This window comes from Phyllobates terribilis, unplaced genomic scaffold (assembly GCF_046119375.1).
Source record: "Phyllobates terribilis strain yellow unplaced genomic scaffold, ASM4611937v1 Scaffold_9__5_contigs__length_417890890, whole genome shotgun sequence".
NCBI classification, from domain to species: domain Eukaryota; kingdom Metazoa; phylum Chordata; class Amphibia; order Anura; family Dendrobatidae; genus Phyllobates; species Phyllobates terribilis.
Genome location: NW_027362769.1, coordinates 362,365,517 through 362,436,031, shown reverse-complemented (window position 1 = coordinate 362,436,031; position 70,515 = coordinate 362,365,517). Strand labels below are relative to the sequence as shown.

Here is a 70,515-nt window from a genome sequence, read left to right as displayed (position 1 = left end):
CCAATTAGACGGGCCTGATGACCTTATGCCTGGGGGTTGGCCCTCTGCCCCAGGTCGGACCCATTTAAAGTACAGTACCTGGCTACGTGTCCCGGCTGGCTACAACGGCGGCAAATCGGCTGTCCATCCTCAGTGTAACGATCGGCGGGCCTCCCTCTGAATGACGGGATCCTCCTCCGTCGACGGCACGGGACATCCTCCGGACTGGAAGCCAGCTTGATTGGTCCTGACGGGTCCATCTGTAACGACTGTACGGTCCTGGTCAATGCAGCAACACTCTTTGTTAGTTCTTGGACCTGATGGTGCAGGTTTGCAGGCGGGGATGGGTTTAGGGCATGCACATCAGCCCCCACAAGGTCTGCAAGATAGGGCGCTGCCTCCTGGTGGTAAGTGATGGCAGGGCGCCGGGAAGCTACAGCACCACCTGGTGCGGGTTCTCGGAGCACCCGGATGGCCCTATCTTTAAATTGTGCAAAAGTCAAATCGGGGTTCTTGAGGGCCATGAGGCGCAGCTGAGTTCTGTTGGCGCTGGACAGCAGACCTTCTATGAACTGGTCAGTCAATAGTTTATCTGTATCCTGCACGCTGCCAGGGTCTGCTTGCTTGATTGCTCCCAGGGTTTCTGTAAATTTAGGGCATAATCTCTGATGCTATCTGGAGCTCGCTGCTTACATCCATAGAACCGCATTTTGATTTCTGCTGAGGTACGGGTATCAAAGGTGTCCCGTAGATGGGTCAGAACCCCCCTTACCGTCCTTTTCTCCTCAGCTGTCCAAGACTTTACCTCCCGCTGGGCCGCACCAGTTAACTGCCCTATCAGTATGCTTACTTTCTGTTCTTCTGTCAGGGGATAAACTTTGAACAGGCTGTACAGCCTTTCTTTAAAGTCGCTCCAAGGTATGCGACTCGCCGGCATACTGTGGCAGCCAGGCCGCTCCAGGGATATAGGGCATGGAAAACGGCATCACAGCTGCAGCGGCTACGCTGGTGGTGGAGGGTCCCTCCGCGTGCGACATCTTCCTCCCCCCTAGTTAACCGTGGCCTACCTTCTGGCGATCCTCTTCTGTAGGCCGCGGCTCCGCTCGCGATGCTCTGGGCGAGGACATTGCGTCGCTTGGTGATGACGTCGGCGTCTGCTGGATCTCCTTCCAGGACCTTGCGCAGCGTCTCAGCGTAGGGCGGGGCTTCAGGTCTCGCGCATTTTTGACGTCCACGCCGCTTTTCTTCCCGCGCGGCGTCCCGAAGATGGCGCCCGATGGCGGGAAACGGCTCCGATTGGCGGGAAACGGCCCCGAATGGCGGGAAACTTCACTCAGGTAAGTATAAAGTCTTTTTCAGGCACGCAATACCCGTTTGTGGCGGGTTGGTCACAATCCTGCCGACTACGCCAAAGCTGACACGCCCCCTGGGCCGTGGGGTACCCGGAACCGGGCCTTCTGGTGTACGGTGCTGATGGGGGTAGTAGTGGCAGCCCGACCTCGTGGCTCAGGGTGGTCAGACCAAATTGTGGCAGTCTATTTATCAGTGTTTTGAATGTCCGACTACGCCACCCGTGGATTGCGGTCAGGGATAACCACCGCTGCAAGGCAGACCGCTGAGGCTGGTGTTGGTGTGCAGCACAGGGGTAGGATAACTCCCCATGGGAAGAATGTAGCCTCAGGGCAGTGTAGGTGGATGGTGGGGGTGATAGTGCAGGCCGCAATAGTAAGAGTTCAGAGTCCGCTTCAAACAGTCCAGGGTCTTTATTGTAGGTATTATTAATGACCCAACAGTGGTACCGGTTAGGAATGGACCTGGGTGTCTGAGAGCATTTGGGCGAGCCCCACTGGTCAGGGTGAGTGTGTAGGCCTACCGTTCTCTCTATGCACTTTCTGACTATCCCCCTTTTCGTGGTGTAATAGCCCACGTCCCTGAGCTGGCCGTGTACTTCTCGCCCGTATGGCTTGCAACTTGGGTTCCTTTTACCTTTGGCCTCTCTTGGCCTTGCTGGTCCCTTCTGTAGTGGCGGAGCCTCCGGGCTTCTTAGGCCAAAGGACATGAAATCCCTCGCGGATTGGTTCTCTGCTGCTGGGCTTATAACCCTGACAGCCTCGGACCCCATTGTCCGGTAGATTGGTTCTCTGCCAGGACCAGCTCTCGTCGCCTGTGTCCCTGGCCTGCAGTTCCTCCTCTGCCTCACGGACTCCTCAGCTGCTGCTGACCTGTCCCTTCCTCTAAGTAACCCTTCTGGTCACTTCAGAAGTGGGTTCAGGTCTCTCTAACCCTGCCCCAGTTCCAGCTTTTATAGGGCAGCCAGCTCACCCTACTGGCCTGGGACAGGAGGTGCTGCATGCTAATGGTCCCTGACCCCGTGAACCTCCCTCCTGCTCTCAGACACAGCCTTTATTATTTGTGGCATCCAGGCCTGGGGTGACACACCTGCATGTTCATTGGCTCTGTAAAGAGCGCCAAACATGCAGGGCGGAGACCCGAGCTCCCGCCCGAGTAACCCGGAAATGCTCGGTGCTCACCGAACATCCCGAGTAGCGTGATGCTTGGGCGAGTACCGAGCAGTGTCGAGCATTTTGTTATGGTAATTTATCTGTAGGGTTGCTGACTGCAGCCATTGGTATTTAATTCCTGCTTGGAAAATTTCCTTTGTAGTGCTTTTAAAGGATTCCCCAGGGAAAAGTGTATTGTAGAGGTCTTTGAGGAGAATGGAAGTATAGGAGCCGGTATCTCTTTTTTGGAATTCTGTTAGTGCCAGTAGTTTACTCCTTATGGAAAATGATTAAAGGAAACAATTATTGTCTCTGAGCCTCCTTCAAAAATTTTTTTTTCTTGGGAATTTTGTACGCTTGTAAAACAACTTTATGGGTTGGTTATTCCGGAGTGATGAGTGATCATGTTTACAATATAGAGATATGGAGATATGTATCTGGAGTCACTGATTCTGGTATTCCTCTGATTTTCAGATTATACTTCTTCCCAGTTAGCCAGTAGAGATGAGCGTTGTTCTACTCGAACTGTTCGCCAATCTCAAATTCGAGCTGTTTTGGGCGGTGTTCGAGCCGGTCGGCGAACACGAACAATTTGAGAAAAATTCGGCTGTTCGAGGTTATGTTCGATAACTGTTCGTGCACCAAAATCATAACTGGATTTTTTCTCAGTAATGATGAAAATTAATGTTAATACGCAGTTTGAGTGTACAGCGGGGCGGGGGGAGGGGCAGGGGATGGATCTCTGCAGGAACAATGAAGATCTCCATTTTTTTTTCTCTTTCCCGCATTTGCAGTGGGGAGGTGCAATCTGTCAGCCTATCAGCAGCGCACACACGGAGCGAAGTGCTTTTTTTCACACAAGCAAGGGCATGTGTGATTGGCAGTGTATGTCACATGTCCTTGCCCTATAAGACCAAGCCATTTTCCCCGTCGCCACCATTTTCTCACTGCTGCAGCTGCGTGTTAGACGGCACCGCTGTTGCTGTGTGCGCTATACCTTGTTAATTTCAAGCCAATTTTCGCACAAATATACAGATAGCTTGGGAGTAGGGAATAGTTGTGATTGCAGTCCTTTTAAGGACTAGGTTACAGCATTTCCTACGACTTTTATCAAGCAGGTCTGTGCTCTTAAATAGATAGATTGTGGGAGTAAAGACTAATTGTAATTGGAGTCCTTTTCAGGACTAGGTTACATCAGTTCCTATCAGTTTTTGCCAGGCAGGTCTGTGCCAGTGCTGTGCAAGTTTTTTTCACAGCATTTGGCTGAATCTAGCAAAGCTAATCCTTTTTGGCCTATTGCAGAGTGTGTTAGTCAGTGGAGTAGCCTATCTGTGTTGCAAGATATACCACCTGTGTATAGAATACCAATTTTTTTACTGCACCTAGTGAAGTAAAATCTTTTGGGCATAGCATCATTCTATTAGTCCATCTATACTGACCTCCATCAGGTTGCAAACTGAATATAATTTTTTTCTGCATCTAGCTCTGAAAAAATATTTGGGCTTCTAGCAGTGTGTGGGACTTGGTCTATTAGTCCATCTATACTGACCTCCATCAGGTTGCAAACTAAAAATAATTTTTTTCTTCATTTAGCTCTGTAAAAATATTTGGGCTTCTAGCAGTGTGTGGGACTTGTTCTATTAGTCCTTCTATACTGACCTCCAGCAGGTTGCAAATTGAATATAATTTTTTTCTGCATCTAGCTCTGAAAAAATATTTGGGCTTCTAGCGGTGTGTGGGACTTGGTCTATTAGTCCATCTATACTGACCTCCATCAGGTTGCAAATTAAAAATAATTTTTTTCTGCATCTAGCTCTGAAAAAATATTTGGGCTTCTAGCAGTGTGTGGGACTTGGTCTATTAGTCCATCTATACTGACCTCCATCAGGTTGCAAATTAAAAATAATTTTTTTCTGCATCTAGCTCTGAAAAAATATTTGGGCTTCTAGCAGTGTGTGGGACTTGGTCTATTAGTCCATCTATACTGACCTCCATCAGGTTGCAAATTGAATAAAAAAAATTTCTGCATCTAGCTCTGAAAAAATATTTGGGCTTCTAGCGGTGTGTGGGACTTGGTCTATTAGTCCATCTATACTGACCTCCATCAGGTTGCAAATTAAAAATATTTTTTTTCTGCATCTAACCCAGCCAATAGTTTTGGCCTAATACCACAGTTTGGCCACTCAGCTCTGCTCGGTTACCATCCATTGTTTTTTTGTGCAAACAACTCCAGAGTTGTGAATTAGTTAACCACCAAAATGAGTGGAAAAAGGCCTGCTGCTGGTGGAAAGGGGAATAGGCGTGTTGGGAAGGGGAAAAAAGGTTGTGTCCGTGGGGTAGGTGCAGAAGAAAGACCATCTTCCAGCCAAACTAAAATGTCTACTTCTTTTAGCGGACAATGTGATAAGATCCCTTTCTTACGGCCACGCCAATCGCTACAAATTCCAGATGAGGCACAAAAACAGCAGGTGCTTCAACGGATATCAAGTGCTCCTTTAAGTGGGCTCTCCTCCACATCAACTTCAACATCACAAATACTCCAGTCCTCAAAGGTGTCACCCAAATCGCACTTGCTTCCTCACAGCTCCCAAATCTCCAGCTGCCCGTCTGAGTATGAGGTAGAACAGATGGTTGAGTCTGCAGAGCTGTTTACTCATACTATAGCCTGGGAATCAGAGGTCGACTCCAGCGCTTCTGTGAATCCAGACGAGGAAATGATCTGCACTGATGCCCAGAATCTTTATGAGTCGGATCCAGGACCAGACGCAGAAGGTTCTGACCATAATGTAGACCCTCATTCCCAAACTGTAACTCCTGTTGGTGGAGACAATGAGGAAGACGATGATAAGACTCAAATACCTGATTGGAGCGACAACTTTAGTTTTTTGTCAGGGCAGGAACAGGTTGGCTCTGAGGACGACGGGTGTGATAACGCACAGGGTGATGATGATGAGGTCGGAGATCCCACTTACTGTCAACCCACAGTCAGCCAAGAGATGAGGTCAGCAGAGGAGGTGGAGGAAGATGCTAGTGACGACGAGGTCAGGTTGCGCCTTCCTGGACAGAGACGTAGTACTGGAAGCACGTCAACAACTGCATCCTCAAACACAACTCTGCCTCTCACCACAAGTCGTGGTGGCTCTTCAGGTCGCATGGGTGCTAAGCCTTGCATAGCCTGGGCATTTTTTCAGATCGATAAAGATGACCCAACTCGTGTTATCTGTAACATTTGTCAGCAAAAGCTAAGTAGAGGCCAAAAAATACATAGTTTGAGTACTTCATGCATGAACCGGCACATGGACATGAAGCATAAGTTGCAGTGGGAAGCTCAGTGTGCTACAATGCGGCCTAGCCGGCCGGGCCAACCACCGTCTGCCATATCTTGTGCATCCGCGGCCTCTTCATCCTCTGTGACTTGGGGGACAGCAGTCACACCTGTTTTGGGGCGCAGACCTGCCACCTCTTTACCCGCAACAGCCAGCGTGATTGGCAGGTCATCATTTTCTTTGGAGGTGGTAACACCAGCTGGTCTTGAGCGCTGTCCGACATCGATAGCACCACCTTTGGATCAAGGCAACCTAACATGTCCGCCTGCATCTTCCTCACAGACCGGCAGTTTGCCGGGGACACCCTTATCAACCCCGTCTAAGCACAATAGCCAGCCCTCGGTCCCTCAGATGTGGACAAGTAAAAGACCATTTCCTCCTAGCCATGAGAAAGCTAAGAGGTTGAATTTCACCATCTGCAAGCTCTTGGCTACAGAAATGCTGCCTTTCCGCCTGGTGGACACAGAGGATTTTCGAGACCTTATGTCCGTCGCAGTGCCCCAGTACCAGATGCCCAGTCGGCACTACTTCTCAAAGAAAGGTGTGCCTGCGCTCCACCAGCATGTCGCACACAACATCACCGCTTCTTTGAGAAACTCTGTGTGTGACAGGGTGCATTTCACCACAGACACTTGGACGAGTAGGCATGGACAGGGGCGTTACATGTCGCTGACTGGGCACTGGGTAACTATGGTGACAGCAGGACAAGGGGCTGCTGTCCAAGTCTTGCCGTCCCCACGAGTTGTGCGTCAATCCTCTTTATGTCAAAGTTCCTCCACTGCCTCTGCCTCCTCAACCTCCTCTCGGTCTTCCACCTGCACCCAAAGCCTGTCTGGTCATGCCACAAGCTTTCTAACTGCGCAGAAGGGATCCTGCACACCTCCTTACTATGCTGGCAGTAGGGCTCAACGTCATCAGGCGGTTTTTACATTGAAATGTCTGGGAAATGTGAGTCACACAGCTGAGGAGTTGTGGTCAGCTCTGGAGAACCAATTTCATGAATGGTTGTCTCCACTGGACCTGAAACCAGGGAAGGCCGTGTGCGACAATGCTGCAAACCTGGGTGCGGCCCTTCGCCAGGGCAATGTCACACACGTGCCTTGTATGGCTCACGTGTTGAACCTGGTTGTCCAGCAATTTTTAGCCCACTATCCCAGACTAGATGGCCTTCTGCAGAGGGCACGGTCGCTGTGTGCTCACTTCCGCCGTTCGCATCCCGCAGCTCAGCGACTTACATCTCTACAGAAGTCGTTGGGCCTGCCACTTCACCGGCTAAAATGCGATGTGCCTACCCGGTGGAATTCAACTCTGCACATGTTGCAGCGACTGTGGCAGCACCGACAAGCCCTGGTGCAATACGTTCTGACGTATAGCCTGGGCCAACGAGATTCAGAGGTGGGGCAAATCACGCTGGAGGAGTGGTCTCAGATCAGGGACCTATGCACCCTTCTGCACAGTTTTGAAATGGCGACGAAGATGTTTAGTGCTGACGATGCCATTATCAGCATGACTATTCCGGTGATTTACATGCTGGAGCACATGTTAAACAGAATTCGGAGTCAGGTGGTGGCACAAGAGGAGGTGGAGGAAGTAGAGGAGGAGGAGTTGTATGCGGAAGGGCTAACATCTGCAAGGTCCAGACGGTCGGCAGCACCAAGGCGGCAGGCATGTGAGGGTGGGGGAGATGATTTTACCAGGGCGCATGGTAGCAGCCAAACTAGTGAGGAAGGTGCAGGAGCCCAGGAAGAAGTGGAGGACGAACTGATGGAAGACTCATCAGATGAGGGAGACCTTGATCACATTTCTGTTGTGCGAGGTTGGGGGGAGAGGACAGAGGAAGGAAGCATGATTGTTACCTCGCCACCAACACAACAGGGACTTGGTGCTCCTGGATGCGCAACACACATGAGTGCCTTCTTGCTGCACTACCTGCAACATGACCCTCGAATTGTGAGAATTAGAAATAATCCTGACTACTGGGTTGCCACACTGTTAGATCCCCGGTACAAAAGTAAATTTGCAGAAATTATTCCTGCCATAGAAAGGGATGCACGCATGCAGGAGTATCAGCAGAGACTGTTGCAGAATCTTACATGTGCTTTTCCACAAAATACCAGTGGTGCACGTAGTGAATCTCACAGTTCCAACTTGCCAACCGTGGGACCGTCAAGTGTTCAGCACTCAAACTGTAACAGAACCACAGTATCTGCTGGTAACATCAATTTTGCGGAATCATTTCACCACTTTTTTAGCCCATCCTTTGCAAGGCCACAGAAGACAAGAAGTCTGACACATAGTCAACGCCTAGAGACGATGGTACAGGAGTATCTCCAAGTAAACATTGAAGCCACGACTGTGTCACTGGACCCTTGCTCTTTTTGGGCTTCCAATCTGGATAAATGGCCGGAGCTAGCCACTTACGCCTTGGAGATCTTGTCATGCCCCGCAGCCAGCGTTCTGTCTGAACGTGTGTTCAGCGCTGCTGGTGGTGTGCTGACAGATAAGCGCACGCGGCTCTCCACTGATAATGTAGACAGACTCACGTTCATAAAGATGAACAAATCATGGATCCGAAACGACTTTTCTACCCCTGTGTCATCCTGGGGAGAGTAAAAGCTTGATGATTGGTTAAAATCACCCTACCAACCGTTTTAAGCTTTCAAATTACTAATCATGTTTATCTGTATCTTGACTGGAAAATAATTTGGGCTTTGTAGCAGTGTGCAGCACTGATCCTATTAGGCCATCTATAATAAGCTTCACCAGATTTAAAATTAAAAATAATTTTTAGCTGCATCTAGCCCGGAAAATAATTTTGGGGCTCCGAGATGCGCAAGACACATAAGTGCCTTCTTGCTGCACTACCTGCAGCATGACCCTCATATTGTCAGAATTCGAAGTAATCATGACTACTGGGCTGCCACACTCTTAGATCCCCCAAACTTTTCGATCAACCTTTTCATTTTAATAAAGACCAAAAAAATGGTCATTTTTGAAATTATAAGCATTAGCAGGTTGTTAGAAACTGAAATCAAACAGTTTTCAACTCAAAACTTTATTCTAGGTGATGTTACATTTTCACATAGGACCCCTTGTTCGAAAGGAGCTTCTGAACTCTCTCGTCCATTGAATTTGTCAGGTTTTGGATGGTTTCTGCTTCAATTGTTTTGCATGAGGACAGAATACCCTCCCAGAGCTGTTGCTTAGATGTGAACTGCCTCCCGCCATCATAGACACTCCTTTTAATGATGCTCCAAAGGTTCTGAATGGGGTAGAGGTCAGGGGAGCATGGGGGTCACACCATAAGTTTGTCCCCTTTTATGCCCATATCAGCCAGAGATGCAGATGTTTTATGTGCAGCATGAGATGGTGCATTATCATGCAGAAAAATGATCTTGCTGTGAAATACACGGTTCTTCTTCTTGAACCATGGCAGGAAGTGCTGTTTGAGAAAATCCACATACATTATGGAGTTCATCTTTAGCGCCTTCAGGGATCCTAAAGGGGCCGACAATCTCTCTCCCCATGATTCCAGCCCAAAACATTACTCCACCTCCTCTTTGTTGGCGCTGTAGCCGTGTTTGCGTGGGGTGTCCATCAACCAGCCATCCTCCACTCCATTCATCTGGACCATCGAGCGCTGCACGGCACTCATCCGTGAACAAAACAGTTTTGAAATCAGTCTTCATGTAATGTTTGGCCCACTGGAGCCGTTTCTGCTTGTGTGAAGTGGATAGAGGAGGTCGACAGGATGGCGTATGCACAGCTGCAAACCTCTGAAGGACCCTGCATCTTGTTGTTCGGGGGACGTTGGAGGCACAAGCAGCTTCAAAAACTTGTCTGCTGCTATGACAAGGCTTTTTTGCCGCTGCTCTTTCAACCTGACGTAATTGCCTGTAGGAAAGAGTCCTCAATTTGCCCTTATCAGCACGCACACGTGTGTACTGTGAATCAGCTACATACTTCTTGATTGCCAAGACACTTCATCCTGATCATCGCACAATGTTGATTGTAGTCATGCCTTGACCTAAACACTCCACAATTTGTTGCTTCTCAGCAGCCGACACATCCTTTTTCTTTCCCATTTTGGCAGAAAATGTAGGCTGCTTAATAATGTGAGAGAGCCTTCTTAAGTAGTCTTGCCTTTCATTGGACACACCTGCCAAACTAATTAGCACAGGTGTCTGCAATTGCTTACAGTGATATAAAGAGCCCTGACACACATCACCATCAATGAGTTTAACTGACAAACAAACAAATTCTTCCCTTATCACTCCTAAACACTTTTTGCATAATAATTTGGAACGCGGTGTACATGTGCTTTTCCACAAAACACCAGTGGTTCACGTAGTGAATCTTACAGTTCTAACTTGCCAACCGTGGTCTGTATGGAATTGTTCAATAAAGGGCCCAAAATTAAGATAACATAGATGGGAGAGGTCTCTATGAATAGGAATTCCTAAGTATTTGATACCCTGTGAGGGCCAGGCAAAGGGAAAGTTGGACTGGATGGAATCCTATATGGATTTAGGGAGGGAGACATCTAGGGCCTCAGACTTCGCTGCATTGATTTTAAAATTATACCATGTAACAAAGTGATCTATTTCAGCCATAACAGCAGGGATGGATATATGTGATTGAGTGATATATACTAGGACATCATCAGCAAATAGAGAGCACTTGTACTCGGTGCCTCCCACCTCAATCCACCTAATATTGGGGTTATGGCGAATTGATGAGAGCAGGTGCTCCGTCACTAGGATGTATAAGAGAGGGGACAGAGGACATCCCTGCCTTGTCCCATTGGTGATTGTGAAAGGTGATGAAAATGTTCTGACGCACCCCCTGGGCCTTGGGACACCCGGAGCCGGACCCTTTTTGGTGGATGCTGGTGGTTGTAGTCTTCGTGGCGGCGATCCGGTTCCGTGGCTCAGGGCGGTCAAACCAGTGGCGGAACTATTTATGTGGTTTTGATGTTTAAATGTCCGACTACGCCACCCGTGGATTGCGGTCAGAGTGAACCGCCGCTACAGGGCAGACCGCTAAGGCTGGTGTTGTGGGTGCAGCAGAGCGTAGCATAACTCCCCACGGGAGGAGTATAGCCTCAGGGCAGTGTATGCGGAGGATGGGGGTGATGGTGCAGGGCAGCAGCAGTAACGACACGGAGTCAGTGATGCAGTTCAGGGCCTTTACTCACAGTTCTTATTATCCAGACCACGTCTGCAGGTAACGGCTGCCCACGTCGTACTGTGCTCACCAGGTGAGGGGCTCAGACAACTCCCAGATAACTTTGGAGCGCTTCACAGGACCCCCTTTGTGTGTCCTTTGTCTGGCCTTTCTTACCAACACTTCTGTCCGGCTGCCTCGGGCCTCCTCTTGGTAAACTTGGCGCCAGTTTCCCTGACCCTATGTGGTGCCTTCCTAGCGGGTGGAGCAAGGGGCTGCGCCACATAAAATGTCAGAGCCTCCGGTTTCTAGCTGAGGGTCGTTTCCTGCCTCCACTAGTTCGGGGACCGGTCTCCCCCTTTGGCCTGACCCCTCCACGCAGGTGGATTCGGGCGTGCGGTGGCGACTCGCCCGTCCCCCCCCATGGGATCCCTTCATTCCTCGTTCCTGGAGCCTTCTCCGCTCCTCTTCCTTCCTTCTCCCTCTTGCAGGCCTGGGCCTCTGTTACTAGCCCCTGCTCCCTGCCACTTCTGCTCAGACTTCTCTGCACTGAACTAAGATGGTGCCCACCTTTTATACTCCCTTCTCAATGCACCCAGGAACTGCTTCCTCCCTGCTCCTGCACTGCAGGGTTCCCCTTCCTCAGTGTTCCCTCCCCCCACTCCAGCCAGGGACAGGGACTGTCGTGCCCATCTCAGGGGCATATTGGTCGCCCTGCCCCACGGCAATGTGGTGTAATGCATGCAGGTGTCGGGTCCTGATCCACACTCCATCCTTATCTGAGAGTGAGATATCACACCTCTGGGTGAGGTGCAATACGTCTGTAGCAACCGAGCCCTCGGTGCTACAGTTCCATTTATCTTCAGCCTAGGTGACGTATTGTGATACAGGGCCGTGATTTTGGCTATAAAAGGGTCCCCTAGACCCCTACCCCAAGCTTTTTAAGAGAATCATATATGGCGTGCCAGGAGACTCTATGGAATGCTTTCTCAGCATCCAACGAGAGTATCTACTTACAAATTTTTAACTGCATCTAGCCCAGGAAATACTTTGTGCCTAGTAGCAGTGTCTGCTAGTCAGCGGATTATCCCGGCTGTTAAGCAAGCTACACCACCTGTAGTTTGGACACTTAATTTTTTCAAAGGAAATGCTTCGGGACCACGGGATACTCAGTGAAGAGCATCAGGAGGCACCCCAAGGCATAGGGGCTGGGACTGGCACTAGGATGCCTTGCGGTGGACAGCCGAGCTCGATCCTTATAAAAGCTTTTTAACTGCAGCAGCTTTAGTGGACGCTACTGGAGCTGGAATTACGCGGCTGCTGGCATGAGACTTGCCCTCCAATAGATCCTTGTAAATGGATTTAAAGTGTATTAATTCAAATTAGAGGGACAATTTAAATTAAAAAGCTTAGAGCTGCCTCCACCACAGGGGGGCTCTCTCGACCCACCAGCGGACAGGCACCAGTATTGGGAGAGGGGGGCTGGCCGTCAGGGTTCACCGCGGCTCTGGCACAAACCCGGCGACACGGAGGTGGCACGGGCAGGAGCGGACTGGCCGTCTCGGCTTCTCACTTTTTGGATTTTAGAAGGGCATGACATGCCTATATCTGTGTCTCCCCCTCCTTTTACTCCTCCACCTCTTTTCTTTTCGCATGACTATATGTACTTGTCACTTTTCCATGTGTTAGTTGTGTCTTCTGAGCAGTTTGTCAGCTTTTGGACACCTTTGAAGGTGTTTTCTATGTGTTTCTATGTGTTTTTGTTTGCCTGCCATTGGTTTTAACGGTGTTCGAAGGTGTTCGACGAACAGTTCGACGAACAGTTCGGCGAACACACGGGTGTTCGACGAACCGAACCGAACTCGAACACTACGGGGGTGGCTCAACACTATTAGCCAGTTGTAGTTTAAATGATGTGCGCTGTTTATTGAAATAATTAATCGAGGTTGGCAGGTTGTTTTTTCGGATGATACATATTTTTTCCATGGAAAGCATCATCAGATCTAGAAAATGATTTTGTTGAGATTGGTGAAATATATTTCTCCAAATAGTGGTTTCTATGGGTTAAATTTAGTTTGACTTTTTTTTTCCTGTGCAGGTATAGAGTTCCTACTGTGTATATAGAATTAACAAAATTATTGTTACGACTTATGATTAGGAATAGATCCTCTTTGTGGGATAAGGGGATTCATATATTGCTTAGCTTTTTTTGCTAATGGTAAGAAAGAAAATGGCGTTTATGGATTTTTTCCTCTAATAGCAGAAGGGGTTCGGTCTTTTACAGTTATATTTCCCCAGCGGCTTAGCGATAGGAGATGGTTTTGAACAGCTATTATCAATAGTCAGCTAAGCTTATTTTTATTAAATATCTGCAGACTGTTGCTTCCCTGTAAGTTAGTGTACGCCTCAGTCTGCCTCATTGTTGCCCTTTCAATATTAATCATGACATCTGTCTCCTACTGTATATCAAATTTATCAGTGATTAAACTATGACAAGTGAGAGCTTACTCTCTCAGATCGGAGCGCCCCATCAGTCCATCATCCTGCAGCTCCATCAATTGAGGAATGACAGGTTATGGAATGCTTTCAATAGTTTTTCCCTTGTTTTTTTATGAATGCAGAGTCTTCCAGAAGGTAACATTTACAAGTCTGCATTAAATCGTTTATCAACTTCTCTGTGGCCCGTTTAATTATTTATCCCACTCCCATACCATTATTAGATTCTTCATTGGATATGGGACTATTGGATTGAGAATAAATCTGATGCTCAAAATGATTATACCGTTCCGTTTTATTTTATCCATCTGAGCAGCTGTCATTATTTTCTATGAGAAGATAACAATTCGTGTTATCTGAGTGTTAATCCTCATGTGAAGAAACAAGTGATATCTGAGTTTTATGATTTCTGCCAATTAAAATACAAGTATTAGGAGAAAGTAAATATTGTAATTTCTGATGAGCAGTGGGGGCAATAATCAATAGCTTTATAATTCTGCTCCCCATTAATAACAGTACTCAGGGGCCTAGTTGTGTGCGACTCATTAATATTCACTTCACTTGAATGTGTAGGGTAAGTGATACTGAGTTTCCCCTAGCCATTGGATGAATAGGCACATATCCTCTTACATACCTTAACACTCAGCGAAATGGGAAAGAAAAGGCCCAACATGCAGCAGCCGGGACTCTCCTCCCTGCAAACTCGGGTACAAGAGCCCATTTATACAGTAGCAGAGGAAGTCAGGAGAGTCCGTGCAAGGTGACACAAGAAATGCACATCGCCTGTTAAGTTATGTAAGGGGATGAGAACAACGACAACCTGTCAACCTCTATCAATCATTTCAATAAAGAGCTCTCATCATTTAAACTAGAACTGGCTAACTTCAAAGAAATGTTAAGGAAGACTAATCTGAAAATCAGAGGAATACCATAATCAGTGATGTCTTCACTTCAGATATAAATCGCTATACTGAAAACATGATCACTCATCTTCTTCCTGAATGACCAACGGATAAAATTGCTAGACGCTTACATAATTTCAAAGTTTTTATTTATTTTGGACTGAGGCTCAAAGACATATAATTGTGTCCTTTCAATCGTTTTTCATAAGTAACGAATTATTGTCAGTAACACTGAGCTCAAAAGAACTACCGGCTCCGTATAATTCAATTCTCCTCTTTTCTCTAAGGAATCCTTTGAAAGCACTAGAAAGGAACTTTTCCAATCAGGAAATAAATACCAATGGCTGCAGTCAGCACCCCTATATTTAAATCACCATAGCAAAATTCTCAACATCTTCTCGGGAAGAAGGCATGCGAGTGCTACGTCTCAAGTTTACTCCTATTCAAAATTATAACTCACTTTTATATTTCTATATTATCTTGATTCTCTCATTGTTTCTCCAAATATAAATGTATTCAATGACTCCACCGTGATCTGGAAGGCGATTACATGAGAGTGTGTAAGTGGGGTTTATGTATAGACCGGATACTTCTCTTCACAGCAGAAGAAGTTACATCTTTACATTTTGAAACTGTAGAAACTACAATGAGCGGGAAATTCAAACTCCTTAACCATCCTGGGAAAAAATAGAAGTGTACCCAAAACTGCTGTGTTCTCCATTCCATCAAGTACACTATTAGATCAGCATAAGATGCAAGGTAGCGATGGCATTATGCAGATGACAGCATTATCAAATCCGTTTGCTCCACCCTTGGATTTTGGCTGTAATGATGGTTTGGGGAATCCTATGAGGATGGAGAATGTGTCCGTGCTCCCCATAGGGTCAGTAATACCGGAGTCACAGGGCACTATTGCTGCATGTAATGTCAGTGATAAAAGAAAAATCACTGCCTCTAACATCAATAATTCCATGGTTATGCTTAACACACTTGAAGTTATACATAACACAATGGAACCCATCATTATGTCATGTACGAGTAGTTCCATTACCTCCCTCCCCAACATGATACCTTTGATAAATCAGGGTGCTGGGTTGGCATCAGGTCACGAACGTTCATTTAACAATACGAACACTGTAGATGCTTCCTCATGTCTCACAATTCACCCGACCTCGCAAGACTTTAATAGGATAATAGGACCAGACATGAGTCAGGAATTATTTGAATCAGGAGATAGTAATATTAGTTTGGTTGAATCCATTGTGGATACCACATGCACCATGGACTCGCCATCATTAGAGGTAAAAAATTCTGCCTTGTTTCTTACTGCGCCCATGTTAGATACGGCTAACATAGGAATGAGATCCTCACCATTGCTTGGCCCATTTAAGCCACCAATAACAATGAAAGATTCAAAAATCACTCATTTTTTTCAAGTGGCACCAGGGCGCCACCCAAAAAGAAAAAGAGGACACGTGGATGTAGAGGAGGTAGAGGGATCTCAGGTAATAGCCGTTACCTCGGAATCCGTAATCACCAAGAAAACAACGGTATAGGTGAGGTAGCATCCAGCTCACAAATTTCGGAGATTAGTGTTTTAAGATCCTGTGGTATATTTAATCTTTCAAGTCACATGCTTACAGAAGGTGAAACTTCCTTATTGGCTAAAGGTTTATCATTTTGTCCAGATGCTGAAATAAATAGTTTTGATCTTTTCTTAGATCTGAACGAATTCTTCCGTAAATTGACTATTAAGCGACATTTTTTGATAGAGGAACGTGGCAAGAAATTGCCAGCTCCCAATGCTTCCGCAGGTTTTTCCAATTCACCTGATGAGACAACCATCCCGACTGATCAATATAAGCATATGGCGGTCAGGGGAGGCTCTAATAAGTTTTACCCGATGCACCACAAGGGTGCGCATATAGAATCTTTTCAACAATTGGTCCTCAGAGATCTACGCTCGATTGAGCGGTACAAGAAACCAGACAATTTGATGAAAAGTGAAAGGGAAGCAATGCAGTCTTTGAAGAACAATAATAACATCATAATAAAAAGTGCTGATAAAGGAGGAGGAGTCGTGATTATGGATAGATCCTGGTATTTGTGTGAGGGTCTCAGGATACTTAGTGATGACCAATACTACCATAAATTGGATATTGATCCTTCTATCTCCATCTTTGTTAATTCTAATTATTTGATTAAGGAAGGTTATGAAAAGGGCATTCTGAATAAGAATGAAAAGAGGTTTTTAGATATCTCAAGTTACCGGACCCCCATTTTTTATTTTTTACCTAAACTACACAAGGATCCCTGTAACCCGCCTGGGCGCCCCATCATATCCGGGATAAATTCCATTACGTCCAATCTATCACACTTCATTGACTTGTTTCTTCAGAAATATGTATCTGAATTGGGGTCCTATCTTAAAGACTCCTAAACTTTGATTGCCACAGTTAGAAGTCTGGCGTCTGTGAGAAACTGTATTCTCATTACAGCAGACATTGCAGCTCTTTACAGTAATATCTCCCACGAACTAGGTATAGATGCGGTGCGCCATTTTTTAATGGAAGATGGTAGTATCCCCCTTTCTCAAAAAGAGTTCATTTTGAAATCAATAGAATTCATATTAAATAATAATGTGTTCTCAGTCGAGGATAATTTTTACAAGCAAATAAAGGGCTGTGCAATGGGAACGAGGGTAGCTCCCAGCTACGCGAATATCTTCATGGGACGCTTTGAATCTTTGTTCATCACGTCTTCTCCTCTAACCCAAGGCCATATACGATTATATCGTCGTTATATCGATGATCTGTTCTTTATCTGGGAAGGGACGTAAAAATCAGCCCAGGATTTCTTTGAAATTTTGGATAATAACCCATGGAGTCTTAAGTTCACTGTATCCATGTCAAGTGACTCCATACAGTTTCTTGACTTAGTTTTGAAATTGGATGATTTGGGGAAGGTTCTCACATCTACCCATTTCAAAACCGTGGATGTGAATAGCTACCTCAGATTTGACAGTGGCCATCTTCCAAGGTGGATTAAGAACATTCCGTATGGCCAGTATTGGCGTATATGGAAAAATTGTTCGCAGGATGAAGATTTTGAAAAGAAGGCTGATGTCCTTGAAAAAAGATTCTTGAGGAAGGGGTATCCTAAGAAATTGATTAGGGATGCACAGAAAAGAATTAAGCCGCTCAGTCAGGAATAATGTTTGGCTCGGATTTCTGGCCCTAACTGTGAGCATGCGAATACAGGATATAAAGATTGGAGTTTAGTGACTACTTTCAATAAATCTAGAGTGTACATACAGAAACTATTAAGTCGTTATTGGTGCGTCCTGTTGGGGGATCCGCTTTTGTCTAAGCATTTGCCATGTAAACCCAGGATTGTTTATAGGAAGAATCAGAATTTACGGTCCTTTTTATCGCCCAGTAACACGACATTTGAAATCTGCAGCTTCAGTATGGAGATATTGGAGGCAAAGGCAAGAAGGAGTAGATTGTTTTGCTTGCAGATCTCCTGGCTGTTTATGCTGTAGTACCATTAATCATGGGGCAGTATCCTTCTGCTCGCAAACCACTGATGAACAATTCTCCATCACCTGTAAAGTGGACTGTCATTCTGACTATGTGGTCTACTTGTTGCAATGTGGATGTGGCTTGCAATATGTGGGCTGCCTTATCAATTTTACCACACGCGGAACAGCATAAAAAAAAAAAAAAAAAAACAATTCCTGAATTGTTGGTTTTTGTTTATTCTGCCTCCCAAAAATCAGAATAGAAAGCGATCAAAAAATGTCACATGCCCGAAAATGGTATCAATAAAAACGTCAACTTGTCCCGCAAAAAACAAGCCTTCACATGACTCTGTCGGACAAAATATGGAAAAATTATAGCTCTCAAAATATGGTGATGTAAAAACAAGTCTTTGCAAAAAAAGCGTCTTTTAGTGTTGTGACAGCTGTCAATCATAAAAATACGATATGAATCTGGTATCGCTGTAATCGCACCGACCCGGAGAATAAAGTCGTCTAATCACTTATGCCACACGAGGAACGGTGTAAAAAAAAAAACTCTAGGGTTAGGGTTGTGCTAGGGTTAGGGTTGGGCTAGAGTTGGGGTTAGTTTTTGGGGTTAGGGTTGGGCTAGGGTTAGGCTGTGGTTGGGGTTAGGGTTAGGGTTGGGGTAGGGTTGGGTCTATGGTTGGGGTTGGAGTTAGGGTTGTATTATAGTTGGGGTTGGGATTTTTTCAAAAGTTAATAAAAAAAATGATGACAATATGGCGACCAGTGTTGAGCGCAAATGCTCACTACTTGAGTTTGCATCGTGTGCTCGGGTATGCAATGAGTATCGCGGGTGCTCGAGTGATATGCCCGAGTACCTGATGCAAACTCAAGTAGCGAGCACTTACACTCAAGACTAATGACAACTTATTAAATATGATGACCTAATGTTATCAAATTCTGTGCCGTGAGTCTCACCCCCCCACATCCCCTCTGGATCCCTCTCCACATTTGACCCAGTCACAGAAGACGAAGTCTCCAGGCTCCTCTCTTCTTCTCATCCCACCACATGCACCACTGACCCCATCCCCTCACATCTACTCCAGTCTCTTTCTTCAGTCGTCACTACTCACCTAACTAAAATCTTCAACCTCTCCCTCTCTTCTGGTATCTTCCCCTCTTCCTTCAAACACTCCATCATCACTCCATTATTAAAAAAGCCCTCTCTTGACCCTTCCTGCACAAACAACTACAGACCAGTCTCCAATCTTCCCTTCATCTCTAAACTCTTGGAGCGCCTGGTCTACTCCCGCCTTACCAGCTACCTCTCCACTCACTCTCTTCTAGACCCATCACAGTCCGGCTTCCGCCCTCTACATTCTACAGAAACTGCACTCATCAAAGTAACCAATGACCTTCTGACAGCAAAATGTAATGGTGACCACTCTTTGCTCATTCTTCTTGACCTCTCTGCAGCCTTTGACACCGTTGACCACCACCTCCTACTCTCTATGCTTCACTCAATCGGCATAAAGGACACTGCTCTCTCCTGGTTCTCCTCCTACCTATCTGACCGCTCTTTCAGTGTATCGTTCGCTGGCTCCACTTCTTCCCCTCTTCCTCTCACTATTGGGGTTCCTCAGGGTTCAGTCCTTGGCCCTCTTCTCTTCTCTCTCTACACAGCCCCAATTGGACAGACAATCAGCAAATTTGGTTTGCAGTATCATCTTTATGCTGATGACACACAACTATACACCTCATCCCCTGACCTTGCCCCCGCTGTACTACCGAACACCAGTGACTGTCTGGCCGCAGTTTCTAAAATCATGTCCACTCTCTATCTGAAACTCAACCTCTCAAAAACTGAACTTCTTCTGTTCCCGCCGTCTACTCACCTCTCTAAATCTGACATCTCTCTCTCAGTGTGTGGCACCACAATAATGCCGAGCAAGCAGGCGCGTTGCTTGGGCGTTGTGTTTGACACCAATCTCTCCTTCACCTTCCACATACAATCTCTTGCCCGCTCTTGTCGCTTGCACCTGAAGAACATCTCTAGAATCCGCCCCTTTCTCACCTTGGAAACAACAAAAACCCTCACTGTTGCCCTGATCCACTCCCGCCTTGACTACTGTAACTCTCTCTTAATTGGCCTCCCCCTCACTCGACTTTCCCCCCTCCAGTCCATCCTTAATGCTGCAGCCAGGGTCATCTATCTGGCTAATCGTTACTCAGACGCTTTCGCTCTGTGCCAGTCATTGCACTGGCTGCCCATGAATTATAGGATCCAATTTAAATTGCTTGCTCTCACCTACAAAGCTCTCCACAGTGCGGCACCACCCTACATCTCTTCCCTCTTTTCTGTTTATCGGCCTACCCGTTTTCTACGCTCTGCAAGTGACTTTCGACTAACATCCGCACTAATCCGTACCTCCCACTCCCGGCTTCAAGACTTCTCCCGAGCTGCACCTATTCTTTGGAATGCTCTACCCCAAGAAATTAGGATGAACCACAATTTACACAGTTTTAGGCGCTCCCTAAAAACACATCTGTTTAGGGTGGCCTATCACGTTCTCTAATCAAAGTCCTTTTATATTCTTATAGCCCATTCCTTATTTCTCCAAACATAAGTCTCCACCTAACCAAAAAGCACTACAGATACTGGCTGGTGACAAGCTCATGCAGCCTCTATCTATCCCTCATCCCCTCAAGATGGCTGGACCATCCTTGTAAATAAGCCATTGTACTTTGTGTCACCCCCACCTCATTGTAGATTGTAAGCTCTTAGGAGCAGGGTCGTCAATATTTTTGCTGTAATTATTGTATTATCTTTAGCTATGTTACTTATGACTGTTGTACATGAACCTGTGAATTGTTAAGCGCTGCGGAATATGTTGGCGCTATATAAATAAAGATTATTATTATTATTATTATTACGCCCAAGCAGTGGTTTTCCCCCACATATGGGGTATGAGCTAACTCAGGAGAGATTGCACAAGTTGCATGGTGCAATTTCTCCTGTTACCCTTAGGAAAATGCAAAACTTGGGGCTGAAAAACATTTTTGTGGGAAAAATGTGAAAATTTTATTTTTACGGCTCCATGTTATAAACTTCTGTGAAGCACCTGGGGGTTCAATGTGCTCAATATAAATTTAGATAAATTACCTGAGGGGTCTAGTTTCCAAAATAGAGTCACTTGTGGGGGGTTTCCACTATTTAGGCACATCAGGGGCTCTCCAAACGCAACATGACGTCCGCTAATTATTCAAGCAAATTTTACATTCAAAAAGTCAAATGGCGCTCCTTCTCTTCTGAGCCCTGCTGTGCGCCCAAACAGTACTTTTTCCCCACGTATGGGGTATCTGCATGCTCAGCGAAAGTTGCACAACAAACTTAGGGGTCCAATTTTTCCTGTTATCCCTGAAAAAATAAAAAAAAAATGGGGTCTAAAGTAACATTTTTGTGAAAAAAGTTAAATGTTCATTTTTTTCTTCCCCATTCCAAAAATTCCTGTGAAGCATGTGAAAGGTTAATAAACTTCATGAATGTGGTTTTGAGCACCTGGAGGGGTGCAGTTTTTAGAATGGTGTCACATTTGGGTATTTTCTGTCACAAAGGCCCCTCAAAGTCACTTCAAATGTGATGTGGTCCCTAAAAAAATGTTTTTTTAAATTTTGTGGGAAAAATGAGAAATTGCTGATCAACTTTTAACCCTTATAGCGCACTAATAAAAAAAAATTTTGGTTCCAAAATTGTACTGAAGTGAAGCAGACATGTGGGAAATGTTATTTATTAACTATTTTGTGTAACATTTCTCTCTGATTTAACGGAATAAAAATTCAAATTTTGAAAATTGTGAAATTTTCAAAATTTTTGCCAAATTTCCAATTTTTTCACAAATAAACGTAAGTGATATCAAAGAAATGTTACCACTATCATGAAGTACAATCTCGAAAAAACAGTCTCAGAATCAGTGAGATCCGTTAAAGCGTTTCAGAGTAATTACCTCATAAAATGACAGTGGTCAGAATTGTAGAAATTGGCCTGGTCATTAACGTGCAAACAACCCTGGGGGGTAAAGGGGTTAAAGAACATTGAAAGAAAGGGTTGGGAGACTGTCCAAATTGTAGGTTATTTTCTAGCGAAATCTACTACAGAGCTATAATTAAACTATTTCTGCAGTTATAACGGCATTGAAGGGAATATCTCCACCGAGATACCAAGAGCGGACTGAGCAGAGAACTGAGCGACCCAGATGTTACTGAGCACAAGTGAATACTCAGCAGAATATGAAGCAGATGTGAGGGATTAGCTCGTTATTATGGAGGATTTGGTGGCTCTGAAAAGAGCCTTTGTGTTATAGTCAGAGGTGTAGGACAGATCTGAGCTCTCTCCCCACGGATCCGGCGGGCCAGCTGGATGTCTTTGGGCATGATGGTGACCTTCTTAGCATGGATAGGGCACAGATTTGTGTCCTCAAACAGCCTCACCAGATAAGCCTCGCTGGCCTCCTGCAGGGCCATGACGGCCGAGCTCTGGAAGCGGAGATCGGTCTTGAAGTCCTGGGCGATTTCTCTCACCAGGCGCTGGAAGGGAAGCTTACGGATCAGCAGCTCGGTGGACTTCTGGTAACGGCAGATCTCACGGCCGGTAGCGGTGAGGCTTCTTCACTTTGCCAGTGGCGGGAGCGCTTTTCCTGGCGGCCTTAGTGGCCAGCTGCTTGAGGGGAGCTTTGCCTCCGGTGGATTTAAAAGGCAGTCTGCTTAGTTCTGGCCATAGCTCTGTATAGAGGAGAACAGAAGTGATGAGAGGAGCGGAGAGAGCGGGATATTTATACTCCTCTGCTCCTGTTACCGCGTCATGTGAACACGCCCCCTGCACTGCACTGGTCATTTTGTAGAACAAGCTAACAAATAGTGTGCGATATCCGCGACCAATCATGGTTAAGAAACTCAGCCTAGATCTCAGTAATCCCATCCTCCAAAAGAGGGGGCGGGGTCTATCCAGTTCACACTCATTACCAGTCCTTTCACTGAGATAAAGAATATGGCTGTGGTGAAATACAACTCAGCAAAAAAAGCTGTGGACGGGCTCCGTACTGTCCGTGGCCACATTTACCTTTCCACGTGTTTGTGGTTAGGCGGTCCTTCCCAGTAAGTGCACTGGGGAGGGCACGGTAATGTCGTGGGACCCGTGCTTGTGGAAGGCGGAGACGACACTGGGAAAAACAATGCCGGCTGGGGACCGAGTATGGACACCTAGCCGCTGCCGACATGAGGTTATGAAAAGCTTCCGGCTCCACGAACCTAAGAGGCCACATTTCAAATGAAAGCAGCATTAGAGGACTTCCTGGGAGAAACGGCAGCTGGGTAGATATGGTTTCCCAAGTCCTTTCACCAAGCTAAAAAATATGGCTGTGGTGAAATACAACTCAGCAAAAAAAAGCTGAGAACTGGCTCCGTACTGTCCCTGGCCACATTCACCTGTCCAGGTGTTTGTGGTTAGGTGGTCCTTCCCAAGGTGTGGAGGAGTATTTTTGCTTTTGGTTATTTATTTTGCCTTATATACAAGTCATTACCTTGGAAAGGATGTTCCTTAACATATTTTCCAGGAAAATCCATTTTGGTTTTGTTTTTGCATGTTTTATTGTGAGTCCGTAAAAGTGGCGTAATACTCTGACAACGTTGTTGACAGCACTGATCTGGGAGTCAGAGATGCTTCCAGGGGTCTTCCCCATGCTGTTCTCATGTAATTTGAGCACTGTTCCCATCGATTTGGGAAATATTTAGGCCCTCTGCAGACCCCGGGGGGAGCCGCATGAAAAATGCTCGAGTCTCCCACAGACTTACATTGTGCTCGTTGCTCGGGTCGAGCACCCGAGTATTCCAATTTGCTCGAACCGAGCAACGAGTACCCGAGCATTTTAGTGCTCGCTCATCACTAGTGGTGAGTCTTAGCTGCCACACATAAGACATTACCTGCCGACAATGCATGTCGCATGTATTTTGTCTCTCTCCTTTCATCGATGAAGTATTTTAATTTGAATCTCACTGGCAATGTGAAGACCCTTTGCTGTCTATTCCAAAGTTATCCCTAATAACAAAGAAGGGTCACCACAACATTCATAGGTTTCACCATCAGTCTAGAAAGGGTTAATCAGCTGTACTAGCGCCACCTGCCATTTACCCTGTGAATAGACAGAACACATGAGCAGCCACAGCTCCGATGTAGACGGGAGAGGACACAGGAGCAGCCACAGCTCTGATGTAGACGGGAGAGGACACAGGAGCAGCCACAGCTCTGATGTAGACGGGAGAGGACACAGGAGAAGCCACCGCTCCGATGTAGATGGGAGAGGACACAGGAGCAGCCACAGCTCTGATGTAGGCGGGAGAGGACACAGGAGCAGCCACCGCTCTGATGTAGACGGGAGAGGACACAGGAGCAGCCACCGCTCTGTAGACGGGAGAGGACACAGGAGCAGCCACAGCTCTGATGGAGACGGGAGAGGACACAGGAGCAGCCACAGCTCTGATGTAGACGGGAGAGGACACAGGAGCAGCCACAGCTCTGATGTAGACGGGAGAGGACACAGGAGCAGCCACAGCTCTGATGTAGACGGGGTGGTGGCTCTTAGAAGAGCCTTTGGGGTGATGGCGAGCAGCAGACGGAGCAGATCACTTGGCGCTGGTGTACTTGGTGACGGCCTTGGTGCCCTCGGACACGGCGTGCTTGGCCAGCTCTCCGGGCAGCAGCAGGCGCACGGCGGTCTGGATCTCCCGGGAGGTGATGGTGGAGCGCTTGTTGTAGTGAGCCAGGCGGGAGGATTCCCCTGCGATGCGCTCGAAGATGTCATTGACGAAGGAGTTCATGATGCCCATGGCCTTGGAGGAGATGCCGGTGTCGGGGTGGACCTGCTTCAGCACCTTGTACACGTAGATGGCATAGCTCTCCTTCCTGCTCTTCCTACGTTTCTTGCCGTCCTTCTTCTGAGTCTTAGTGACGGCTTTCTTGGAGCCCTTCTTGGGCGCTGGCGCAGACTTGGCGGGATCAGGCATGGTGAGTATACAGCGATCACAACTCCGAGGAGAGAGAACAATGTTCCTGCTCCTCCAGCGCAGCGGTATTTATAGCCACACATGCAAATGAGCACTGCTGCCTGCTCCTCTCCTACTGGCTAAGAAAGTCATGTGACCTGTGTAAGCTGCGCCTGCTGACTTTTATTGGTGTTTCCATAAGTCTGCTCTCCATTGGCGGCTTCAGATCCATCCAATGATAAGGTAGGAGGTCGGGGCAGCAGCGGATAAAAGGCGACTGGGGAGACAGAAAAGACATTTTTCAAGAGTTCAATTCTTTCTGTGCTTTTTGACTATTTGGAGAAGATTACAGCGATGTCTGGACGCGGCAAACAAGGAGGCAAAGTCCGTGCTAAGGCAAAGACCCGCTCATCCCGGGCAGGACTCCAGTTCCCAGTCGGCCGTGTGCACAGGCTTCTCCGCAAAGGCAATTATGCCGAGAGAGTCGGCGCCGGCGCTCCGGTCTATCTGGCCGCTGTGCTGGAGTATCTGACTGCTGAGATCCTGGAATTGGCCGGCAATGCCGCCCGGGACAACAAGAAGACCCGCATCATCCCCCGTCACCTGCAGCTGGCGGTGCGCAATGACGAGGAGCTCAACAGGCTGCTGGGTGGGGTGACCATTGCCCAGGGAGGCGTCCTGCCCAACATCCAGGCCGTGCTGCTGCCCAAGAAGACCGAGAGCAGCAAGGCGAGCAAGAGCAAGTGAGCGCCTCTCCTCCACATCTGTCCGAACAACCAAAGGCTCTTCTAAGAGCCACCACATCCTCCTTGTAAGAGCCGGCACCGCTGATGGATAAGAGAACCATCGCTTAAGTGTCTTATAACAGGGACACCAGGCGATTTATAGATACTACACAATCTATTCTATATTGTATGGTTTATTATAGATTAGAAAAGTAAAGCATTACATAGAACATCCAGGAAGCCCCTCATTCACCCACGTAATATTCTAGGCTGATTCCCAGTGGTGTCAACTCCGATCTTATCACAGACTAATAAGAACCTGATGTGAGCGCTGCCGGGTCTGGTGTGTGGGAAATCTCCGCTTCTGTAAAGCATGTATAAGTGTGGAGCGGGGATCAGCACACAGCCGGCTAATAGAGAGTTAAACGGTGGAGGAAACATTTGTATCTGGTATTGATCGGCGCCTGCTGAGGTCTGTCTGGCATTCACTGATCACAGATCCGTTGGTGGTTTTGAATTTGCCGCTCAATCGTTGTTCTTTGTTCGTCGGATTATTACCGGCCCCTCTGCTTGTAGCGGAGATCGCAATCTAAGCAATGCGGTTCGGGGACAGCTCTACCCCTCTGAGAATACAGGGCAGAGCATCTTGCCCCAAACACGGTGATCGTTCTCATCAGAAAGAGGTTGGGCCTCCCATTAATTTTTGTGGTGTTATGATTATGAACCTTCAGCGGCCTCCATATACACTGAGCCTGATACAAGCCCCGTCCTCAATCACAGGATCTTAGGTTTCCTTTCTGTAAGCAGCACTCGGAACATCCGGATGCGGATACTGCTTCCTTGACTCGGGAGAACTACAGATTCCTGTATGGAACACAATAGGTTAAAGAAGTTACATAATTCCAATCACAACAAACTTTTAACCCTTCAGTGCCAGTATTCTCAGAGTTCGTTCTCAACAATGAGTGAACATTTAAACTCCTTGTGAACAGCGTATAAAGCTTGTACTGGCATTCACACAAGCACAGGGATTATTATTCCACAACAGGAGATTGTAGCCTCTCACTTAGAAGATGTGGTGGCTCTGAAAAGAGCCTTTGGGTTGTCAGGATTGAGCAGAGAACACAATTAACCTCCGAAGCCGTAGAGAGTGCGGCCCTGGCGCTTGAGCGCGTACACCACGTCCATAGCGGTGACGGTCTTCCTCTTGGCGTGCTCGGTGTAGGTGACGGCGTCACGGATCACGTTCTCCAGGAAGACTTTCAGGACACCGCGAGTCTCTTCATAGATGAGGCCGGAGATGCGCTTGACGCCTCCTCTGCGAGCGAGACGGCGGATGGCAGGCTTGGTGATGCCCTGGATGTTATCACGGAGCACCTTCCTGTGCCGCTTGGCACCGCCCTTCCCGAGACCTTTCCCTCCTTTACCGCGACCAGACATCTTCCAAATAGTCAGCAGAAAACTGTAATTCAGACACACGGACTCTTCTTTTATATAGCGTATAGGTGGACCAGAAAGCAGACTGCAGAGATGACGCGTTCCAGGGCGGGCCTTACAGAATCTACATTAGCTCCTCCTTCCTCTGCTGATTGGCTGAACACTGAACTGTTGGGGAGTTTGAATTTCCCGCTCATTGTGCAGTTTCCGCAGCGTCTAATTATAGATTTTTTCCCTGTGATGAGAAATGTTTCAGAAACAGTCTATAAATAGAAGGGCAGACACGACACCAGCTGCAAGTGATCTACACTTCATATAGAAGCTTCAGATCACTGCTGAATATACCTATAACGGCACTGACAGTGATTAACCCCCACTTCCATCATATTCGTAACATGCTATTCACTAATGTCCAGGAAGGGTCATTTCCGCACCTTACTACTCCCCTCATCATCCCTTGCATTCTGTACAATCTACATGGGACATTCTGGCTGCTCCCGTCGGCTAATCTATAGGATCCTGACTGAGCTCTGACATTTCTAAGATGGGCTTGTCACTTCTGATAGAATTGCTCTTGGGGTGCGGTGATGTGAGGAGGATTGTGGCAGCCAGGATTATTGCCTCTTCTAAGGACAGTGCAGGGAGGAAGCCGCGGTCAGCAGCACTGCTCCGATACTGACACCAGCTCATAAGCCGGGAATCCCCTCAGTTTGGCTTACAGAGGGTCTCTTCCTGCAAACGATAATGGCAGGACAGTACTGATATCAATTGGGAACAGAATTCTTCCTGTAGAAGATAAAGACAACAGCTCAGATTGGTCAAATAAAAAAGGAACCGTATAAATAACATAATCACTGAGCAGCTGATTGATTCTCATTCCAGTGGTCCCATATCCAATGGAGAATACACTGTGATCTGGAAGGTGATTACATGAATGTGCTCAGTGGAGTTTATCTATAGACCGGACACTTCTCTTCACAGCAGAAGTAGTAACACAATTACATGTAGAAGCTGCGGAAACTACAAGGAGCGGGAAATTCAAACTCCCTAACGTCCTGTGTTCAGCCAATCAGCAGAGGAAGGGGAGGAGCTAATGTTAATAGTTACCGAATATGAAGTCCCCGCTCAGGGGCTGATGGCTTTTTCTGTTCTTTGTCCTTCTGGATCACGTGGTTTCAGGACGGTCGGATATCAGGAAATTTGCTTGTGTTGAGCGATCAATGGTTTCTTGGTTCCATACAGGAATTTCTCGTTTTCCAGGATTAAGGGAACAGTATCCGCTTTCTAGAACACAAAGTGCAGAACTTTGATTCTAACAATGGTGACTCCATCACACCAGCAATATTCCGAGTGCCGGGAATATAAAGAAACGAGATACTGCAGTTTACAGAGAACTTTGAAAGAAGGAGGTGGGGATTTTATAAAATGTAGGTTAATATTATCTAGATAAACCTACTACAGAGCTGCAGAGGATATTAGTCTCTTAATCCTGATGCGTTTTCAGGATCAGACCCGTGCGGCTGATAGGAGTCAGCGAGTGTTCACAGGAGATAGCGCTGGATAATGGACGTCCTATAATGATCGCATCATATACACCAAGAAATCTGCGCATTTTTTCTAGATTTCTTCACAACACCGTACAGACTCCTAACAGATTATATAAGGCTGATATTATTCGATATGCAGCAGGATCGTCGCGAAAACTAGTGGGGATACGAATATTAAGTGGTTGAATGAGTAGAATGTACTTCGTGTAGTCATCACATCATTTCTACACACCCTTATAACTGCACTCAAGGGAATAATCCCCCCAGATACCAACTGCAGACTGAGAAGAGAACTGAGCGCCCCTGATGTTACTGAGCACAAGTGAACACTCAGCAGAATATGAAGCAGATGAGGGATCAGCTCGTTATTATGGAGGATTTGGTGGCCCTGAAAAGAGCCTTTGTGTTATAGTCAGACGTGTAGGACGGATCTAAGCTCTCTCCCCACGGATCCGGCGGGCCAGCTGGATGTCTTTGGGCATGATGGTGACCCTCTTAGCGTGGATCGCGCACAGATTTGTGTCCTCAAACAGCCCCACCAGATAAGCCTCGCTGGCCTCCTGCAGCGCCATGACGGCCGAGCTCTGGAAGCGGAGATCGGTCTTGAAGTCCTGGGCGATTTCTCTCACCAGGCGCTGGAAGGGAAGCTTACGGATCAGCAGCTCGGTGGACTTCTGGTAACGGCGGATCTCACGGAGAGCGACTGTCCCTGGCCGGTAGCGGTGAGGCTTCTTCACTCCGCCAGTGGCGGGAGCGCTTTTCCTGGCGGCCTTAGTGGCCAGCTGCTTGCGGGGAGCTTTCCCTCCGGTGGATTTACGAGTAGTGTTGAGCGAGCATGCTCGACACTGCTCGGTACTCGCCCGAGCATCACGCTACTCGGGATGTTCGGTGAGCACCGAGTATTTTCGCGTTACTCGGGCGGAATACAGCGCAGCAGATTAGTAGGAACAGACCCTCTTTATAGAAAAACTGTTCTGCCAGGGACAAGATGGTGGCTCTGATTATACAGCTCTTCCGACAAGGTGATGGCACGGATAATACAGCTCTGCAGGGGACAAGGTGGTGGCTCTGAAAAGAGCCTTTGTGGTGTAATAACAGGGCAGCTTTGGATTATTTCTTAGCTGCGGGCTTCTTGGCTTTAGCTGCCTTCTTAGCCGGACTCTTCGTCACCTTCTTGGGCTTCGGAGCGGCCTTTGGCTTCTTGGCCGCCTTCTTGGCAGCTGCTGCGGGCTTCTTGGCCTTTTTCGGGCTCTTCTTGGCCGCGGTCGGAGCCTTCTTGGGCTTCTTCGGAGACTTGGCGGCTTTCTTGGCTGCAGCGGGTTTCTTGGGCTTGGTCGCAGCTGCTGACTTCTTCTTGGCCGCTTTGTCCTTAGTCTCCTGCTGCTTCTTGTTCAGCTTGAAGGACCCGGAGGCGCCGCTGCCCTTCACCTGGAGGAAGGCGCCCTTGGTGACCAGAGCCTTGACGGCCAGCTTCACAATGCAACTCATCCCCCAACCAAACACATAAACATCTCCGGTGAGATAACTGTGAGATATTAATGTATTTATGTGACCCCACTATTGTGTAAAATTTGAAATACTGAGAGAAGACACAAAATGCAGTGTCTACACACAGAGCACAGCTGTATGTAGTGCACAGACTGCACAACTCCACATCTGTACAGCCCAGATCAGCAGCCTTATAAGTGTCACTGATAATAGAGCAGTGTATACAGTGTATAGAGCAGTGTGTACAGTGTATAGAGCAGTCTGTATAGCATATAGAGCAGTGTGCACAGTATATAGAGCAGGCAAATTTTGGCCACACGCCCATTTACCCATTTCTTTCTCCAGTGGCAGGAGGAGTTGTCAAAGGGGCGCTGGTAATGATGGGCATTCAGCAGATGGCCCTCATCTCCATTCCTGGTATGCATGGCCCAATCATCCCCATCCTGGCATGTGTGGCCCCCTCCTCCCCAATCCTGGTGTGCATGGCCCGCCTCATCCCCATTCCTGGTGTGCATGGCCCCCCTCATCCCCATTCCTGGTGTGCATGGCCCCCCTCATCCCCAATCCTGGTATGCATGGCCCCACTATCCTAGTGTGCATGGCACCCCATCACTGCACACATGAAAAAAATAAACACTTCTGTTCACCTTCCTTCCTCCCCTCTGCTCCAGCGCTGTGTCCTGTCTGTCAGTAGCTGATCTCAGCAGCTGATCAGCGAATGACATGACTGCCATGTGCTCTCAGATGCCAAAGTGAGTTGCGGGGATATTCACTCCTCTCCACGCCGGGACTATGGGCGTGGAGAGGAGTGAATAATCATTCTCCTTAATAGCGCGCACTGTGAGCAAGGACGCAGCTCCTGCTGTGACTCCATGACCGCTACTAAAGAGAATGAATCTTCACTCCCATGGGCATGGAGAAGAGTGAATATTCATTTTGTTTAGCAGCAGGCACACATGATAGCTGTGGCTGCTGGCTACTACCTGTGCCCGCTGCTCCACCGCCGCAACACCACCCTCCACAGCCGGGAGGACAGCTGAGCCGTGACGGGGAGCGGGACAGTCCCGCCGAAAACAGGATGGTTGGGAGCTATGTGTACATTATATACCTGGCAACATACAGTTGCACAAACAAAAAGCAACTGTAGGGGTTGTTCAGGCACCTCCCTATTGGGGAGGGTACCTTTTATACAAGATGCCTCCCAGCTGTTGGCTGGAGAATCTTTGCAGGTGCGCACGCTGCCCCTTTAAGAGCATGGGGGCACGCGTCAGTGAGGTGTGCTCAGGAGAAGGGGGGAGAGGAGCGTGAGGACGCTACCGTGGCCGGGGCAGTGAGTTTGTCAGCATCCCTCATGAAGAGTGCAGGGGAACTATGCGAGGGCACAGGGAATGGATGGTACAACCTTCTTGTAGTAATGCCCCATCCTGGTCACCTTCTTGCAATAATGTGCTCATCCTCATCTTCATCTTGTAGTATTACCCCATTCTTGTCCCTATATTGTAGTAATGTCCCCTATTGTACTGTTGTTCACATACACATAAAAGAAAAACAAAAATATTGTTCACACCTGCCCTCCATTCCCTTGATGTCCTTTTTGCACTTGCGGCCTACATGCATACTAGACCCCTTGATGATTGCGGCGAGGTCCAGGGGTCCGCCGACGTCAGCGCACTGGACACATTCAATTGAAATGTATTGCCGCGCAGAGACAAGCTCTCTGCACAGCAATACCAATACATTCAGCCCCTCAATGTCCCCACAGCCAGCTCCCCCATATTATCTCCACAGCCAGCTCCAATATCCATTGACCCTTCGCAGCCTATTAATATCAGCCCCCAGGTGTCTGCTTTGTCTTAGCTGGTTATTAAAAATAGGGGGACCCCACATCATTTTTTTTTGTTTACCCCATTTTTAACAACCAGCAGAGGCAAAGAAGACAGCTGGGGGCTGATATTAATAGGCTGGAAAGGTGCATGGAAATTGTCTCTTTCCCAACTTAATAAGACCAGCTCACAGCTGTCTGCTGTCACTTGGCTGGTTATTACAAATAGGGAGGCCCAACGGCCTTTAATTTTAGACTATTTTTTTAATTAAATAGGTTAAATAAGCCTAGACACCCTTTAGTATCATATGAAAGGCACTAAAGAGTGCTAGTTTATTATATGTAGGGGGTTTGTGACATTAAATATCTACAGGATATCTATCTATTCTAAGGGTTTTGCTGTGGATTTATTGTACTTGGCTGAAGACATTTCCTGTCTTTACTGAGATGTGTGTGAGAAAAAAAATGATGGAGTGTGCATGGTCCGTGTGCCGTCGTTTTTTTTCCTCGCACTCATTGACTTGCATTGGTGAGTCTCAGGTGTTCGCATGCTGCAATTTTTTTACTCAGCCCATTTGCACCTGAGGAAAAAATCTCACAGATGAACACTGCCTTATTGAATAATATTAGTGCAAGTGCAATGCGATGCGATTTTTTTTTTTCTCACATTGGACTCGCCGGATTTATACTCAGATGTGAGCAAACCCAAAGGGCTCATACTCACCTGCATTTAAATCGGACGAGTGCAATCCAATAAAAAAATTGGATTGCACTCTGACTAATGTTATTGAATGATTGTGCTCATCTGCAATTTTTTTCTCAGCTCGAATCGGACTGAGAAAAAAAAAAAAATCGCAGCATGCTGCGAGTGGCTGCATATATCGGACGAGACTCAGCAATGCAAAGCAATGCGTGTGAGAAAAAAATCTCACGGCACACAGACCATGAGTGTATATGCACAGTGTGACCCGTCAGAATAGAAAAGATAGAAAGATGTCAGTGAGATATATAATTAGCACAGTGCATGTGTAGCTTACTGTACATGTATTTAGCTAATAAAGAAAGAAAAAAATGGTGTGGTGTCCCCCTCATTTTTTTTAAATCAGCTTAGGCAAAGCAGACAGCTTGTAATAATTATAATGGATACCCCAGGAGTCTCTTTGCGTGGAACAAAGATACTACAGAACATAGTTAATAGGTGTCAAAGTTTATATTATAAACACACGGTGTTTCAAACAAGCGCAGACGAAAACTCAAAGTCAATAAACACTCAGGGCGAAATGCAATCAGCAGACCTGTCTGTAAAGCACAGTTCACACTAGAGGATGCTAGAAAACTACGTCTTTATCAAGTCCATACACAAATATATATGTAAATATATATACATACATATATATATATATATATATATATATATATATATATACACATTAGTGTTGAGCGAGCACTAAAATGCTTGGGTGCTCGAAGCTGGGGCAGAGCTCACCGTGATACTTGGGTGCTCGACCCGAGCAACGAGCCCAATGTTAGCCTATGGGAGGCCCGAGCATTTTTGCGGCTGCACTTCCGGCAGTCTGTAGAAAGCCTAAAAAGTGCACAAAACGATAGTGAGAGTGCTCAAAAGACATGGGGACAGCATGGGCATCGCCCCAGGAAGCATTTCTGACCCCCAGGTCACTGCTGTCAACAACGTGGTCAAAGGTATTAAGCCACTTTTACGGGCTCACAATAAAACGTTCAAAAACAAAACTGAAACAGTTTTCCTGTGAAATATGTTAAGGAACTTCTTTTCCAGGGTAAAGACTTGTGTATAAGGTAAAATAAAAAAACAAAAACAAAACTACTCCTCCACACATTGGGCTATGTACACAAGTAGCATTTTCTATGCGGTTTTGCACTTTTGTATTGCTTTCAACCGTGACAAATGCATTCAATGAGAAATGTCATTTAACATTTTACAATATTATCTGGCCATGTGCTGTATGACATATGCATACAGTGCTGAAAAGACATGGGAACAGCATTGGGAAGACCCCTGGAAGCATCTCTGACACCCAGGTCACTGCCTAAAAGTGTGTCCATCAGAAGTAATCCTTGCAGCATCAGAAGATGCAGACATGCAACTATCCCCATGCAAGTCCTTGTCCCTGGGCAGTGTTCAATTGTACCTTCCCCATTCCTTGCAGTGCAAGCGCAAGTATGCAACCTGCCACCCACCCACCCCCAGGCTGCAATACCATACTGCTAGTTTGCACTTGAAATAGGACCTTTTAGTTTGAAGGAGGACGAAGCTGGCCACTACCTCATGGCTGCTTTGGCAGCGAGGTATCAATACTCACTCCCCAGCCGCCTGGTGGCCGGGTGTCCACGCTCGGTCCCCAGCCGCCAGGGGGCGGCCGGGTGTCCATACTCGGTCCCCAGGTGCCCGGCGGTCGGGTGTCCACACACGGTCCCCAGCCACCTGGGGGCGGAAGGGTGTCCATAAATGGTCCTCAGCCGGCCCTATTTCTCCTTGGAACTACCCCCCACACTTTTCCAAGCCCGGCCTGCTTTAGGGCAGCATTGGACGAGCCCACCAGAGAAAAAGATTCCTCCGGTGGGCCCTGGCTTCTCCATCAGGGGAGTTGAGAGTGCCAAGGTGAGGAGCATGATGATGATGATAGAAGTTAGCATCTGCTTTGTTTTCTTGGAATGCAAGCGTAAGTGTGCAACCTGCCACCCACCCACCCCCAGGCTGTTATACCATACTGCTAGCTTGCTTGCAATTGAAATTGGGCCTTTTAGGTATGTGGAGGCAGACGCCGGCCACCATCTCATGGCTGCGTCGGCGGCCTGGTATCCATACCCAGTCCCCAGCTGCCCGGCAGCCGTGTGTCCACGCTCGGTTCCCAGCCGCCAGGGGGCGGCCGGGTGTCCATACTCGGTCCCCAGCCGCCCCGCGGCCGGGTGTCCACGCACGGTCCCCAGCCGCCTGGGGGCGGCCGGGTGTCCATAAACGGTCCCCAGCCGCCCCTATTTCTCCTTGGAACTTCCCACCACACTTTTCTTAGCCTGGCCTGCTTTAGGGCAGGATTGGATGAGCCCACCAGAGAACCAGACTCCTCCGTTGGGCCGTGCTTCTCCATCAGGGGAGTTGAGAGTGCCAAGGTGAGGAGCATGATGATAATGATAGAAGTTACCATCTGCTTTGTTTTCTTGGAATGCAAGCGCATGTATGTAGTAACAGCTAGGCCTGAGGTGGTCAGCGTTTTGGCGCATATCCTACTTCCTCCGAGGATTGCTGGATGTTTTCCTGCTACTGTCCCAGTTCTACGACTCCCATTAAAACAAAGCTTCAGGTGATGAATGATGGATGAGGTGGTGGCAAAGGAGAAAGAGCAGGAGGAAAAGGGACCATTCACATCAATATCAAGGCAGTTAACCACACATGTCTTGTAGGATATGTTTCTGCACCAAAAGGAGCAGTTCGGCTACACAGTTATAGGGCATGCAGTGAGTGCAATGCCTACCAAAAATTTCGAGGCACTCCAATGCCCCTTGGAAGGGACATGGAGGTCAGAGGGCCCTAAATAAACCGTTTTTTCATTTTATAGCAACTGGGTCTCCTGTGCACTGTTGGCCTAAGCAGTGAATGGAAGGCTTTCCAAAAATTATGAGGAACTGCAAAGCCCCTTGAAACAGACGTGGATTACAGCATACTAAAAACCTTCTCCCCATTATTGGAGAGTGGTTCTCCCTTAGTGTTCGCCTATGCATTGAAAAGGAAAAGCTGACTAAGATTAGGAGGAAATGTAATGCCCGTTGGAAGAATAATGGAGTTTGCAGTGGAATAAAAAGACAATATCAATGCCCCTTGAAAGAGTGTTGGATGTCGCAGTAGCTTAACAAGACAGTTTTAATGCCCCTTGGAAGAGATGTGGAGGTCGCAGTGGAATAAAAAGACAATATCAATGCCCCTGGTAAAAGTGGTGGAGGTCGCAGTAGCTAAACAAGACGGTTTAATGCCCCTCGGAAGAGACATGGAGGTTGCAGTGGAATAAAAAGACAATATCAATGCCCCTTGGAAGAGATGTGGAGGTCGCAGTAGCTTAACAAGACGGTTTTAATGCCCCTTGGAAGAGACGTGGAGGTCATAGTAGCTTGACAAGACTGTTTTAATGCCCCTTGGAAGAGAAGTGGAGGTCGCAGTAGCTTAACAAGACGGTTTTAATGCCCCTTTGTAGAGACGTGGAGGTCACAGTAGCTTAACAAGACGGTTTCAATGCCCCTGGGAAAAGTGGTGGAGGTTGCAGTAGCTTAACAAGACAGTTTTAATGCCCCTTGGAAGAATGGTGGAGTTCGCAGTGGAATAAAAAGACAATATCAATGCCCCTTGAAAAAGTGGTGGAGGTCGCAGTAGCTTAACAAGACAGTTTTAATGCCCCTTGGAAGAGACGAGGAGGTCGCAGTGGAATAAAAAGACAATATCAATGCCCCGGGTAAAAGTGGCGGAGGTCGCAGTAGCTAAACAAGACAGTTTTAATGACCCTTGGAAGAGATGTGGAGGTTGCAGTAGAATAAAAAGACAATATCTATGCCCCTGAGAAAACTGGTGGAGGTAACAATAGCTTAACAAGATGGTTTTAATGCCCCTTGGTAGAGACGTGGAGGTTGCAGTGGAATAAAAAGACAATATCAATGCCCCTTGGAAGAGAAGTCGAGGTTGCAGTATCTTAACAAGACGGTTTTAATGCCCCAAGGAAGAGACGTGGAGGTCGCCGAAGCTTAACAAGACGGTTTTAATGCCCCTTGGAAGAGACGTGGAGGTCGCAGAAGCTTAACAAGACAGTTTTAATGCCCCTTGGAAGAGACGTGTAGGTCGCAGTAGCTTAACAAGACGGTTTTAATGCCCCTTGGAAGAGGCGTGGAAGTCGCAGTAGCTTAACAAGACTGTTTCAATGCCCCTGGGAAAAGTGGTGGAAATCGCAGTTGCTTAACAAGATGGTTTTAATTCCCCTTGAAAGAATGGTGGAGTTCGCAGTTGAATAAGAAGACAATATCAATGCCCCTTGAAAAAGTGGTGGAGGTCGCAGTAGCTTAACAAGACAGTTTAATGCCCCTTGGAAGAGACGTGGAGGTCGCAGTGGAATAAAAAGACAATATCAATGCCCCTGGTATAAGTGGTGGAGTTCGCAGTAGCTAAACAAGACAGTTTTAATGCCCCTTGGAAGAGACGTGGAGGTCGCAGTGGAATAAAAAGACAATATCTATGACCCTGGGAAAAGTGGTGGAGGTCGCAGTAGCTTAACAAGACGGTTTTAATGCCCCTTGGATGAATGGTGGAGTTCGCAGTGGAATAAAAAGACAATATCAATGCCCCTTGAAAAAGTGGTGGAGGTCGCAGTAGCTTAACAAGACAGTTTTAATGCCCCTTGGAAGAGACATGGAGGTCGCAGTGGAATAAAAAGACAATATCAATGCCCCTTGGAAGAGATGTGGTGGTCGCAGTAGCTTAAAAAGACAGTTTTAATGCCCCTTGGAAGAGACGTGGAGGTTGCAGTGGAATAAAAAGACAATATCAATGCCCCTTGGAAGAGACGTGGAGGTCGCAGTATCTTAACAAGACGGTTTTTATGCCAGTTGGAGGAGACGTGGAGGTCGCAGTAGCTTAACAAGACGGTTTTAATGCCCCTTGGAAGAGACGTGGAGGTCGAAGTAGCTTAACAAGATGGTTTTAATGCCCCTTGGAAGAGACTTGGAGGTCAGAGGGCCCTAACTAAACCGTTTTTTCATTTTATAGCAAATGGGTCTCCTGTGCACTGTTGGCCTAAGCAGTGAATGGAAGGCTTTCCAAAAATTATGAGGAACTGCAATGCCCCTTGAAACAGACGTGGATTACAGCATACTGAAAACCTTCTCACCATTATTGGAGAGTGGTTCTCCCTTAGTGTTCGCCTATGCATTGAAAAGGAAAAGCTGACTAAGATTAGGAGGAAATGCAATGCCCGTTGGAAGAATGGTGGAGTTTGCAGTGGATTAAAAAGACAATATCAATGCCCCTTGAAAGAGTGGTGAAGGTTGCAGTAGATTAACAAGACAGTTTTAATGCCCCTTGGAAAAGACGCGGAGGTCGCAGTGGAATAAAAAGACAATATCAATGCCTCTGGTAAAAGTCGTGGAGGTCGCAGTAGCTAAACAAGACAGTTTTAATGCCCCTTGGAAGAGACGTGGAGGTCGCAGTGGAATAAAAAGACAATATCTATACCCCTGGGAAAAGTGGTGGAGGTCGCAGTAGCTTAACAAGACGGTTTTAATGCCCCTCGGAAGAGACGTGGATGATGCAGTGGAATAAAAAGACAATATCAATGCCCCTTGGTAGAGACGTGGAGGTCGCAGAAGCTTAACGAGATTGCTTTAATGCCCCTTGGAAGAGACGTGGAGGTCGCAGTAGCTTAACAAGACGGTTTTAATGCCCCTAGGAAGAGACGTGGAGGTCGCAGAAGCTTAACGAGATGGTTTTAATGCCCCTTGGAAGAGACGTGGAGGTCGCAGTAGCTTATCAAGATTGTTTTAATGCCCCTTGGAAGAGACGTGGAGGTAGCAGTAGCTTAATAAGACGGTTTTAATACCCCTTGGCAGAGACGTGGAGGTCGCAGTAGCTTAACAAGACGGTTTCAAAGCCCCTGGGAAAAGTTGTGGAAATCGCTGTAGCTGAACAAGACGGTTTTATTTCCCCTTGGAAGAATGGTGGAGTTCGCGGTGGAATAAAAAGACAATATCAATTCCCCTTGAAAAAGAGGTGGAGGTCGCAGTAGCTTATCAAGACAGTTTTAATGCCCCTTGGAAGAGACGTGGAGGTCACAGTGGAGTAAAAAGACAATATCAATGCCCCTGGTAAAAGTGGTGGAGGTTGCACTAGCTAAACAAGACAGTTTTAATTCCCCTTGGAAGAGACGTGAAGGTCGCAGTGGAATAAAAAGACAATATCTATGCCCCTGGAAATAGTGGTGGAGTTTGCAGTAGCTTAACAAGACGGTTTTAATGCCCCTTGGAAGAATGGTGGAGTTCGCAGTGGAATAAAAAGACAATATCAATGCCCCTTGAAAAAGTGGTGGAGGTCTCAGTAGCTAAACAAGACGGTTTTAATGTCCCATGGAAGAGACGTGGAGGTCGCAGTGGAATAAAAAGACGATATCAATGCCCCTTGGAAGAGATGTGGAGGTCGCAGTAGCTTAACAAGATGGTTATAATGCCCCTTGGAAGAGACGTGGAGGTTGCAGTGAGATAAAAAGACAATATCAATGCCCCTTGGAAGAGACGTGGAGGTCGCAGTATCTTAACAAGATGGTTTTAATGCCCCTTGGAAGAGACGTGGAGGTCGCAATAGCTTAACAAGACGGTTTTAATGCACCTTGGAAGAGACGTGGAGGTCGCAGTAACTTATTAAGACGGTTTTAATGCCCCTTGGAAAAGACGTGGAGGTTGCAGTAGCTTAACAAGATCGTTTTAATGCCCCTTGGTAGAGACATGGAGGTCGCAGTAGCTTAACAAGACGGTTTCAATGCCCCTGGGAAAAGTGGTGGAGGTCGCAGTAGCTTAACAAGACGGTTTTAATCCCCTTGGAAGGATGGTGGAGTTCACAGTGGAATAAAAAGACAATATTAATGCCCCTTGAAAAAGTGGTGGAGGTCGCAGTAGCTTAACAAGACACTTTTAATGCCCCTTGGAAGAGACGTGGATGTCGCAGAGGAATAAAAAGACAATACCAATGCCCCTGGTAAAAGTGGTAGAGGTCGCAGTAGCTAAACAAGACAGTTTTAATTCCCCTTGGAAGAGCCGTGGAGGTCGCAGTGGAATAAAAAGACAATATGTATGCCCCTGGGAAAAGTAGTGGAGGTCGCCGTAGCTTAACAAGACGGTTTTAATGCCCCTTGGAAGAGATGTGGAGGTTGCAGTGGAATAAAAAGACAATATCAGTGCCCATTTGAAGATATGTGGAGGTCGCAGTAGCTAAACAAGACAGTTTTAATGCTCCTTGGAAGAGACTTGGAGGTCGCAGTAGCTTAACAAGATGGTTGTAATGCTCATTATAAGAGACGGGGAGGTCGCAGTAGCTTAACAAGACGTTTTTAATGCCCCTTGGAAGAGACGTGGAGGTCGCAGTAGCTAAACAAGACAGTTTTAATGCCCCTTGGAAGAGACTTGGAGGTCGCAGTAGCTTAACAAGATGGTTGTAATGCCCATTGTAAGAGACGGGGAGGTCGCAGTAGCTTAACAAGACGGTTTCAATGCCCCTGTGAAAAGTGGTGGAGTTCGCAGTAGCTTAACAAGATGGTTTTAATGCCCCTTGGAACAATGGTGGTGTTTACAGTGGATAAAAAGACAATATCAATGCCCCTTGAAAAAGTGATGGAGGTCGCAGTAGCTTAACAAGATGGTTTCAATGCCCCTTGGAAGAGATGTGGAGGTCGCAGTGAAGTAAAAAGACAATATCTATGCCCCTGGGAAAAGTGGTGGAGGTCGCAGTAGCTTAACAAGACGGTTTTAATGCCCTTTGGAAGAAACGCGGAGGTCACAGTTGAATAAAAAGACAATATCAATGCCCATTGGAAAAGATGTGGAGGACACAGTAGCATAACAAGACGGTTTTAATGCCCATTGGAAGAGACATGGAGGTTGCAGTGGAATAAAAAGACAATATCAATGCCCATTGGAAGAGATGTGGAGATCGCAGTATCTTAACAAGACGGTTTTAATGCCCCTTGGAAGAGACGTGGAGGTCGCAGTAGCTAAACAAGACAGTTTTAATGCCCCTTGGAAGAGACTTGGAGGTCGCAGTAGCGTAAAAAGATGGTTTTAATGCCCATTGGAACAGACGGGGAGGTCGCAGTAGCTTAACAAGACGGTTTTAATGCCCCTGGGAAAAGGGGTGGAGGTCGCAGTAGCTTAACAAGATGGTTTTAATGCCCCTTGGAACAATGTTGGTGTTTGCAGTGGATAAAAAGACAATATCAATGCCCCTTGAAAAAGTGATGGAGGTCGCAGTAGCTTAACAAGACGGTTTTAATGCCCCTTGGAAGAGATGTGTAGGTCGCAGTGGAATAAAAAGACAATATCTATGATCCTTGGAAGAGACGTGGAGGTCGCAGTAGTTTAACAAGATGGGTTTAATGCCCCTTGGAAGAGACATGGAGGTCGCAGTAGCTTAACAAGACGATTTTAATGCCCCTTGGAAGAGACGTGGAGGTCGCAGTAGCTTAACAAGACGGTTTTAATGCCCCTTAGAAGAGACATGGAGTTCGCAGTAGCTTAACAAGACCGTTTTAAAGCCCTTTGGAAGAGACGTGAAGGTCGCAGTAGCTTAACAAGACGGTTTTAATGCCCCTGGGAAAAGTAGTGGAGGTCGCAGGAGCTTAACAAGATGGTTTTAATGCCCCTTGGAACAATGGTGGAGTTTGCAGTGGATAAAAAGACAATATCAATGCCCTTTGAAAAAGTGATGGAGGTCGCAGTAGCTTAACAAGACGGTTTTAATGCCCCTTGAAAGAGATGTGGAGGTCGCAGTGGAATAAAATGACAATATCTATGCCCCTTGGAAGAGACGTGGAGGTCGCAGTAGCTTAACAAGATGGGTTTAATGCCCCTTAGAAGAGACATGGAGGTCGCAGTAGCTTAGCAAGACGGTTTTAATGCCCTTTGGAAGAGATGTGGAGGTCGCAGTAGCTTAACAAGACTTTTTTAATGCCCCTGGGACAAGTGGTGGAGGTCGCAGTAGCTTAACAAGATGGTTTTAATGCCCCTTGGAACAATGGTGGAGTTTGAAGTGGATATAAAGACAATATCAATGCCCCTTGAAAAAGAGATGGAGGTCGCAGTAGCTTAACAAGACAGTTTTAATGCCCCTTTTAAGAGATGTGGAGGTTGCAGTGGAATAAAAAGACAATATCTATGCCCCTTGGAAGAGACGTGGAGGTCGCAGTAGCTTAACAAGATGATTTTAATGCCCCTTGGAAGAGACGAGGAGTTCGCAGAAGCTTAACAAGACGGTTTTTATGCCCCTTAGAAAAGATATGGAGGTCGCAGTAGCATAACAAGATGGTTTTAATGCCCTTTGGAAGAGACGTGGAGGTCGCAGTAGCTTAACAAGATGGGTTTAATGCCCCTTGGAAGAGACGTGGAGGTCGCAGTAGCTTAACAATATGATTTTAAAGCCCCTTGGTAGAGACGTGGAGGTCGCTGAAGCTTAACAAGACTGTTTTAATATCCCTTAGAAGAGACATGGAGGTTGCAGTAGCTTAAAAAGATGGTTTTAATGCCCTTTGGAAGAGACGTGGAGGTCGCATTGGAATAAAATGACAATATCAATGCCCCGGCGTAAAGTGGTGGAGGTCGCAGTAGCTTAACAAGACGGTTTTAATGCCCCTTGGAAGAGATGTGGAGGTCGCAGTGGAATAAAAGACAATATGTATGCCCCTTGGAAGAGACGTGGAGGTCGCAGTATCTTAACAAGATAGGTTTAATGCCGGTTGAAAGAGACTTCGAGGTGGCAGTAGCTTAACAAGATGGTTTTAATGCCCCTTGGAAGAGACGTGGAGGTTGCAGTAGCTTAACAAGACGGTTTTAATACCCATTGGAAGAGATGGGGAGGTCGCAGTAGCTTAACAAGACGGTATTAATGCCCCTGGGAAAAGTGGTGGAGGATGCAGTAGCTTAACAAGACGGTTTTAATGCCTCTGGGAACAATGGTGGAGTTCGCAGTGGAATAAAAAGACAATATCTATGCCCCTTGAAAAAGTGGTGGAGGTCGCAGAAGCTTAACAAGACGGTTTTAATGACCCTTGGAAGAGATGTGGAGGTCGCATTGGAATAAAAAGACAATATCAATGCCCCTGGGAAAAGTGGTGGAGGTCGCAGTAGCTTAACAAGACTGTTTTAATGCCCCTTGGAGAGATGTGGAGGTCGCAGAGGAATAAAAAGAAAATATCAATGCCCCTTGGAAGAGACGTGGAGGTCGCTGTAGCTTAACATGATGGGTTTAATGCCCCTTGGAAGAGACGTGGAGGTCGCAGTAGCTTAACAAGACGGTTTTAATGCCCCTTGGAAAAGACGTGGAGGTTGCAGTAGCTTAACAAGACGGTTTTAATACCCTTTGGAAGAGACGTGGATGTCGCAGTAGCTTAACAAGACTTTTTTAATGCCCCTGGGACAAGTGGTGGAGGTCGCAGTAGCTTAACAAGATGGTTTTAATGCCCCTTGGAACAATGGTGGAGTTTGAAGTGGATATAAAGACAATATCAATGCCTCTTGAAAAAGAGATGGAGGTCGCAGTAGCTTAACAAGACAGTTTTAATGCCCCTTTTAAGAGATGTGGAGGTCGCAGTGGAATAAAAAGACAATATCTATACCCCTTGGAAGAGACGTGGAGGTCGCAGTAGCTTAACAAGATGATTTTAATGCCCCGTGGAAGAGACGAGGAGTTCGCAGAAGCTTAACAAGACGGTTTTATTGCCCCTTAGAAAAGATATGGAGGTCTCAGTAGCATAACAAGATGGTTTTAATGCCCTTTGGAAGAGACGTGGAGGTCGCAGTAGCTTAACAAGATCGGTTTAATGCCCCTTGGAAAAGACGTGGAGGTCGCAGTAGCTTAACAATATGATTTTAATGCCCCTTGATAGAGACGTGGAGTTCGCTGACGCTTAACAAGACTGTTTTAATACCCCTTAGAAGAGACATGGAGGTTGCAGTAGCTTAAACAGACGGTTTTAATGCCCCTTGGAAGAGATGTGGAGGTCGCAGTGGAATAAAAAGACAATATGTATGCCCCTTGGAAGAGACGTGGAGGTCGCAGTAGCTTAACAAGACTGTTTTAATGCCCCTTGGAGAGATGTGGAGGTCGCAGTGGAATAAAAAGAAAATATCAATGCCCCTTGGAAGAGACGTGGAGGTCGCTGTAGCTTAACAAGATGGGTTTAATGCCCCTTGGAAGAGACGTGGAGGTCGCAGTAGCTTAACAAGACGGTTTTAATGCCCCTGGGAAGAGACGTGGAGGTTGCAGTAGCTTAACAAGACGGTTTTAATGACCCTTGGAAGAGATGTGGAGGTCGCATTGGAATAAAAAGACAATATCAATGCCCCTGGGAAAAGTGGTGGAGGTCGCAGTAGCTTAACAAGACTGTTTTAATGCCCCTTGGAGAGATGTGGAGGTCGCAGTGGAATAAAAAGAAAATATCAATGCCCCTTGGAAGAGACGTGGAGGTCGCTGTAGCTTAACAAGATGGGTTTAATGCCCCTTGGAAGAGACGTGGAGGTCCAGTAGCTTAACAAGATGGTTTTAATGCCCCTTGGAATAGACGCGGTGGTCGCAGTGGAATAAAAAGACAATATCAATGCCCCTTGGAAGAGACGTGGAGGTCGCAGTAGCTTAACAAGGCTGTTTTAATGCCCCTTGGAAGAGACGTGGAGGTCTCAGTATCTTAACAAGACTGTTTTAATGCCCCTTGGTAGAGACGTGGAGGTCGCAGTACCTTAACAAGATGGTTTTAATGCCCCTTAGAAGAGACGTGGAGGTCGCAGTGGAAGAAAAAGACAATATCAATTCCCCTGGGAAATGTGGTGGAGGTCGCAGTAGCTTTACAAGACGGTTTTAATGCCCCTTGGAAGAGACGTGGAGGTCGCAGTGGAATCAAAAGACAATATCAATGCACCTGGGAAAAGTGCTGGAGGTCGCAGTAGCTTAACAAGACAATTTTAATGCCCCTTGGAAGAGACGTGGAGGTCGAAGTGGAATAAACAGACAATATCAATGCCCCTGGGAAAAGTGGTAGAGGTCGCCGTAGCTAAGCAAGACGGTTTTAATGTCCCTTGGAAGAGACGTGGAGGTCGCAGTGGAATAAAAAGACAATATCTATGACCCTAGTAAAAGTGGTGGAGGTCGTAGTAGCTTAACAAGACGGTTTTAATGCCCCTTGGAAAGACGTGGAGGTCGCAGTAGCTAAACAAGAGTGTTTTAATGCCCCTTGCAAGAGACTTGGATGTCGCCGTAGCTTAATAAGATGGTTGTAATGCTCATTGTAAGAGACGGGGAGGTCACAGTAGCTTAACAAGATGGTTTTAATGCCCCTGGGAAAAGTGGTGGAGGTCGCAATAGCTTAACAAGATGGTTTTAATGCCCCTTGGAACAATGGTGGTGTTTGCAGTGGATAAAATGACAATATCAATGCCCCTTGAAAAAGTGATGGAGGTCGCAGTAGCTTAACAAGACGGTTTTAATGCCCCTTGGAAGAGACGTGGAGGTCGCAGTGGAATAAAAAGACAATATCAATGCCCCTGGTAAAAGTGGTGGAGGCCGCAGTAGCTAAACAAGACAGTTTTAATTCCCCTTGGAAGAGACGTGGAGGTCGCAGTGGAATAAAAAGACAATATCTATGCCCCTGGGAAAAGTGGTGGATGTCGCAGTAGCTTAACAAGACGGTTTTAATGCCCCTTGGAAAAGACGTGGAGGTCGCAGTTGAATAAAAAGACAATATCAATGCCCATTGGAAGAGATGTGGAGGTCACAGTAGCATAACAAGACGGTTTTAATGCCCATTGGAAGAGACGTGGAGGTTGCAGTGGAATAAAGAGACAATGTCAATGCCCATTGGAAGAGATGTGGAGGTCGCAGTATCTTAACACGACGGTTTTAATGCCCCTTGGAAGAGACGTGGAGGTGGCAGTAGCTTAACAAGACGGTTTTAATGCCCCTTGGAAGAGACGTGGAGGTCGCAGTAGCTAAACAAGGCAGTTTTAATGCCCCTTGGAGAGACGTGGAGGTCGCAGTAGCTTAACAAGATGGTTTTAATGCCCCTTGGAACAGTGGTGGTGTTTGCAGTGGATAAAAAGACAATATCAATGCCCCTTGAAAAAGTGATGGAGGTCGCAGTTGTAGTGCCGGCGTCCCTGCCCTCTGCTAGGCAGGGACGCTGTTCCCCTCACCGCTCTGCTCCGTGCCCGGCGTCCCTCTCCCGCTCTGCTGGCAGCGCGCGCTCCTTCCCGGCCACTGTGCTTAGGGCGCGCGCGCGCGCCCTCCCTCCCTCTTAAAGGGGCCGCGCGCGCCGTCCTAAGGAGTCCACGGCCAATGGCCGGAGGACTTTACCATATATAAGGCACCTCCTCCAAAATGGAGGTGCCCGAGCAATGTTGTTGCACCGTTCTACTCTGCTTCAGCCCTCAGGTCCCGTTGCCAGTTACCTGCCAGTTACCTGCCAGATTCCTGCCAGCTTGCTGTCCTAATCCTGCCTGATTTCCTGTTACCTGCCTGCCTGCCTGAGGTCCGACGGTCTGCCTTACAACTCCGGTCAGTCTGTCTAAGGACCAACTTGCCCGCTCACCTGGGAGCGCACATCAGCTACCTGCCTGCTTGCCTGAGGTCCAACGGTCTGCCTTACAACTCCGGTCAGTCTGTCTATGGACCAGCTTGCCCGCTCACCTGGGAGCGCTTCTCCGCTACCTGCCTGCTTGCCTGCCCGGAGGCTCCGCTGTCACGTGCTGTGACCACCAGCTATTCCAGACTCTTGCCCGCTCACCTGGGAGCGCTTCTCCGCTACCTGCCTGCTTGCCTGCCCGGGGGCTCCGCTGTCACGTGCTGGGACCACCAGCTATTCCAGAGACTCTTGCCCGCTCACCTGGGAGCGCTTCTCCGCTACCTGCCTGCTTGCCTACCTGGAGGCTCCGCCGTCACGTGCTGTGACCACCTGCTATTCTAGAGACTCTCGCTTGCTCACCTGGGAGCACACATCCTCCATCTGCCTTGCTAGCCTACCTGGAGGTTCAGCCATCACTGGTCGTACCTACCCTTTACCTAGAGACTGCCCCGGTCACTTGCCGTGACCTCCAGCCCGTTCTTCCAGAGACTGCCCCGGTCACTTGCCGTGACCTACAGCCCGTTCTTCCAGAGACTGCCCTGATCACTTGCCGTGACCTCCTGCCCGTACACCCAGAGACTGTCCCGGTCACCTGCTGTGACTGCCTGCCTGGTCGCCACCCGCTCCCTTACAAGGACCGCTCCCTTGTATAGTAGCCCAGAGGTTCCGCCTCCCAGACCCGTTACAGCAGTAGCTTAACAAGACGGTTTTAATGCCCCTTGGAAGAGATGTGTAGGTCGCAGTGGAATAAAAAGACAATATCTATGCCCCTTGGAAGAGACGTGGAGGTCGCAGTAGCTTAACAAGATGGGTTTAATGCCCCTTGGAAGAGACGTGGAGGTCGCAGTAGCTTAACAAGACGGTTTTAATGCCCCTTGGAAGAGACGTGGAGGTCGCAGTGGAATAAAAAGACAATATCAATTGCACTGGGAAATGTGGTGGAGGTCACAGTAGCTTTACAAGACGGTTTTAATGCCCCTTGGAAGAGACGTGGAGGTCGCAGTGGAATAAAAAGACAATATCAATGCACCTGGGAAAAGTGCTGCAGGTCGCAGTAGCTTAACAAGATGGTTTTAATGTCCCTTGGAAGAGACGTGGAGGTCGCAGTGGAATAAAAAGACAATATCTATGCCCCTGGGAAAAGTGGTGGAGGTCGCAGTAGCTTAACAAGATGGTTTTAATGCCCCTTCGAACAATGGTGGAGTTTGCAGTGGATAAAAAGGCAATATCAATGCTCCTTGAAAAAGTGATGGAGGTCGCAGTGGCTTAACAAGACGGTTTTAATGCCCCTTGGAAGAGATGTGGAGGTCGCACTGGAATGAAAAGACAATATCTATGCTCCTTGGAAGAGACGTGGAGGTCGCAGTAGCATAACAAGATGGGTTTAATGCACCTTAGAAGAGACATGGAGGTCGCAGTAGCTTAACAAGACGGTTTTAATGCCCTTTGGAAGAGACGTGGAGGTCGCAGTAACTTAACAAGACTTTTTTAATGCCCCTGGGAAAAGTGGTGGAGGTCGCAGTAGCTTAACAAGATGGTTTTAATGCCCCTTGGAACAATGGTGGAGTTTGCAGTGGATATAAAGACAATATCAATGCCCGTTGAAAAAGAGATGGAGGTCGCAGTAGCTTAACAAGACGGTTTTAATGCCCCTTTTAAGAGATGTGGAGGTCGCAGTGGAATAAAAAGACAATATCTATGCCCCTTGGAAGAGACGTGGAGGTCGCAGTAGCATAACAAGATGGTTTTAATGCCCTTTGGAAGAGACCTGGAGGTCGCAGTAGCTTAACAAGATGATTTTACTGCCCCTTGGAAGAGACGTGGAGGTCACAGAAGCTTAACAAGACAGTTTTAATGCCCCTTAGAAGAGACATGGAGGTCGCAGTAGCTTAACAAGACTTTTAATGCCCCTTGGTAGAGACGTGGAGGTCGCAGTAGCTTAACAAGATGGTTTTAATGCCCCGTGGAAGAGACGTGGAGGTCACAGTGGAATAAAAAGACAATATCAATTGCACTGGGAAATGTGGTGGAGGTCACAGTAGCTTTATAAGACGGTTTTAATGCCCCTTGGAAGAGACGTGGAGGTCGCAGTGGAATAAAAAGACAATATCAATTGCACTGGGAAATGTGGTGGAGGTCACAGTAGCTTTACAAGACGGTTTTAATGCCCCTTGGAAGAGACGTGGAGGTCGCAGTGGAATAAAAAGACAATATCAATGCACCTGGGAAAAGTGCTGCAGGTCGCAGTAGCTTAACAAGATGGTTTTAATGTCCCTTGGAAGAGACGTGGAGGTCGCAGTGGAATAAAAAGACAATATCTATGCCCCTGGGAAAAGTGGTGGAGGTCGTAGTAGCTTAACAAGACGGTTTTAATGCCCCTAGAAAGAGACGTGGAGGTCGCAGTGGAATAAAAAGACAATATCTATACCCCTGGGAAAAGTGGTGGAGGTCGCAGTAGCTTAACAAGACGGTTTTAATGCCCCTCGGAAGAGACGTGGATGATGCAGTGGAATAAAAAGACAATATCAATGCCCCTTGGTAGAGACGTGGAGGTCGCAGAAGCTTAACGAGATTGCTTTAATGCCCCTTGGAAGAGACGTGGAGGTCGCAGTAGCTTAACAAGACGGTTTTAATGCCCCTAGGAAGAGACGTGGAGGTCGCAGAAGCTTAACGAGATGGTTTTAATGCCCCTTGGAAGAGACGTGGAGGTCGCAGTAGCTTATCAAGATTGTTTTAATGCCCCTTGGAAGAGACGTGGAGGTAGCAGTAGCTTAATAAGACGGTTTTAATACCCCTTGGCAGAGACGTGGAGGTCGCAGTAGCTTAACAAGACGGTTTCAAAGCCCCTGGGAAAAGTTGTGGAAATCGCTGTAGCTGAACAAGACGGTTTTATTTCCCCTTGGAAGAATGGTGGAGTTCGCGGTGGAATAAAAAGACAATATCAATTCCCCTTGAAAAAGAGGTGGAGGTCGCAGTAGCTTATCAAGACAGTTTTAATGCCCCTTGGAAGAGACGTGGAGGTCACAGTGGAGTAAAAAGACAATATCAATGCCCCTGGTAAAAGTGGTGGAGGTTGCACTAGCTAAACAAGACAGTTTTAATTCCCCTTGGAAGAGACGTGAAGGTCGCAGTGGAATAAAAAGACAATATCTATGCCCCTGGAAATAGTGGTGGAGTTTGCAGTAGCTTAACAAGACGGTTTTAATGCCCCTTGGAAGAATGGTGGAGTTCGCAGTGGAATAAAAAGACAATATCAATGCCCCTTGAAAAAGTGGTGGAGGTCTCAGTAGCTAAACAAGACGGTTTTAATGTCCCATGGAAGAGACGTGGAGGTCGCAGTGGAATAAAAAGACGATATCAATGCCCCTTGGAAGAGATGTGGAGGTCGCAGTAGCTTAACAAGATGGTTATAATGCCCCTTGGAAGAGACGTGGAGGTTGCAGTGAGATAAAAAGACAATATCAATGCCCCTTGGAAGAGACGTGGAGGTCGCAGTATCTTAACAAGATGGTTTTAATGCCCCTTGGAAGAGACGTGGAGGTCGCAATAGCTTAACAAGACGGTTTTAATGCACCTTGGAAGAGACGTGGAGGTCGCAGTAACTTATTAAGACGGTTTTAATGCCCCTTGGAAAAGACGTGGAGGTTGCAGTAGCTTAACAAGATCGTTTTAATGCCCCTTGGTAGAGACATGGAGGTCGCAGTAGCTTAACAAGACGGTTTCAATGCCCCTGGGAAAAGTGGTGGAGGTCGCAGTAGCTTAACAAGACGGTTTTAATCCCCTTGGAAGGATGGTGGAGTTCACAGTGGAATAAAAAGACAATATTAATGCCCCTTGAAAAAGTGGTGGAGGTCGCAGTAGCTTAACAAGACACTTTTAATGCCCCTTGGAAGAGACGTGGATGTCGCAGAGGAATAAAAAGACAATACCAATGCCCCTGGTAAAAGTGGTAGAGGTCGCAGTAGCTAAACAAGACAGTTTTAATTCCCCTTGGAAGAGCCGTGGAGGTCGCAGTGGAATAAAAAGACAATATGTATGCCCCTGGGAAAAGTAGTGGAGGTCGCCGTAGCTTAACAAGACGGTTTTAATGCCCCTTGGAAGAGATGTGGAGGTTGCAGTGGAATAAAAAGACAATATCAGTGCCCATTTGAAGATATGTGGAGGTCGCAGTAGCTAAACAAGACAGTTTTAATGCTCCTTGGAAGAGACTTGGAGGTCGCAGTAGCTTAACAAGATGGTTGTAATGCTCATTATAAGAGACGGGGAGGTCGCAGTAGCTTAACAAGACGTTTTTAATGCCCCTTGGAAGAGACGTGGAGGTCGCAGTAGCTAAACAAGACAGTTTTAATGCCCCTTGGAAGAGACTTGGAGGTCGCAGTAGCTTAACAAGATGGTTGTAATGCCCATTGTAAGAGACGGGGAGGTCGCAGTAGCTTAACAAGACGGTTTCAATGCCCCTGTGAAAAGTGGTGGAGTTCGCAGTAGCTTAACAAGATGGTTTTAATGCCCCTTGGAACAATGGTGGTGTTTACAGTGGATAAAAAGACAATATCAATGCCCCTTGAAAAAGTGATGGAGGTCGCAGTAGCTTAACAAGATGGTTTCAATGCCCCTTGGAAGAGATGTGGAGGTCGCAGTGAAGTAAAAAGACAATATCTATGCCCCTGGGAAAAGTGGTGGAGGTCGCAGTAGCTTAACAAGACGGTTTTAATGCCCTTTGGAAGAAACGCGGAGGTCACAGTTGAATAAAAAGACAATATCAATGCCCATTGGAAAAGATGTGGAGGACACAGTAGCATAACAAGACGGTTTTAATGCCCATTGGAAGAGACATGGAGGTTGCAGTGGAATAAAAAGACAATATCAATGCCCATTGGAAGAGATGTGGAGATCGCAGTATCTTAACAAGACGGTTTTAATGCCCCTTGGAAGAGACGTGGAGGTCGCAGTAGCTAAACAAGACAGTTTTAATGCCCCTTGGAAGAGACTTGGAGGTCGCAGTAGCGTAAAAAGATGGTTTTAATGCCCATTGGAACAGACGGGGAGGTCGCAGTAGCTTAACAAGACGGTTTTAATGCCCCTGGGAAAAGGGGTGGAGGTCGCAGTAGCTTAACAAGATGGTTTTAATGCCCCTTGGAACAATGTTGGTGTTTGCAGTGGATAAAAAGACAATATCAATGCCCCTTGAAAAAGTGATGGAGGTCGCAGTAGCTTAACAAGACGGTTTTAATGCCCCTTGGAAGAGATGTGTAGGTCGCAGTGGAATAAAAAGACAATATCTATGATCCTTGGAAGAGACGTGGAGGTCGCAGTAGTTTAACAAGATGGGTTTAATGCCCCTTGGAAGAGACATGGAGGTCGCAGTAGCTTAACAAGACGATTTTAATGCCCCTTGGAAGAGACGTGGAGGTCGCAGTAGCTTAACAAGACGGTTTTAATGCCCCTTAGAAGAGACATGGAGTTCGCAGTAGCTTAACAAGACCGTTTTAAAGCCCTTTGGAAGAGACGTGAAGGTCGCAGTAGCTTAACAAGACGGTTTTAATGCCCCTGGGAAAAGTAGTGGAGGTCGCAGGAGCTTAACAAGATGGTTTTAATGCCCCTTGGAACAATGGTGGAGTTTGCAGTGGATAAAAAGACAATATCAATGCCCTTTGAAAAAGTGATGGAGGTCGCAGTAGCTTAACAAGACGGTTTTAATGCCCCTTGAAAGAGATGTGGAGGTCGCAGTGGAATAAAATGACAATATCTATGCCCCTTGGAAGAGACGTGGAGGTCGCAGTAGCTTAACAAGATGGGTTTAATGCCCCTTAGAAGAGACATGGAGGTCGCAGTAGCTTAGCAAGACGGTTTTAATGCCCTTTGGAAGAGATGTGGAGGTCGCAGTAGCTTAACAAGACTTTTTTAATGCCCCTGGGACAAGTGGTGGAGGTCGCAGTAGCTTAACAAGATGGTTTTAATGCCCCTTGGAACAATGGTGGAGTTTGAAGTGGATATAAAGACAATATCAATGCCCCTTGAAAAAGAGATGGAGGTCGCAGTAGCTTAACAAGACAGTTTTAATGCCCCTTTTAAGAGATGTGGAGGTTGCAGTGGAATAAAAAGACAATATCTATGCCCCTTGGAAGAGACGTGGAGGTCGCAGTAGCTTAACAAGATGATTTTAATGCCCCTTGGAAGAGACGAGGAGTTCGCAGAAGCTTAACAAGACGGTTTTTATGCCCCTTAGAAAAGATATGGAGGTCGCAGTAGCATAACAAGATGGTTTTAATGCCCTTTGGAAGAGACGTGGAGGTCGCAGTAGCTTAACAAGATGGGTTTAATGCCCCTTGGAAGAGACGTGGAGGTCGCAGTAGCTTAACAATATGATTTTAAAGCCCCTTGGTAGAGACGTGGAGGTCGCTGAAGCTTAACAAGACTGTTTTAATATCCCTTAGAAGAGACATGGAGGTTGCAGTAGCTTAAAAAGATGGTTTTAATGCCCTTTGGAAGAGACGTGGAGGTCGCATTGGAATAAAATGACAATATCAATGCCCCGGCGTAAAGTGGTGGAGGTCGCAGTAGCTTAACAAGACGGTTTTAATGCCCCTTGGAAGAGATGTGGAGGTCGCAGTGGAATAAAAGACAATATGTATGCCCCTTGGAAGAGACGTGGAGGTCGCAGTATCTTAACAAGATAGGTTTAATGCCGGTTGAAAGAGACTTCGAGGTGGCAGTAGCTTAACAAGATGGTTTTAATGCCCCTTGGAAGAGACGTGGAGGTTGCAGTAGCTTAACAAGACGGTTTTAATACCCATTGGAAGAGATGGGGAGGTCGCAGTAGCTTAACAAGACGGTATTAATGCCCCTGGGAAAAGTGGTGGAGGATGCAGTAGCTTAACAAGACGGTTTTAATGCCTCTGGGAACAATGGTGGAGTTCGCAGTGGAATAAAAAGACAATATCTATGCCCCTTGAAAAAGTGGTGGAGGTCGCAGAAGCTTAACAAGACGGTTTTAATGACCCTTGGAAGAGATGTGGAGGTCGCATTGGAATAAAAAGACAATATCAATGCCCCTGGGAAAAGTGGTGGAGGTCGCAGTAGCTTAACAAGACTGTTTTAATGCCCCTTGGAGAGATGTGGAGGTCGCAGAGGAATAAAAAGAAAATATCAATGCCCCTTGGAAGAGACGTGGAGGTCGCTGTAGCTTAACATGATGGGTTTAATGCCCCTTGGAAGAGACGTGGAGGTCGCAGTAGCTTAACAAGACGGTTTTAATGCCCCTTGGAAAAGACGTGGAGGTTGCAGTAGCTTAACAAGACGGTTTTAATACCCTTTGGAAGAGACGTGGATGTCGCAGTAGCTTAACAAGACTTTTTTAATGCCCCTGGGACAAGTGGTGGAGGTCGCAGTAGCTTAACAAGATGGTTTTAATGCCCCTTGGAACAATGGTGGAGTTTGAAGTGGATATAAAGACAATATCAATGCCTCTTGAAAAAGAGATGGAGGTCGCAGTAGCTTAACAAGACAGTTTTAATGCCCCTTTTAAGAGATGTGGAGGTCGCAGTGGAATAAAAAGACAATATCTATACCCCTTGGAAGAGACGTGGAGGTCGCAGTAGCTTAACAAGATGATTTTAATGCCCCGTGGAAGAGACGAGGAGTTCGCAGAAGCTTAACAAGACGGTTTTATTGCCCCTTAGAAAAGATATGGAGGTCTCAGTAGCATAACAAGATGGTTTTAATGCCCTTTGGAAGAGACGTGGAGGTCGCAGTAGCTTAACAAGATCGGTTTAATGCCCCTTGGAAAAGACGTGGAGGTCGCAGTAGCTTAACAATATGATTTTAATGCCCCTTGATAGAGACGTGGAGTTCGCTGACGCTTAACAAGACTGTTTTAATACCCCTTAGAAGAGACATGGAGGTTGCAGTAGCTTAAACAGACGGTTTTAATGCCCCTTGGAAGAGATGTGGAGGTCGCAGTGGAATAAAAAGACAATATGTATGCCCCTTGGAAGAGACGTGGAGGTCGCAGTAGCTTAACAAGACTGTTTTAATGCCCCTTGGAGAGATGTGGAGGTCGCAGTGGAATAAAAAGAAAATATCAATGCCCCTTGGAAGAGACGTGGAGGTCGCTGTAGCTTAACAAGATGGGTTTAATGCCCCTTGGAAGAGACGTGGAGGTCGCAGTAGCTTAACAAGACGGTTTTAATGCCCCTGGGAAGAGACGTGGAGGTTGCAGTAGCTTAACAAGACGGTTTTAATGACCCTTGGAAGAGATGTGGAGGTCGCATTGGAATAAAAAGACAATATCAATGCCCCTGGGAAAAGTGGTGGAGGTCGCAGTAGCTTAACAAGACTGTTTTAATGCCCCTTGGAGAGATGTGGAGGTCGCAGTGGAATAAAAAGAAAATATCAATGCCCCTTGGAAGAGACGTGGAGGTCGCTGTAGCTTAACAAGATGGGTTTAATGCCCCTTGGAAGAGACGTGGAGGTCCAGTAGCTTAACAAGATGGTTTTAATGCCCCTTGGAATAGACGCGGTGGTCGCAGTGGAATAAAAAGACAATATCAATGCCCCTTGGAAGAGACGTGGAGGTCGCAGTAGCTTAACAAGGCTGTTTTAATGCCCCTTGGAAGAGACGTGGAGGTCTCAGTATCTTAACAAGACTGTTTTAATGCCCCTTGGTAGAGACGTGGAGGTCGCAGTACCTTAACAAGATGGTTTTAATGCCCCTTAGAAGAGACGTGGAGGTCGCAGTGGAAGAAAAAGACAATATCAATTCCCCTGGGAAATGTGGTGGAGGTCGCAGTAGCTTTACAAGACGGTTTTAATGCCCCTTGGAAGAGACGTGGAGGTCGCAGTGGAATCAAAAGACAATATCAATGCACCTGGGAAAAGTGCTGGAGGTCGCAGTAGCTTAACAAGACAATTTTAATGCCCCTTGGAAGAGACGTGGAGGTCGAAGTGGAATAAACAGACAATATCAATGCCCCTGGGAAAAGTGGTAGAGGTCGCCGTAGCTAAGCAAGACGGTTTTAATGTCCCTTGGAAGAGACGTGGAGGTCGCAGTGGAATAAAAAGACAATATCTATGACCCTAGTAAAAGTGGTGGAGGTCGTAGTAGCTTAACAAGACGGTTTTAATGCCCCTTGGAAAGACGTGGAGGTCGCAGTAGCTAAACAAGAGTGTTTTAATGCCCCTTGCAAGAGACTTGGATGTCGCCGTAGCTTAATAAGATGGTTGTAATGCTCATTGTAAGAGACGGGGAGGTCACAGTAGCTTAACAAGATGGTTTTAATGCCCCTGGGAAAAGTGGTGGAGGTCGCAATAGCTTAACAAGATGGTTTTAATGCCCCTTGGAACAATGGTGGTGTTTGCAGTGGATAAAATGACAATATCAATGCCCCTTGAAAAAGTGATGGAGGTCGCAGTAGCTTAACAAGACGGTTTTAATGCCCCTTGGAAGAGACGTGGAGGTCGCAGTGGAATAAAAAGACAATATCAATGCCCCTGGTAAAAGTGGTGGAGGCCGCAGTAGCTAAACAAGACAGTTTTAATTCCCCTTGGAAGAGACGTGGAGGTCGCAGTGGAATAAAAAGACAATATCTATGCCCCTGGGAAAAGTGGTGGATGTCGCAGTAGCTTAACAAGACGGTTTTAATGCCCCTTGGAAAAGACGTGGAGGTCGCAGTTGAATAAAAAGACAATATCAATGCCCATTGGAAGAGATGTGGAGGTCACAGTAGCATAACAAGACGGTTTTAATGCCCATTGGAAGAGACGTGGAGGTTGCAGTGGAATAAAGAGACAATGTCAATGCCCATTGGAAGAGATGTGGAGGTCGCAGTATCTTAACACGACGGTTTTAATGCCCCTTGGAAGAGACGTGGAGGTGGCAGTAGCTTAACAAGACGGTTTTAATGCCCCTTGGAAGAGACGTGGAGGTCGCAGTAGCTAAACAAGGCAGTTTTAATGCCCCTTGGAGAGACGTGGAGGTCGCAGTAGCTTAACAAGATGGTTTTAATGCCCCTTGGAACAGTGGTGGTGTTTGCAGTGGATAAAAAGACAATATCAATGCCCCTTGAAAAAGTGATGGAGGTCGCAGTTGTAGTGCCGGCGTCCCTGCCCTCTGCTAGGCAGGGACGCTGTTCCCCTCACCGCTCTGCTCCGTGCCCGGCGTCCCTCTCCCGCTCTGCTGGCAGCGCGCGCTCCTTCCCGGCCACTGTGCTTAGGGCGCGCGCGCGCGCCCTCCCTCCCTCTTAAAGGGGCCGCGCGCGCCGTCCTAAGGAGTCCACGGCCAATGGCCGGAGGACTTTACCATATATAAGGCACCTCCTCCAAAATGGAGGTGCCCGAGCAATGTTGTTGCACCGTTCTACTCTGCTTCAGCCCTCAGGTCCCGTTGCCAGTTACCTGCCAGTTACCTGCCAGATTCCTGCCAGCTTGCTGTCCTAATCCTGCCTGATTTCCTGTTACCTGCCTGCCTGCCTGAGGTCCGACGGTCTGCCTTACAACTCCGGTCAGTCTGTCTAAGGACCAACTTGCCCGCTCACCTGGGAGCGCACATCAGCTACCTGCCTGCTTGCCTGAGGTCCAACGGTCTGCCTTACAACTCCGGTCAGTCTGTCTATGGACCAGCTTGCCCGCTCACCTGGGAGCGCTTCTCCGCTACCTGCCTGCTTGCCTGCCCGGAGGCTCCGCTGTCACGTGCTGTGACCACCAGCTATTCCAGACTCTTGCCCGCTCACCTGGGAGCGCTTCTCCGCTACCTGCCTGCTTGCCTGCCCGGGGGCTCCGCTGTCACGTGCTGGGACCACCAGCTATTCCAGAGACTCTTGCCCGCTCACCTGGGAGCGCTTCTCCGCTACCTGCCTGCTTGCCTACCTGGAGGCTCCGCCGTCACGTGCTGTGACCACCTGCTATTCTAGAGACTCTCGCTTGCTCACCTGGGAGCACACATCCTCCATCTGCCTTGCTAGCCTACCTGGAGGTTCAGCCATCACTGGTCGTACCTACCCTTTACCTAGAGACTGCCCCGGTCACTTGCCGTGACCTCCAGCCCGTTCTTCCAGAGACTGCCCCGGTCACTTGCCGTGACCTACAGCCCGTTCTTCCAGAGACTGCCCTGATCACTTGCCGTGACCTCCTGCCCGTACACCCAGAGACTGTCCCGGTCACCTGCTGTGACTGCCTGCCTGGTCGCCACCCGCTCCCTTACAAGGACCGCTCCCTTGTATAGTAGCCCAGAGGTTCCGCCTCCCAGACCCGTTACAGCAGTAGCTTAACAAGACGGTTTTAATGCCCCTTGGAAGAGATGTGTAGGTCGCAGTGGAATAAAAAGACAATATCTATGCCCCTTGGAAGAGACGTGGAGGTCGCAGTAGCTTAACAAGATGGGTTTAATGCCCCTTGGAAGAGACGTGGAGGTCGCAGTAGCTTAACAAGACGGTTTTAATGCCCCTTGGAAGAGACGTGGAGGTCGCAGTGGAATAAAAAGACAATATCAATTGCACTGGGAAATGTGGTGGAGGTCACAGTAGCTTTACAAGACGGTTTTAATGCCCCTTGGAAGAGACGTGGAGGTCGCAGTGGAATAAAAAGACAATATCAATGCACCTGGGAAAAGTGCTGCAGGTCGCAGTAGCTTAACAAGATGGTTTTAATGTCCCTTGGAAGAGACGTGGAGGTCGCAGTGGAATAAAAAGACAATATCTATGCCCCTGGGAAAAGTGGTGGAGGTCGCAGTAGCTTAACAAGATGGTTTTAATGCCCCTTCGAACAATGGTGGAGTTTGCAGTGGATAAAAAGGCAATATCAATGCTCCTTGAAAAAGTGATGGAGGTCGCAGTGGCTTAACAAGACGGTTTTAATGCCCCTTGGAAGAGATGTGGAGGTCGCACTGGAATGAAAAGACAATATCTATGCTCCTTGGAAGAGACGTGGAGGTCGCAGTAGCATAACAAGATGGGTTTAATGCACCTTAGAAGAGACATGGAGGTCGCAGTAGCTTAACAAGACGGTTTTAATGCCCTTTGGAAGAGACGTGGAGGTCGCAGTAACTTAACAAGACTTTTTTAATGCCCCTGGGAAAAGTGGTGGAGGTCGCAGTAGCTTAACAAGATGGTTTTAATGCCCCTTGGAACAATGGTGGAGTTTGCAGTGGATATAAAGACAATATCAATGCCCGTTGAAAAAGAGATGGAGGTCGCAGTAGCTTAACAAGACGGTTTTAATGCCCCTTTTAAGAGATGTGGAGGTCGCAGTGGAATAAAAAGACAATATCTATGCCCCTTGGAAGAGACGTGGAGGTCGCAGTAGCATAACAAGATGGTTTTAATGCCCTTTGGAAGAGACCTGGAGGTCGCAGTAGCTTAACAAGATGATTTTACTGCCCCTTGGAAGAGACGTGGAGGTCACAGAAGCTTAACAAGACAGTTTTAATGCCCCTTAGAAGAGACATGGAGGTCGCAGTAGCTTAACAAGACTTTTAATGCCCCTTGGTAGAGACGTGGAGGTCGCAGTAGCTTAACAAGATGGTTTTAATGCCCCGTGGAAGAGACGTGGAGGTCACAGTGGAATAAAAAGACAATATCAATTGCACTGGGAAATGTGGTGGAGGTCACAGTAGCTTTATAAGACGGTTTTAATGCCCCTTGGAAGAGACGTGGAGGTCGCAGTGGAATAAAAAGACAATATCAATTGCACTGGGAAATGTGGTGGAGGTCACAGTAGCTTTACAAGACGGTTTTAATGCCCCTTGGAAGAGACGTGGAGGTCGCAGTGGAATAAAAAGACAATATCAATGCACCTGGGAAAAGTGCTGCAGGTCGCAGTAGCTTAACAAGATGGTTTTAATGTCCCTTGGAAGAGACGTGGAGGTCGCAGTGGAATAAAAAGACAATATCTATGCCCCTGGGAAAAGTGGTGGAGGTCGTAGTAGCTTAACAAGACGGTTTTAATGCCCCTAGAAAGAGACGTGGAGGTCGCAGTAGCTAAACAAGACAGTTTTAATGCCCCTTGGAAGAGACTTGGAGGTCGCAGTAGCTTAACAAGATGGTTTTAATGACCATTGTAAGAGACGGGGAGGTCGCAGTAGCTTAACAAGACGGTTTTAATGCCCCTGGGAAAAGTGGTGGAGGTCGCAGTAGCTTAACAAGATGGTTTTAATGCCCCTTGATAGAGACATGGAGGTCGCAGTAGCTTAACAAGACGGTTTCAATGCCGCAGGGAAAAGTGGTGGAGGTCGCAGAAGCGTAACAAGACGTTTTTAATGCCCCTTGGAAGGATGGTGCAGTTCACAGTGGAATAAAAAGACAATATCAATGCCCCTTGAAAAAGTGGTGGAGGTCGCAGTAGCTTAACAAGACTGTTTTAATGCCCCTTGGAGAGATGTGGAGGTCGTAGTGGAATAAAAAGAAAATATCAATGCCCCTTGTAAGAGACGTGGAGGTCGCTGTAGCTTAATAAGATGGGTTTAATGCCCCTCGAAAGAGATGTGGAGGTCGCAGCAGCTTAACAAGACGGTTTTAATACCCCTTGGAAGAGACGTGGAGGTTACAGTAGCTTAACAAGACGGTTTTAATGCCCCTTGGAAGAGACGTGGAGGTCCAGTAGCTTAACAAGATGGTTTTAATGCCCCTTGGAATTGACGTGGTGGTCGCAGTGGAATAAAAATACAATATCAATGCCCCTTTGGAAGAGACGTGGAGGTCGCAGTAGCTTAGCAAGACTGTTTTAATGCCCCTTGGAAGAGACGTGGAGGTCTCAGTATCTTAACAAGACTGTTTTAATGCCCCTTGGTAGAGACGTGGAGGTCGCAGTAGCTTAACAAGATGGTTTTAATGCCCCTTGGAAGACACGTGGAGGTCGCAGTGGAATAAAAAGACAATATCAATTCCCCTGGGAAATGTGGTGGAGGTCGCAGTAGCTTTACAAGACGGTTTTAATGCCCCTTGGAAGAGGCGTGGAGGTCGCAGTGTAATAAAAAGACAATATCAATGCACCTGGGAAAAGTGCTGGAGGTCGCAGTAGCTTAACAAGACGATTTTAATGCCCCTTGGAAGTGAGGTGGAGGTCGCAGTGGAATAAAAAGACAATATCAATGCCCCTGGGAAAAGTGGTGGAGGTTGCCGTAGGTAAGCAAGACGGTTTTAATGTCCCTTGGAAGAGACGTGTAGGTCGCAGTGTAATAAAAAGACAATATCTATGCCCCTGGGAAAAGTGGTGGACGTCGTAGTAGCTTAACAAGACGGTTTTAATGCCCATTGTAAGAGACAGGGAGGTCGCAGTAGCTTAACAAGACGGTTTTAATGCCCCTGGGAAAAGTGGTAGAGGTCGCAGTAGCTTAACAAGATGATTTTATTGCCCCTTGGTAGAGACATGGAGGTCGCAGTAGCTTAACGAGACGGTTTCAATGCCCCAGGGAAAAGTGGTTGAGGTCGCAGTAGCTTAACAAGACGTTTTTAATGCCCCTTGGAAGGATGGTGCAGTTCACAGTGGAATAAAAAGACAATATCAATGCCGCTTGAAAAAGTGGTGGAGGTCGCAGTAGCTTAACAAGACTGTTTTAATGCCCCTTGGAGAGATGTGGAGGTCGTAGTGGAATAAAAAGAAAATATCAATGCCCCTTGTAAGAGACGTGGAGGTCGCTGTAGCTTAATAAGATGGGTTTAATGCCCCTCGAAAGAGACGTGGAGGTCGCAGCAGCTTAACAAGACGGTTTTAATACCCCTTGGAAGAGACGTGGAGGTTACAGTAGCTTAACAAGACGGTTTTAATGCCCCTTGGAAGAGACGTGGAGGTCCAGTAGCTTAACAAGATGGTTTTAATGCCCCTTGGAATTGACGTGGTGGTCGCAGTGGAATAAAAAGACAATATCAATGCCCCTTGGAAGAGACGTGGAGGTCGCAGTAGCTTAGCAAGACTGTTTTAATGCCCCTTGGAAGAGACGTGGAGGTCTCAGTATCTTAACAAGACTGTTTTAATGCCACTTGGTAGAGACGTGGAGGTCGCAGTAGCTTAACAAGATGGTTTTAATGCCCCTTGGAAGACACGTGGAGGTCGCAGTGGAATAAAAAGACAATATCAATTCCCCTGGGAAATGTGGTGGAGGTCGCAGTAGCTTTACAAGACGGTTTTAATGCCCCTTGGAAGAGACGTGGAGGTCGCAGTGTAATAAAAAGACAATATCAATGCACCTGGGAAAAGTGCTGGAGGTCGCAGTAGCTTAACAAGACGATTTTAATGCCCCTTGGAAGTGAGGTGGAGGTCGCAGTGGAATAAAAAGACAATATCAATGCCCCTGGGAAAAGTGGTGGAGGTCGCCGTAGGTAAGCAAGACGGTTTTAATGCCCTTGGAAGAGACGTGGAGGTCGCAGTGTAATAAAAAGACAATATCTATGCCCCTGGGAAAAGTGGTGGACGTCGTAGTAGCTTAACAAGACGGTTTTAATGCCCATTGTAAGAGACAGGGAGGTCGCAGTAGCTTAACAAGACGGTTTTAATGCCCCTGGGAAAAGTGGTGGAGGTCGCAGTAGCTTAACAAGATGATTTTATTGCCCCTTGGTAGAGACATGGAGGTCGCAGTAGCTTAACGAGACGGTTTCAATGCCCCAGGGAAAAGTGGTTGAGGTCGCAGTAGCTTAACAAGACGATTTTCATGCCCCTTGGAAGGATGGTGGAGTTCGCAGTGGAATAAAAAGACAATATCAATGCCACTTGAAAAAGTGGTGGAGGTCGCAGTAGCTTAACAAGACAGTTTTAATGCCCCTTGGAAGAGACATGGAGGTCGCAGTGGAATAAAAAGACAATATCAATGCCCCTGTTAAAAGTGGTAGAGGTCGCAGTAGCTAAACAAGACAGTTTATAAGCTTGGAAGAGACGTGGAGGTCGCAGTGGAATAAAAAGACAATATCTATGCCCCTGGGAAAAGTAGTGGATGTCGCAGTAGCTTAACAAGACGGTTTTAATGCCCCTTGGAAGAGACGGGGAGGTCGCAGTTGAATAAAAAGACAATATCAATGCCCATGGGAAAAGATGTGGAGGTCACAGTAGCTTAACAAGACGGTTTTAATGCCCCTTGGAAGAGACGTGGAGGTTGCAGTAGCTTAACAAGGCGGTTTTAATGCCCATTGGAAGAGATGGGGAGGTCGCAGTAGCTTAACAAGACGGTATTAATGCCCCTGGGAAAAGTGGTGGAGGTTGCAGTAGCTTAACAAGATGGTTTTAATGCCCCTGAGAACAATGGTGGAGTTCACAGTGGAATAAAAAGACAATATCAATGCCCCTTGAAAAAGTGGGGGAGGTCGCAGTAGCTTAACAAGACGGTTTTAATGACCCTTGGAAGAGATGTGGAGGTCCAGTAGCTTAACAAGATGGTTTTAATGCCCCTTGGAATAGACGTGGTGGTCGCAGTGGAATAAAAAGACAATATCAATGCCCCTTGGAACAGACATGGAGGTCGCAGTAGCTTAACGAGACGGTTTCAATGCCCCAGGGAAAAGTGGTTGAGGTCGCAGTAGCTTAACAAGACGGATTTCATGCCCCTTGGAAGGATGGTGGAGTTCGCAGTGGAATAAAAAGACAATATCAATGCCACTTGAAAAAGTGGTGGAGGTCGCAGTAGCTTAACAAGACAGTTTTAATGCCCCTTGGAAGAGACGTGGAGGTCGCAGTGGAATAAAAAGACAATATCAATGCCCCTGGTAAACGTGGTAGAGGTCGCAGTAGCTAAACAAGACAGTTTTAATTAAGCTTGGAAGAGACGTGGAGGTCGCAGTGGAATAAAAAGACAATATCTATGCCTCTGGGAAAAGTAGTGGAGGTCGCAGTAGCTTAACAAGACGGTTTTAATGCCCCTTGGAAGAGACGCGGAGGTCGCAGTTGAATAAAAAGACAATATCAATGCCCATTGGAAAAGATGTGGAGGTCACAGTAGCTTAACAAGACGGTTTTAATGCCCCTTGGAAGAGACGTGGAGGTTGCAGTAGCTTAACAAGGCGGTTTTAATGCCCATTGGAAGAGATGGGGAGGTCGCAGTAGCTTAACAAGACGGTATTAATGCCCCTGGGAAAAGTGGTGGAGGTTGCAGTAGCTTAACAAGACGGTTTTAATGCCCCTGGGAACAATGGTGGAGTTCACAGTGGATTAAAAAGACAATATCAATGCCCCTTGAAAAAGTGGGGGAGGTCGCAGTAGCTTAACAAGACGGTTTTAATGACCCTTGGAAGAGATGTGGAGGTCCAGTAGCTTAACAAGATGGTTTTAATGCCCCTTGGAATAGACGTGGTGGTCGCAGTGGAATAAAAAGACAATATCAATGCCCCTTGGAAGAGACATGGAGGTCGCAGTAGCTTAACGAGACGGTTTCAATGCCCCAGGGAAAAGTGGTGGAGGTCGCAGTGGCTTAACAAGACGGTGTTAATGCCCCTTGGAAGAGACGTGGAGGTTGCAGTAGCTTAACAAGACGGTTTTAATGCCCTTTGGAAGAGACCTGGAGGTCGCAGTAGCTTAACAAGATGATTTTACTGCCCCTTGGAAGAGACGTGGAGGTCGCAGAAGCTTAACAAGACAGTTTTAATGCCCCTTAGAAGAGACATGGAGGTCGCAGTAGCTTAACAAGACGGTTTTAATGCCCTTTGGAAGAGACGTGGAGGTCGCAGTAGCTTAACAAGACGGTTTTAATGCCCCTGGGAAAAGTGGTGGAGGTCGCAATAGCTTAACAAGACGGTTTTAATGCCCCTTGGAAGAATGGTGGAGTTCGCAGTGGAATAAAAAGACAATATCAATGCCCCTTGAAAATGTGGTGGAGGTCCTAGTAGCTTAACAAGACGGTTTTAATGTCCCTTGGAAGAGATTTGGAGGTCGCATTGGAATAAAATGACAATATCAATGCCCCTGCGTAAAGTGGTGGAGGTCGCAGTAGCTTAACAAGACGGTTTTTATGACCCTTTGAAGAGATGTGGAGGTCGCAGTGGAATAAAAAGACAATATCTATGCCCCTTGGAAGAGACGTTGAGGTCACATTAGCTTAACAAGATGGGTTTAATGCCCGTTGAAAGAGACATGGAGGTCGCAGTAGCTTAAGAAGACGGTTTTAATGCCCCTTGGAAGAGACGTGGAGGTTGCAGTAGCTTAACAAGGCGGTTTTAATACCCATTGGAAGAGATGGGGAGGTCGCAGTAGCTTAACAAGACGGTATTAATGCCCCTGGGAAAAGTGGTGGAGGTTGCAGTAGCTTAACAAGACGGTTTTAATGCCCCTGGGAACAATGGTGGAGTTCACAGTGGAATAAAAAGACAATATCAATGCCCCTTGAAAAAGTGTGGGAGGTCGCAGTAGCTTAACAAAACGGTTTTAATGACCCTTGGAAGAGATGTGGAAGTCGCATTGGAATAAAAAGACAATATCAATGCCCCTGGGAAAAGTGGTGGAGGTCGCAGTAGCTTAACAAGACTGTTTTAATCCCCCTTGGAGAGATATGGAGGTCGTAGTGGAATAAAAAGAAAATATCAATGCCCCTTGGAAGAGACGTGGAGGTCGCTGCAGCTTAACAAGATGGGTTTAATGCCCCTTGGAAGAGACGTAGAGGTCGCAGTAGCTTAACAAGACGGTGTTAATGCCCCTTGGAAGAGACGTGGAGGTTGCAGTAGCTTAACAAGACGGTTTTAATACCCCTTGGAAGAGACGTGGATGTCCAGTAGCTTAACAAGATGGTTTTAATGCCCCTTGGAATAGATGTGGTGGTCGCAGTGGAATAAAAAGACAATATCAATGCCCCTTGGAAGAGACGTGGAGGTCGCAGTAGCTTAACAAGACTGTTTTAATCCCCCTTCGAAGAGACGAGGAGGTCTCAGTATCTTAACAAGACTGTTTTAATGCCCCTTGGTAGAGACGTGGAGGTCGCAGTAGCTTAACAAGATGGTTTTAATGCCCCTTGGAAGAGACGTGGAGGTCGCAGTGGAATTAGAAGACAATATCAATTCCACTGGGAAATGTGGTGGAGGTCACAGTAGCTTTACAAGACGGTTTTAATGCCCCTTGGAAGAGACGTGGAGGTCGCAGTGGAATAAAAAGACAATATCAATGCACCTGGGAAAAGTGCTGGAGGTCGCAGTAGCTTAACAAGACGGTTTTAATGTCCCTTGGAAGAGACGTGGAGGTCGCAGTGGAATAAAAAGACAATATCTATGCCCCTGGGAAAAGTGGTGGAGGTCGTAGTAGCTTAACAAGACGGTTTTAATGCCCCTAGAAAGAGACGTGGAGGTCGCAGTAGCTAAACAAGACAGTTTTAATGCCCCTTGGAAGAGACTTGGAGGTCGCAGTAGCTTAACAAGATGGTTTTAATGACCATTGTAAGAGACGGGGAGGTCGCAGTAGCTTAACAAGACGGTTTTAATGCCCCTGGGTAAAGTGGTGGAGGTCGCAGTAGCTTAACAAGATGGTTTTCATGCCCCTTGATAGAGACATAGAGGTCGCAGTAGCTTAACAAGACGGTTTCAATGCCCCAGGGAAAAGTGATGGAGGTCGCAGAAGCGTAACAAGATGTTTTTAATGCCCCTTGGAAGGATGGTGCAGTTCACAGTGGAATAAAAAGACAATATCAATGCCCCTTGAAAAAGTGGTGGAGGTCGCAGTAGCTTAACAAGACTGTTTTAATGCCCCTTGGAGAGATGTGGAGGTCGTAGTGGAATAAAAAGAAAATATCAATGCCCCTTGTAAGAGACGTGGAGGTCGCTGTAGCTTAACAAGATGGGTTTAATGCCCCTCGAAAGAGACGTGGAGGTCGCAGCAGCTTAACAAGACGGTTTTAAAACCCCTTGGAAGAGACGTGGAGGTTACAGTAGCTTAACAAGACGGTTTTAATGCCCCTTGGAAGAGACGTGGAGGTCCAGTAGCTTAACAAGATGGTTTTAATGCCCCTTGGAATTGACGTGGCGGTCGCAGTGGAATAAAAAAACAATATCAATGCCCCTTGGAAGAGACGTGGAGGTCGCAGTAGCTTAGCAAGACTGTTTTAATGCCCCTTGGAAGAGACGTGGAGGTCTCAGTATCTTAACAAGACTGTTTTAATGCCCCTTGGTAGAGACGTGGAGGTCGCAGTAGCTTAACAAGATGGTTTTAATGCCCCTTGGAAGAGACGTGGAGGTCGCAGTGGATTAAAAAGACAATATCAATTCCCCTGGGAAATGTGGTGGAGGTCGCAGTAGCTTTACAAGACGGTTTTAATGCCCCTTGGAAGAGACGTGGAGGTCGCAGTGTAATAAAAAGACAATATCAATGCACCTGGGAAAAGTGCTGGAGGTCGCAGTAGCTTAACAAGACGATTTTAATGCCCCTTGGAAGAGACGTGCAGGTCGCAGTGGAATAAAAAGACAATATCAATGCCTCTGGGAAAAGTGGTGGAGGTCGCCGTAGGTAAGCAAGACGGTTTTAATGTCCCTTGGAAGAGACGTGGAGGTCGCAGTGGAATAAAAAGACAATATCTATGCCCCTGGGAAAAGTGGTGGAGGTCGTAGTAGCTTAACAAGACGGTTTTAATGCCCATTGTAAGAGACAGGGAGGTCGCAGTAGCTTAACAAGACGGTTTTAATGCCCCTGGGAAAAGTGGTGGAGGTCGCAGTAGCTTAACAAGATGATGTTATTGCCCCTTGGTAGAGACATGGAGGTCGCAGTAGCTTAACGAGACGGTTTCAATGCCCCAGGGAAAAGTGGTTGAGGTCGCAGTAGCTTAACAAGACGGTTTTCATGCCCCTTGGAAGGATGGTGGAGTTCGCAGTGGAATAAAAAGACAATATCAATGCCACTTGAAAAAGTGGTGGAGGTCGCAGTAGCTTAACAAGACAGTTTTAATGCGCTTTGGAAGAGACGTGGAGGTCGCAGTGGAATAAAAAGACAATATCAATGCCCCTGGTAAAAGTGGTAGAGGTCGCAGTAGCTAAACAAGACAGTTTTAATTAAGCTTGGAAGAGACGTGGAGGTCGCAGTGGAATAAAAAGACAATATCTATGCCCCTGGGAAAAGTAGTGGCGGTCGCAGTAGCTTAACAAGACGGTTTTAATGCCCCTTGAAAGAGACGTGGAGGTCGCAGTTGAATAAAAAGACAATATCAATGCCCATTGGAAAAGATGTGGAGGTCACAGTAGCTTAACAAGGCGGTTTTAATGCCCATTGGAAGAGATGGGGAGGTCGCAGTAGCTTAACAAGACGGTACTAATGCCCCTGGGAAAAGTGGTGGAGGTTGCAGTAGCTTAACAAGACGGTTTTAATGCCCCTGGGAACAATGGTGGAGTTCACAGTGGAATAAAAAGACAATATCAGTGCCCCTTGAAAAAGTGGGGGAGGTCGCAGTAGCTTAACAAGACGGTTTTAATGACCCTTGGAAGAGATGTGGAGGTCCAGTAGCTTAACAAGATGGTTTTAATGCCCCTTGGAATAGACGTGGTGGTCGCAGTGGAATAAAAAGACAATATCAATGACCCTTGGAAGAGACATGGAGGTCCCAGTAGCTTAACGAGACGGTTTCAATGCCCCAGGGAAAAGTGGTTGAGGTCGCAGTGGCTTAACAACACGGTGTTAATGCCCCTTGGAAGAGACGTGGAGGTTGCAGTAGCTTAACAAGACGGTTTTAATGCCCCTTGGAAGAGACGTGGAGGTCCAGTAGCTTAACAAGATGGTTTTAATGCCCCTTGGAATAGACGTGGTGGTCGCAGTGGAATAAAAAGACAATATCAATGCCCCTTGGAAGAGACATGGAGGTCGCAGTAGCTTAACGAGACGGTTTCAATGCCCCAGGGAAAAGTGGTTGAGGACGCAGTGGCTTAAAAAGACGGTTTTCATGCCCCTTGGAAGGATGGTGGAGTTCGCAGTGGAATAAAAAGACAATATCAATGCCACTTGAAAAAATGGTGGAGGTCTCAGTAGCTTAACAAGACAGCTTTAATGCCCCTTGGAAGAGACGTGGAGGTCACAGTGGAATAAAAAGACAATATCAATGCCCCTGGTAAAAGTGGTAGAGGTCGCAGTAGCTAAACAAGACAGTTTTAATTAAGCTTGGAAGAGACGTGGAGGTCGCAGTGGAATAAAAAGACAATAACAATGCCCCTTGAAAAAGTGGGTGAGGTCGCAGTAGCTTAACAAGACGGTTTTAATGACGCTTGGAAGAGATGTGGAAGTCGCATTGGAATAAAAAGACAATATCAATGCCCCTGGAAAAAGTGGTGGAGGTCGCAGTAGCATAACAAGACTGTTTTTATCCCCCTTGGAGAGATGTGGAGGTCGTAGTGGAATAAAAAGAAAATATCAATGCCCCTTACAAGAGACGTGGAGGTCGCTGTAGCTTAACAAGATGGGTTTAATGCCCCTTGGAAGAGACGTGGAGGTCGCAGTAGCTTAACAAGACGGTGATAATGCCCCTTGGAAGAGACGTGGAGGTTGCAGTAGCTTAACAAGACGGTTTTAATGCCCCTTGGAAGAGACGTGGAGGTCCAGTAGCTTAACAATATGGTTTTAATGCCCCTTGGAATAGACGTGGTGGTCGCAGTGGAATAAAAAGACAATATCATTGCCCCTTGGAAGAGACGTGGAGGTCGCAGTAGCTTAGCAAGACTGTTTTAATGCCCCTTGGAAGAGACGTGGAGGTCTCAGTATCTTAACAAGACTGTTTTAATGCCCCTTGGTAGAGACGTGGAGGTCGCAGTAGCTTAACAAGATGGTTTTAATGCCCCTTGGAAGAGACGTGGAGGTCGCAGTGGAATAAAAAGAAAATATCAATTCCCCTGGGAAATGTGGTGGAGGTCGCAGTAGCTTTACAAGACGGTTTTAATGCCCTTTGGAAGAGACGTGGAGGTCGCAGTGTAATAAAAAGACAATATCAATGCACCTGGGAAAAGTGCTGTATGTCGCAGTAGCTTAACAAGACGATTTTAATGCCCCTTGGAAGAGACGTGGAGGTCGCAGTGGAATAAAAAGACAATATCAATGCCCCTGGGAAAAGTGGTGGAGGTTGCCGTAGGTAAGCAAGATGGTTTTAATGTCCCTTGGAAGAGACGTGGAGGTCGCAGTGGAATAAAAAGACAATATCTATGGCCCTGGTAAAAGTGGTGGAGGTCGTAGTAGCTTAACAAGACGGTTTTAATGCCCATTGTAAGAGACAGGGAGGTCACAGTAGCTTAACAAGACGGTTTTAATGCCCCTGGGAAAAGTGGTGGAGGTCGCAGTAGCTTAACAAGATGATTTTATTGCCCCTTGGTAGAGACATGGAGGTCGCAGTAGCTTAACGAGACGGTTTCAATGCCGCAGGGAAAAGTGGTTGATGTCGCAGTGGCTTAACAAGACGGTTTTCATGGCCCTTGGAAGGATGGTGGAGTTCGCAGTGGAATAAAAAGACAATATCTATGCCCCTGGGAAAAGTAGTGGAGGTCGCAGTAGCTTAACAAGACGGTTTTAATGCCCCTTGGAAGAGATGCGGAGGTCGCAGTAGCTTAACAAGACGGTATTAATGCCCCTGGGAAAAGTGGTGGAGGTTGCAGTAGCTTAACAAGACGGTTTTAATGCCCCTGGGAACAATGGTGGAGTTCGCAGTGGAATAAAAAGACAATATCAATGCCCCTTCAAAAAGTGGGGGAGGTCGCAGTAGCTTAACAAGACGGTTTTAATGACCCTTGGAAGAGATGTGGAAGTCGCATTGGAATAAAAAGACAATATCAATGCCCCTGGGAAAAGTGGTGGACGTCCCAGTAGCATAACAAGACTGTTTTAATCCCCCTTGGAGAGATGTGGAGGTCGTAGTGGAATAAAAAGAAAATATCAATGCCCCTTGGAAGAGACGTGGAGGTCACAGTAGCTTAACAAGATGATTTTAATGCCCCTTTCAAGAGACGAGGAGTTCGCAGAAGCTTAACAAGACGGTTTAAATGCCACTTAGAAGAGACATAGAGGTAACAGTAGCATAACAAGATGGTTTTAATGCCCTTTGGAAGAGATGTGGAGGTCGCAGTAGCTTAACAAAATGAGTTTAATGCCCCTTGGAAGAGACGAGGAGGTCGCAGTAGCTTAACAAGATGATTTTAATGCCCCTTGGAAGAGACGTGGAGGTCGCAGAAGCTTAACAAGACGGTTTAATGCCCCTTAGAAGAGACATGGAGGTCTTAACAAGATGTTTTTAATGCCCTTTGGAAGAGACTTTTAGGTCGCAATAGCTTAACAAGACGGTTTTAATGCACCT

At 47.0% G+C, this 70,515-nt stretch overlaps 5 protein-coding genes across 5 annotated transcripts; 1 reads left to right on the top strand and 4 right to left on the bottom strand.

Annotated features, from left to right (window-relative positions):
• Nucleotides 1-22,195: 22,195 nt before the first annotated feature.
• LOC141161374 (histone H3, embryonic-like) lies at nt 22,196-22,653 on the bottom strand. The gene is given in 3 exon segments (XM_073646183.1): nt 22,196-22,520; nt 22,522-22,628; nt 22,630-22,653. Coding segments are annotated over 3 exon segments (456 nt in total).
• A 1,881-nt stretch (nt 22,654-24,534) lies between these two features.
• LOC141161129 (histone H2B 1.1-like) lies at nt 24,535-24,974 on the bottom strand. Its single transcript, XM_073645902.1, has one exon. It carries the CDS (start codon nt 24,932-24,934, stop codon nt 24,554-24,556), a length of 381 nt encoding a protein of 126 aa, XP_073502003.1. The 5' UTR covers nt 24,935-24,974; the 3' UTR covers nt 24,535-24,553.
• Nucleotides 24,975-25,267: 293 nt separating this feature from the next.
• Nucleotides 25,268-25,660, top strand: LOC141161128 (histone H2A type 1-like). Its single transcript, XM_073645901.1, has one exon. It carries the CDS (start codon nt 25,268-25,270, stop codon nt 25,658-25,660), a length of 393 nt encoding a protein of 130 aa, XP_073502002.1.
• Nucleotides 25,661-26,766: 1,106 nt separating this feature from the next.
• On the bottom strand, nt 26,767-27,078 carry LOC141161373 (histone H4). The gene has a single exon (XM_073646181.1). It carries the CDS (start codon nt 27,076-27,078, stop codon nt 26,767-26,769), a length of 312 nt encoding a protein of 103 aa, XP_073502282.1.
• Nucleotides 27,079-29,038: 1,960 nt separating this feature from the next.
• On the bottom strand, nt 29,039-30,110 carry LOC141161372 (histone H3-like). The gene is made up of 2 exons (XM_073646180.1): nt 29,793-30,110; nt 29,039-29,494 (listed from the first exon to the last, which is right to left on the bottom strand). The coding sequence occupies exons 1-2, from the start codon at nt 30,108-30,110 to the stop codon at nt 29,054-29,056; spliced, it is 759 nt and encodes a 252-aa protein (XP_073502281.1). The 3' UTR covers nt 29,039-29,053.
• Nucleotides 30,111-70,515: the final 40,405 nt, after the last annotated feature.

Bases quoted from the DNA above. Each gene is read 5' to 3' on its own strand.
- LOC141161129 (XM_073645902.1), bottom strand. From the start codon at position 24,934: ATGCCTGATCCCGCCAAGTCTGCGCCAGCGCCCAAGAAGGGCTCCAAG.
- LOC141161128 (XM_073645901.1), top strand. From the start codon at position 25,268: ATGTCTGGACGCGGCAAACAAGGAGGCAAAGTCCGTGCTAAGGCAAAG.
- LOC141161373 (XM_073646181.1), bottom strand. From the start codon at position 27,078: ATGTCTGGTCGCGGTAAAGGAGGGAAAGGTCTCGGGAAGGGCGGTGCC.
- LOC141161372 (XM_073646180.1), bottom strand. From the start codon at position 30,110: ATGAGTTGCATTGTGAAGCTGGCCGTCAAGGCTCTGGTCACCAAGGGC. The intron at 29,495-29,792 runs GTGACGAAGAGT...CATCCCGAGTAG, and splicing joins CCGCTCCGAAGCCCAAGAAG to CGTGATGCTCGGGCGAGTAC.